Source organism: Parasteatoda tepidariorum, chromosome 7, assembly GCF_982258835.1.
Source record: "Parasteatoda tepidariorum strain Cologne lab strain chromosome 7, Ptep-v5.0, whole genome shotgun sequence".
In the NCBI taxonomy this organism is placed as follows: domain Eukaryota; kingdom Metazoa; phylum Arthropoda; class Arachnida; order Araneae; family Theridiidae; genus Parasteatoda; species Parasteatoda tepidariorum.
This window is the reverse complement of record NC_141761.1, coordinates 28,975,666-29,047,754: the sequence shown is the minus strand read 5'-3', so window position 1 is coordinate 29,047,754 and position 72,089 is coordinate 28,975,666. Positions and strand designations below refer to the sequence as shown.

Sequence of the window (72,089 nt, the reverse complement as noted above, 5' to 3'; positions counted from 1 at the left end):
TTTGCTGGGATCACAAGTTTTGTAAGAGGCTACTGCTATGAATACAATTACATGCTTTGAATTCACGCTAGAATAAATAGATAAAAATTATCAATAACTTAAGCTGTCCTACATTTTAAAATCTAAAACTATTTATTCTACATAAGAAATTGATCCAACATTTCTTTCACTTAAGATGAAAATAAATCTTCCAAATGAACTTGAAGTATACATTAAAATTAAGATTGTTTAAAAATGAAAAAACGAAGTTATTTTGTATTTATAACGCATCATTTATAAGCAATACCATGGACTTTTTTTATTGAACTAAAAAATCTTAAATATTCCAAGCTACAAAATTTCGTCAAGTATTAACAATGTTTCAGTGGGTACCACTGAAATTTAACATTATAAAAATACGTTATATCAAATCCACATTTTTATTAAGCGATATTAAGGCGCAATTTTTTATACAGATAGCTTTAGACCATCTAAAATGGTTGGATTTAATTAGAAAATTTAAACGAAAGCAAGAACGTATTGGTTTTCATAGAACGGCTATTGTAAGTGAACGGCAGATGGACAAGTGTGACGTCAGTTCGTGAATAATCACGTGACTCCCCGTTTCAGGCGAAAACGAAAGTAAGCGTTTTTTGATTGAAAATAACTAAATAAATAGCTTTCTTAGAAAAGTAATAAAATGTTTTCTGGGAGTTTTGAGGGATTCTGAATGCATTAAAATTTAAAAAAAATTTGACTGTAATTGTCCATTATTAAAAACAAGTTGGTTCTTTAATTTGTTTTTAACATCATAAATATTCATTTTGAAACTCGGAAAGGAAGATTCTGAGAAAAAATAGATATAAAAAGTTGTATTTTGTAATTTTGTGAAAAAACTTTTTACTGAAAATTTAACGAAATAAAATTAAAGTTATGTATTGTGTTAGTTTTCTAGTAATCAGGCTCTGAAACCTTTACATGCATATATGGGGGGAACGTTACTTTTAAAAAATTGCGAGTAAAAGTACAAGTACTTTAGGCGAAAGTAACGAGTAAAAAGTACAAGCACAAAACAAAAAAGTAACGATTTTAAAATACATTTCAAGGAAATGAAAAATTCAAAATAACCTTAAATTTCTTTAAAAAAATTTAAAGAAAATTTTAATTCTAATTTAAAATGTAATAAATTTTAATTAAAATGTATAAAACTTTAAAATGCATGAAAATATTTAATTATATTATTTGTTTTTGATTTATCAGTTCCCAAATTTAGAAATGATCTTTCATAAAGATTGCCTGATGGGATACAGTTTTTAAGCGAATTAATTATTAAATTCCATCCAAATTAAAGACCATTCATGATGTGCCTAGGATAACCACAGAAATTTTTTTCTCTGGACAGTTACAAATAGAAAAAAATGAATAAAAATACTTCTAAAAATAATGTTTTTTTTTTTTTTTTTTTTAAATTTTAAAAAGTACTTTTATTGGTGTTATTCTAAGTTTTCAAATAAAATTTCAATAATTTGTTCAATTCTGCTAAACCAAAGGTTTTTAGTATGAAGTTCAGTTTTTCAATTTTATTTCTCAACTTCATAGTAAAAATAAATAAAAATTATAATAAGTACTTTAAATATAGTATGAGCAGTTGAAAACGAATATTGTTTTACTGTCGTATTAATATTTTATAAAACGCAAATCTGTAAGTTGTTTACTGCATTAAATTTAATGAAAATAGAAAAAAATAGAAATTAAATTTAATAAAAAACAAAATATTTTATGTCGTAAAATAAAATTTTTTAAATTATTATCACAAAAATTTTTTCTCATAAAATTAAAAAAAAGTAACATTGGAAAATTACAAAATATAATTTTTAATTTATTAGATTTTAAAGGAGGGGGATGCGAATGCTTTCCTTTGATCCTTCCATCAATGCCATACCATTGTTAGTATCCATACCATGATCAATCCAATTTTTTCATTTTTATTTTCAAAATGTAAAGATTGATACTACATACATATTTAAAAGAGTATCTTTCATCTGTTTTCAATTTTTAGAACAGAGAGGAGTGTATTAAATCTTAAAATGTTTGACTGGCAAATTAGTTGTCAAACAAGGCAGATCCTCTTCTTTTTTTTATTACACAGATTCATCACCGTGGTTGGCATCGTCAATGGAGGGATGTGTTTTTTCTTCTTTCTCACCAATTTACAATAGGGATGAAATTTACTCTACAGATTCCAAAAATGTTTTTTCAAAGAGATTTTCATAACTGATTGATTGGAAGATAAGCAATCATATCCAAAGATAAGTCTGGAGACAACTGGATATTGAGTTGGGGGGTGCCTCGTGACTTTCGGATTCAGGTTTCTCGCCAGTATTGCTGTATTTTTCTGCCAGTAAAGAAGTTTCATTCCCCCCCCCACCAAGTTACACAGTTTTAATAAAAGGCCTCTTTTGTAATAAGGCGAGGAAGATGTTTGGTAGCCTTGACATTTAGCATAGGGTGTTGGAAAAGAAAACAGAGATTTGTCTGGTGTAAATATTCAAATATTTCAACAAAAAAAAAAATTAAAAAAAATTTTTTTGAGGAAATTTTTATAACATTTCAGAAAAAAAGTAAAAATTTCTTTAGACATTCTTATTACAAAGACTTTTTTCCTCAAAAAAGTAAGGAAAAACCACTATAAGTATGTACTTTTTACTTTCGTTACAAGTAAAGAAAATAAAAGTATTTTAATGTATGTTTCAATGTGTTATTACAGTAAGGTCTATGTATAATGAGGGACTCTAATAACAGAAAATGCTTGCTAAATCTGATCATTCGCTTAATCCAAATTCAAGGTTTTTACAAAAAAATTTAACATTAAAAAAAAAACTGCCATGATTCTTTATTGAAAAATAAAAAAAATATTTCATTGACGTTTCTATAGCATTACAAAATTTTTTTTCATATAATTTTCTTCTTATAAAACACTTAAAGCTTTAAATGTTTCATCATCTGTATATTTTGCTGAAAAAACTTTTCTCAACATTTTTAAAAAGCTGGTTTTCAATAAAAAGTAGATTGTTTCGCAATTGCAATTTAATCTTTATTCTCAGCAATGCTGTATGTTTTAAATAAATAGAAATAAATAAATTATTGTTTTTAGGAGACAGCAGAGCGCTTCTCTGTAAAGAAGATGAGAATATGAAAACGTCTATTGTGCAGTTGAGCCCAGATCATATATTTAGTAATGAAGACGAACTGCTAAGGTTATCTCAGCTGGGATTAGATGTTGAGAAAATCAGAAACCAACAAAAATCTGGTTTACAAAACTGTACTCGTTGCATTGGGAACTACACTGTGAAAGGAGGATACAAGGAATTTGATAATCTAAGGTGAAATTATTTATATCAATTAGTTATGTTACATTTTTAGGGGGAATTAAATGTTCTCTGTTGCCTTATAAAGTAGATAATTGAGGAAAAAAGCTTTGATTTCACCTTCATTATTAATTACAAGGGTTTTCAAACTGTGCAGCATGGCATCTGATGAAGAAGAATTAATATATGATGGGGAAGGGTTCAGGTTAACTAAAAAATGTATGAAAAGCTTAAAGTAGTTAGTAATATCATTGCATATTTCTTTACATTTAAACAGTTTTTATTTTTAAATAATAAAGACAAGAAGAGACTATTATGATTACTATAAAAATATTAGATTTAAAAAAAAATTAAGTTTGAAATTTTCTATGCATGATCTTAAATTAAGGCTAGTAGGAAAGTAGAAAGTCTGGCAAGCTACTTTAGATTCCTAATGATAATGATAAACTTCTCTGGCTAGTGTATAATACTTATAGTGATCGATATATATAAAAGCAGGAATTTCATGTGTGTAAATTTCTCCTGTTAAAAAAAATGCTGTCGGTTTCAAAGCTGCCTGCTTCTAATTTGAATTAACATACCTTCAAATGCAAGTGTACACTTGTGAAACGCTAAAAGAATATGTACATGTTGTTCCAATCGAAGGGAATATACTTTGATTTGTAGGTTTTGATTTACTTTGTTTCGTATAGGAAATAAAAGAAGAAAATCGTTGATATTTGATAATTTAGTAGCATTTCTTAAACTAAATATCATTGTTGAGAAAGGCATAAAAAGTTGGAGGTTAAAAAAAAAATTAAAAATAATTGTTTTGAATAACTTATGTTGACATAAATTAATATATATCTTAATAATTTCTCATGTTTAAGTAATCCAATTTAAGTTAGAGAAATCTGTTCAGTTTTGGGCGTTAGAGAATATTGGGATGTTCTTGGATAGGCTTACTACTCTTGGAAAAGCGTATCATACGAAAATATCTTAAACATTTGTAATTAAGATAGCAAAAAAAGTACCACTTAATGTTTATAATTCTCATCACCTCTTTAAATAACTTTTTATATTTTACTGATTGTATTTGAATTTATTCATTTCACTACTTTTAGTGATGCTCAAGATGAACCTATTATTGCAGAACCAGATATTGTTGGAGGAATCAAAATGGATGAGAAATCCAAATTTCTTCTCTTAATGTCTGATGGTCTATATCGATCATTAGAAGAGGCAACGGGATCCTTAAATGTAAGTCAATGAATTGGGTAACTACACAATTATTAACTACTACATTTCGTTTATGCTCTTATGACATTTTAATATGTCACTGATTCCTTTTAGGTAAAAATATTTCTGTGTTGTACATGTAGATAAATTACGATTTCCAATAATTGTTACTATCTCATAAAATTTCAAGAAATTTTTTAAAATTTTCATATGGTCCATCTATAACCATTTGATGATATTCCATCAGTTAAAATTTTGACTGACTTCTGTTTGGCTAGGACTAAACTTAGTACTTTATAGCTCATATAATATAACTGACTTTGCCAATGTCATCACATGAATAAAATGGCCTGGCCACATTATCAGGCTAGAGAAAGACCAAGCCAGAAAAACACTCTTTAATGTCAGACCAGCTGGCACACAGGGAAAGAAAAGATTAAATCAAAAATGGATTGATGGTTGAGAACGTTGTTTCAGTCATGAAAAACCAAGAACATAAGTGATAAGATTAGCCTGATGAAGGCTTATTGAAAAGTTCAATTTTGACCCTGAACTGTTAAAGTAAAAAGAACTTCTGAAGGGAAAAGCTTTATTAATTAGGAATTAATTTTTAAACTTTTTTAAATTAGATTACCTTATAAACCTGAAAAAAACATTATTTTTAGATTAATGTTTGTGTTGAATTTTTATTACTACTGTTTCTTCTGCTTAGGTCAATGCAATGCTTGTTAATATGGTGTTAGAGCAATTCTCTGAGCAGTCTACTCTAAATGGGGTGGCACAGGCTGTTGTGGATAAAGTTCTCCGCATCCACCATGATGCTTTTCTGAGGGATACTCACAATCCAAGACGCTGTCAAAAAAGAGATGATATCACACTAATGGTGAGTATTTTATAATTCTGATTTTTTTATGTGAAGAAAGAATTAGATTTTGCCAAGTTAATTACTAATGTTAAAATAATCTTCTGATAAAGCATACATGTTTATTTTTGTATGTCTGAACCTTGTAATATTGAAAGTTGAAAATTTCTTAACATAGATGCATTTCTGAAGTAGCAGCTGTGAAACAATTTGAGAACCAAATTTTAGGGATTCATAGCCTTTTCTGAAATCTTAAGTTTCATTCAGGCATTATTTTTATGACGGAAATTACAAAACTGTTAGGTTTGGTATATAATAAGTTTTAAGGTTTGAAGCAACCTATAACAATTTAAACTTAAGTTTTCATAAAGTCCCACAGTTGACTAATCATAAGATACAATTTCTAGTAGATCAGTCAAGTTAAGCATGACTGGCACCAGTCAGCGATTGTGTGGGTGATTACTTTGATCAGTATGCAGAGGAAACAAAGGCGAGTGGCATTAAATTGTTCTACCCTGAAGTGCTTGACTTCACAACCAAGTTGTTAGGCTATCAAAGCAGGGTACTTTCTCCTCTATTAAAGTATCGAAATTGGGAGGGTATTCCATCGAATGATCCTCAGAGATGTTTCTCAGACTGTTGCCTGTAGCTAATAGTGCAGTACTAGTATGATGTAAATAGAGTACTACTACTGCAGTTACAGAAATTGAATCTGTTTAACCTTGGTTAGCGCAACCATCTGCTCTCTCGCAACAGTTTAAAAATTAAAAACCATGTTCTTTTTTCTTTAGATTTTTTTTGAGAGTCTGTATTTCTTTAATTGATTTCAGAGAAAGTTATTATTCCAAATTTTAGTTTCTATGAAAAGTTTTGCAGCTGTGCAAAAAAGTATGATTTAAAGATTCACAACTTTATTTTACAATTTTAAAAATAAACATAGAAAATTTTCTTTAATGTTCAAATGGTAATGGTTAGAATACCATCTGGGGTTGTTAACCGGTTTTACCCCTGCATCATATTTATAGGACAGCTTCTATTTTCTGAAACATATTTTGTGGTTGGAATATTGTTTCAGTTTTGTCATTTGTCTTTGAGAATTAAAAAACTTTCTTCCACCATAATTTATTAATGACGTAGGTTTATGTGACTTGATATAAAACTATGAGGATCTGGTACTTTTTTGAACAAAATGATGGCTAACATTAGAAAATAGCCTCTTATTTTAATATCATATATTATGACACTTATTTCATTAAGCCAATTTCTGTATTACTTTAGCATAAAAATTTGTTATAAAACTGGTTAAGAAGATTAATATTTTTGAAAAATGAAAAATTGTTTATGTAATCAGAATCTTTTTTTTAAAATTTAAATTCTATGTTTACAGGATGTGTAGCGTTTTTAAAAAGCGCTTAAATGTGCTTATTTTAGATTTTCGTTTTTAAAAGCCCTTGAAGGTGCTTTTTTCCATTGGTGTTTTTAAAAAGTGCTTAATTTTCCCTTTTCCGAAATGTGATATTTTTCTTTACCATGTTGATTTTCACCACAAATTATGCAAAAAGACATTGTCCTACTCAAAGTTTTCGCAATTAATTAAACCCCAATCTATTTCGCCTTACCGCCAGTCTGTAGTGTATGGAAACACCATTTGTTTGACGAAATACTTGCAGGTCTGCTCTTGCGTATACTGAGCAGGATTCAGTGGTAAGGATTTTTGACTCTCATGTGCAACCCTGCTGCGTTTTGCAAGAGATTCTCAATTTCAGACTTCATTTTCCGCCCTCTGTAATAGAATCGAAAAATCTCTCGAATTATTGCTGATTACGGGGACCAACTAAAAATTCTCAACTTTTTTTTTCTCTATTAGCGATAGAAAATTTCATTTCTCTGTTAATTTCATCGTTTGTGTTGTGCCGTCGTCTTCGTCGCTGTAAATAAAACCGGATAAAACCATCAATTGTCAAAAATTTGCCAACCCTATCTAATTATGATCTTTTTCAAAGTGCTTAAAAATCTTTTTTGAGTGCTTGAAAAGTGCTTATTTTTTGTTGAAAAATTTGGCTACACACCCTGGTATATTTTAATTATTATATATTTTTTTAAGTTTATCTACACCTATAACACTAAAATAAATTTCATTTTTCTTTTTAAGGATTCATATTTAAATAGTAATTGCAAGTAGCAAGTTTACAAACAAAAGATAACAAATCTTATACTTATTAGGAATACCAGAAATTTTGTTAATGGAAGAAGAGAAAAACTAACATTTATGAATCTTTCAACTTATTCTTTAATTCAAAATATGAATCCATTTCCAAAAATTGATTACTTCCTTCAATAAAATATTAGTTGCAGGGTTTTTGTAGTTATCCCGATACAAAATATTTTGTCCTTGTTTATCTTCATTTTTAGCTTTTTGTCCTAATATTCCTAATTTTTGTGTGCATTTAGAAAATCCCATTTTTTAAGAAAACCAAATGTAATTTTTCAAAAAATTATTTTGAAGAATCAAAAGATTTGTAATTTTAATTTATCTTTTTATTTTAATTAATAACACTAGCTAAATACCATAGTTTCAATTTAAGGATAGTAAGGACGGTCTACTGATTCGATGTAGACATGGTTCATGCATATAATCTTACCCACAAGATTCATCGTTTCAACTTTTATAAATTAAATTAGTCTACGAAAAGAAAACTCAATTACCAATATAACATAAGCAAATGTTGATGATGATGATTTCAAGGATTATATACTTTCTTATTTTTGTCAGGAAATGCAGTGAAAAATCTTGTAATATGAAGTTTAGTAGTTTCACAATCTCATTTCATTTTAAAGAATTATAGATTCCAATCAACAATACTGTAATATCAAATTTTTAAATTAGGGGAATAACATTTTTAAATGATCGTAAGGATCAACCACTTAAATTTCTTTAGTTCAAAAATGTTAAGCTGCATTCTCATTATGTTTTTGTTTCAAAGTTATTTAAAACCTACTTTAAAATTATTTGATTAAAGTAGGTCATCTTGAGCTTCATTACAAATTTTAATTATATATTGGGTTTGGAAAGATGTAATGTATCATTCTTCCCTAGACTCCAGTCCTGCTATTAATAAATTAATATTTTTTTTATAATTGTATTTTATTTAACAACCCTAATCCAAAACTACACATTTAATATATATATATCATAACAGGTTTACACCCCTGTTATTTTTGGTTGATATTAGTTCAAGTGAAGAGAAGTCATCAGTCGTTAAATTCTAATCAGGCTTTATTCAGTTGACAACTGGTGAAAACAGAAATCTCACCCACTCTCCCAGCTGGAGGGGGGTGGACAAACATTCGGACAATTCCGGCACAGCTTATCAGGTCTACGTCATACTTCAAAAGACATGCTATCGTTCCTGCATTAAATACTACAACAAAGGGAGGCAAAAAGTCCATTCCTTGTATTATATGTAGTATTATATTGTCCATTAACAATCACACATCATCGAAAATCGTTTAATACTTCCTAATATGGAAGTGAAAGAGGGAAAGATTTTAAAATATCTCCTCCTTTGAAACATAAATCTAATTATAATTCATTAGTATCTCTACACCTATTCTTTACCAACGACATTTTATGAAAATGAAAGAGTTTCAATGCTGTTATTAATACAAAAATATTTTTTATAATTTTTGTATTATATATATATTCCTTATCTATTTTTGATAGATAAGAAATTTCAATTGTCCCCTTCCCAATGCTCACAGTACTTCAATAGGATCTGCCAGCAAAGTTGTCGAAGGTGACACTTCGGAGCACAATAATACACTGTCTGGTATTAACTCCATTGACAGCTCTTTTCTTGACGGAAAGACACCATTTTTCATGAATGACGCCACTTCTTTGACGAGCACGTCCGAATCAGCCGGGCCACAAGTTTTGTTTCAGTCTGCAACAGATATGTCCTTGGACGAGGAGGGTCGAATCAAATCTTACGTTGACTTCTCTGATTTCTATTCTGCTGTTGCAAAGGCTTATGAAGGAGGCCTAGTTCCAAAAGATTGGTTAAAACCTGAATGTTAGTGAATGATTTGTAATATAGTGACTGTTTATATCGACCCATTATCATTATGCTAAGATGTCTCTAAAATTATTCAATGTTATAGCTTTCTATTTTATTGTAATTTATGAATAAATTTTTATAAGAAATAGATATTTTACATGAGTTGTTCATATTTATTTAAATTTAAAAACAAAGAAATGTTGTGATAAAGTGCCATTTAATCTAATTTACTAAAATTAATCTTTTTAAAACAAAGTATCAATGTGCTTAAAGGTTGTTAAGGTGTTTCGATTGTAGCGCTAGCCATATTTGCTAACCAGGCTAAATTGTTTTTCTTACAAAAAGAAAAAAATGTTTTTTTTTTTGGCTTTTGTTTCATAACTTACTATTCCTATTTAATGTACATTTATTTAAATTTATTTCACATATGACTGTTTAGTAAAAAATACAACTAAAATTTATGATGAAATTTATTAAAAATTGCGCACCTAACTATGCAACCTAAAATTATGCAAAGTGTAATACTTAAACTTATATAAAATAAATAGCTGTGTAAAATAAATAGCTATTCAGATGAAACAATCACCGTTACAAGTTTTATATCTAATAGCTCTGTGACATATTCAAATTAGAATCATACACTGAAGTCATAATGACAGCAAAAGCAATTAATTACAAATATTTAACAACTAGAAATTACAAGCAATCATTCGCAAAATTCTTAGGACAGGACAGTCTCACAACTGATATAATCTAAAAAAAACTATTATCTCATAAATAATCTATCTAAACAAGACCCTAATCAAAGGAGGGAAGACTTGTTCCAAGGCTCAGATCAACTGATTGTTGTCAAAATTTCTTTCCAAAAATTTTTTTAATTTGACTTTTAAAAAGAAAATTAATAAGAATTCCTTGATAACAACATAAAGAATACAATTTTGAATGAAGGATTTTCAAAAATTCTACAAAATATAAAAATAAAGACTTTTTGCACTTCGCGAAAAAAGTCAGCAAAAAATCTCAGCGTAAAACGGGAGTCCAGCATTCTAAGTTTCCACTGCAAATTTGCATATCTTTTGCCCTTTTTCTATTACAGTTAGGAAAGATATTTTCATGTTTCAAATCATGTCATATGAATTGAAAGATATTTCTGCAGAATTTTGACTTATAATTTTCTAAAATAAAACCTTGGTATGCACAAATGTTATAAATCCTTTTTATGAACATATATTGTGCACTGCAAGATAAAATTTAAAAAAAAGCTTTTTACGAGGAAGTATTGAACTATTCAAAATTAATTCCTTTCAATATTCACAAAAAAATATAACTAAGATCTAAAGAGAAGTTAAGAGGTCAAAATATTAAGTTTTATCGTCATATTTATATTATTTCATTTTTAATTTTTAGTTATCTAAGCTTTAACTTCTGTTTTCCCATTAAAATCATTTTTTTATGTATTGTTTAGTTTCAGTTTCGAATAAAATATAAAACAAATTAAGAAGAAAAATCAGTTAGCAAGATAGTTTAACCATTGTTTCTTTCTTTAAATTTATTACATTAGAAACAAAAATATATTGATACTTATTTTAAGTTTTACACTACTGAATAAATTTATAATAATGGACATTTTTCTACATACAACTACTTTAATTAACAACATTTGCCTTTTTAATTTTTTTCAAAGACAAAGTTTATTTACTAAGCATTTTTATTTTTGTTTCTTGAGAGTTTTATTATTTAAAGAGCTGAAATATTATTAATTATAGTGATGAAATTGATGTTTCAATTCTAATTATTTACTATAAAACCAGAAATTTTTGCCTAAAAGTACTGCAAGCCTATTTCAATCTAGCTCCAATTCATCCTAGCTGTACTATAAATTCTGAATAAACTTTTCTGAAAATTCAAGCCAAATCCTATAATACTACATTAGATTCTTCAAAATAATAATAATTATATGTTTTGTTCCAGAAGTAGAGAAATTTGGTAATTTTAGTTGAATTAGTTTTATTCATAGAGCTATGTAGCATAAAAAAATTAACTTACAAATTATAATTCTAAGTAGTTTAAAATTATTACATATAACTATTTTAAAGCTGTGGCTCTCAATTGTTTCAAAAGTGCAAAATTGCTACTTATTGCTCCATATATACTATTATTGCAATCTTTGAAAGAAAAAAAATAATTAAAGCAAATCACTTTTTTTTTATTTCTGCTGCTCTTTAAATTATCATATCAATTTTTAAAAGAAATTGGCCTTTTTGGCTAGGTTAAAATCTAATAACTAACTATATCTAAGTCCTAAATATTTTGGAAACCAGATCCCAAAGCAATATTTTGGCAATAAATTGGCTTGAGATTCTACCACAATTCTTCTTTCTGATTTTTGACTTTTTCAAACTTAATATTTTTTTTATACAATTTTTGTTTGCCCAAGAAAATAACCAAATAAAAGCTATATGAGCTAATCATGTGTATACAAGCTTAAAGCTAATTGGCTAAAACTTTAAATCCATTAATTGAGGTCAAACAATGGCAGTTCAGATATTTCAAATTGCCATGCTTTATGATAATTAAGTTACCAGTTTCTAAAATTTTACTAAGATTCTGTTTTTAGTTGGTTGCAGTTAAAATGTGACATTTTTTGAACTTTTTAAGAACTTAAAGTATGCAATTAATACAACTTCAACTTAAAGCACTATATTGAAAAGAAAATGTAGATGATTGAAAAATTCTACCATTACTGATTAATTTGTAGTGTGCACTGCACTTTTTAAGATTTATAAAAATTACTAAAGTTGAATTTTGATTCTCTCAGTTTTTCAGCTCAATTGCTTCCAATTAGGACTTCTATTAAAGTAAATTATAAGGTGTATAAAATAATGATAAAATGATTGACTTTCTGAATTTAAGTGAAAACTTAAATTAACTGAATAAAAATTATTGTGAATGTAAAAATTTGAAAGAGAAAACACAGAAAAAGTTTTTAGTTACAGATTAATTGCATTCAAAGGCATGGTGTTGAAAACAGTACCTAATAAACACTACCAGAAAAACATAATTTTTAAATTTATTTACTATTTTGTGACCAAATGATTGTTGATTGATCAAGATTTTTAATATTAAGCATAGTTTGCATAGTTTTTGACTAAAAAATTTTGAGCATAGTTTTTGACTAAATAAATAACTCAGAGGCAACAAATAATTCTAAAGACAAGTTTATTCAATATAAGTTAATCACAATATGTACAATCAAATATGAAATGTAATTTATATAGCCAAACCAAATACTGAGACAATACAATACATTGATTTATTTTCCCATCTCACAGTGCAACTGCCTAAAAGAAAAAAGACTAAATAGTTACAATGGTTTTAACAAACTGACAAATTTCATTCATTTTTTAACACTATTATTCCTTAAAAGTAGATATGACATAGAAAAAAAATTTATCCATATATACAAGGCCTGCGCTAAGGACTATAAATTATTAGCCAGTAAATTAGCCAAATTTCCCATAGAAAATTTCTGATAAAATACAAATTTACTATAAATCGAACTATTTTAAAAAATGCAAATTCAAATTAAGAGTTATTTTACAGTTGAGTAAATGAGCAGTGAATGGGTGAGAGGAGGAAAAATGTAATGTTTTATCATCTTTGATGAAATGAAACAAGAATAAGTTTGGGTTAATTTTTGATAACTTCTTAAGCTAGACTAAGGATAAGCAGCATTTGATGTTATTTTAGATTTTGACTATCCCATAAATAAATAAAACTATTTTTTAAATCTTTTAATAAAATATTTTTTTAAAAGTTTCCCCAGTTTTTTACTGTCATGATTGAAATCATTCAGAGAAAAAGGATCACAGTAGAAGATAAGTTATAAGATTTAGAGTTTACAAAAAAATTTCCCAATTGCAATAACATAAATGAAATATATATATATATATATATATATATATATATATATATATATATATATATATGATACTAACAAAATACTTAATATTGATTTTTAAATTTTTTTATTATTGAAACTATTTGTATAGTAAAAAATAATCTTAAAAGCAATTTTATGCCATGTGCAGGATAATCAGGAAATTTAAATTGGCATGAGGCGTACTATTGCATTTGGTATGAACTTTGATACACAATATTTTTTAATAAAATACTAATTATTTAATCAATAGGAAAATAAGCAGCTAATGAAACAAATACATAACAAGTTATACAAACCATCAGTAGCATTATCCCAGAAACAGGAGCTTGCAGTATGAAATCCAGCTCCATTCTTTTGCATTATAACACAAGTAGCTTGAATAAATAAAAGAAAATTAAATTAATATTATTTAGCATCAGAATATTTATTACTACAATTACATTTATTTATCTCATAAATAAAATTATTGCTAAACTTAACTTTTTAATTATTTTATCCAATCTTTATTTAAAAAAAATAACATAAATGAATGAACAGGTGGTACATAGGGTAGCTATAATTAAAGTTTAGTTACCCTGTTTAAACCAACATAGTTTTGAAATTGTGAAAAAGCTAGTAGCCACAAACGTAAAACCATTCTGCTTCATACCAATAAAGAAAGAATTAATTTGCAATGCAAAGACGAAGGTTAAATTCAACAGCTATATATCAAATGAAGAATTATTTAAATCAGTAAACATTAAAAAAAAATCAATTATATTTCAAATTACTTTTAGCAGAATAAGTCTCTCATCAATATTTATATACAAAACTTTACATGCTGACAATTATAATTTAAAAATTTCATGTCACTCAAATGCCCATTTAGTCTATTTCATTTATTTGTCAATTTTAAACATCAAATAATAAAAAGTGGGGGGAAATTTATCGAATTATTATTTATTAATTACCTTAAATTAATTAAATCAGTAGCTATTAGTTGCCTCTTTTGTTTAGAACATCAGAACTGAATTTGAAATTCAATTTGTAACAAAAACAATTTATTTTGGTGAGTGCAAAAATATTAAGATATTCTTCAATAGTCTCTAATAATGAAAAAAATTTGCTATCTCTCTTAAATTTTGCTTTAATAAGAGGATGGGACTCAATTTAAAGATAAAATTAAAAATCAAAAAGTTTTTATCTTTTAGCAAAAATATAGAAGAAAACTCTAAAACAAGGAAGTTTTCCTACAAATCAGGAAGAATGGGCAAGTATGTCTTAGTGACACAAACCTAAAATAATACTTTATACTTGTACAATTAAAAGCTAACATTAAAAAAAAAAAAAAAAATGCATATTTGTGAATAAATCTAAAAAATGATAATTTAAAATTTTGATACAATTACTGTTTCTAAAAAAAAAAGATACATGAAAAGTATCTGAAATTATAATTAAAACATACCAATATATTTAAAGGGCTTATTCAACTCTTTGAGGTTTGTCAAAATTTGTTCCACTATCTTGTCAGACCACTGTTTCACTTTACTATGTTGGTAAGTGTTCCTTTCAATGACTTCCTCGACTGCCTAAAAATAGCAAAAAGAAATGGAAGATGCTACTACATACTTTATTACTTGAATATTGATAATTACAATTGAAAAAAATATGAAACATTTAAATTGATTTTATGTAACAATATATTCTCATAATGATTCAGTAAGTAGGAGAAAGATGTGTATTGACAAATTCACACGCCAAAAATGTAGATTGATTGACAAAAACATACAGACTTGCAATTATTTTATGACGAAATCATTAATCCAAGAATTTCCAAAGTGCGAATAGCATTCTAGAATTCCATATAGGGAGGTGAGAGATGGCAGGCATGCATCCATGATTTAGAGATTTGGATATTATTTTTAAAAAACTGCACCTACCATTTTATGCACGCAAATAGAAGAAAGTTTCTATTTACTTTTCAACTTTATATTAAAGCTACATTTTACAGCAATCACTGTTAGAAATTGTTTGAAAACTAATATCAAAGGACGAAAATTAGAGTAGCTGAATAAATGTTATTTCGTGTTTGAAACAGCAGACTCTTTGTAGCTGCACTCAATTTACGCAAATACCTTAAAGAGTAGGCAGTGTTTTGTATATTTCAAAATCTGCTAACAAGCTTTGTTCTGGTTCAAACTATAAATGTTTTCTTTAAAAATCTACCAAATTACTTGCCTAGTTCAATAATATATTTTTATTTTTTTTATTCAATAGCATTGATTTTCCCTGTCATTTGAATTTGAAGTTTAGTAATTTTTATTTTTTCTCAACAAGTGTATTTGCTAATTCTTAATATCAAATGGAAAAAAAAAGAGGTGGAAGAGATAAATGCATTTTCATTTGTGAAAAAGAAAGTTCAACTTAAATTTTATTATACCAAATATTCTTCGGTTAATTAAGTTTCATTTTGTTTTTTTAAACTAAAAAAATTTTTTATATAGCAGGTAAATTGCTAACTACTGTTGATTTACTGTCTTTTTTTTTTAAATTTTATTTTTTTTATATTAAATAATTTACCGATCTTTTGAATTTTGTTGACTTAGAAACCCTATTATCTTAAATAAATAAAACAGATGAGGAATGATCTATATATACAAGAATTGAAGTTAAAAAAATTGAAGTTATTTTCAAAACACTTAATGCTCACCTATCACTGCTGTTGTAATGAATTATGATAAACATACTTAGTTACTAGTCAAGATATTTAGTTACTAGTCAAAAAATTCTATAAAGATTAGATGAACAATTGGCATGAAAAAGGATGTTAAAGAACATCATAAAAATAGATAGGTAGCTAATATTGTAAGGAAAAATAATTATACAAAATACTATAATATAAGAAGAAAATAAATATAAAATACTCACAGACTTAATAATTTTGCTGACATCATCAACTGGAAAAGTATTCTACATCAAAAAACAAATACATTAACTATTACAATAAGTAATAAATATACAATTAATACTTTCTTTAATAATCTTAACTTTACCTAAAAACATAATATCTTAAAATTATTTTAAATTTATGTTATAGTTAAGCAGATTTAGATAAACTGAAAAAATTTCTGTAAACACATCTTAATTAAAAAACTTTCTGCATGCATCAATTAACTCTTGTAACAAGTTTCAACCCCTCTGTTGCCACTTCATTTTGGTGAAATTTGTTTGAAAATCACAGATTTTTTTTTTTTTTTTTTGAATGTTTAATTTTTATAGAACTCAATAATGATTCATACCACGGGGATGAGTCTGTTTAAAAAAAAAAAAAAAATGAGTAGATGTTTCATTTTAAAATTGCGTAAATATGAATCCCAATGCATAATTTTTAAGTCACTTGAATAAGAATTGTGAGATTAAAATAGCGTGAATACAATATTTGATATAAAATCTTGAAAATACAAAACGCGTAAACGCGCAGGATCTTAAATCGAGTAAATAGGAATTGCGGTGCATGATATTAAATAATGCTAACGTCATTATAAACTGCATATACATTAGTAGAAAAAAGCGTTAAAAATGAATTTTTTTCTCAGGAATTCGAAATAGGTAAACTTCTTTTTTTGAAGAGAGGATTTTTTGTTTTTCAGTAACTGCAAAAAAATGTATGCAATTTCGGTAAATTTTACAATGGCGTTTGCACATTCATGAATATTATATGGACTACATAACTGCGTGTAGCTAAGCTACATAACTGCTAACTTATAGTAACTTGTTCAAAACAAAAAATAATAACACAAAGCCCTATCAGCATTTTGTAGTAATATGTAAATACAAAACATCACCTGTATACATTTATATATATCTATATATATACATTATATATATGTTACAATATGTATCATAACATTTATTTAACCTTAGTAAAATAATCAATATACATCATTATGAAATTTTAACGATATTAGATTTATAAATCATGATGCCTGATATTTGAAGCAGAACGTTTGGTTTTTATATCAATTGATTTTGAATGTTACATTAAGCAAGTGCATCCTCAGTAATCTTTAAAGTTAATGTTTAATAAACTACTTTCACTGATTGGATTACTTTTTAATAACTGTCAGTATCACATATTGTTTTAAAGAACAAAAAATTATTTTTGTAAGCATATAAGTCTAAAAACAAAATAATTCGAAATCAATTGTTTTCATAGATCAATTGTAAATCGGCAATTCATCAAACAAGCTAGATGTAACAGTAGTAAAATTGTCACAACGATTCTTACTAAGATGTGATAACTTTTTTTTTTTTAAGAAATAAAACGAATAAGAGTTTTTGAGAAGATTAAAGTTCTTGGCACTAATTGTAAATAGCAAAAATATTTGACAGGTGAGTTGTAAGAAGCAACATCAAATTCATACGATACTACAAACAAAAGCACATTCAAATAAACAAATATGGTATTACAAAAGAAATTATGTACCTCTTCAGAGACCAAAGAATTCAGATTTTCGTCCATTCTAAATAGTTATTTGTATGTCACTGAAAATAAAACAACAATCAGGCAGACGACGGTAGACATAAAAAACACATAATGCCAATCTTTTCTTTAAAAAAAAAATTATAATTAATACTATGTAAGCTACAAACCAGCGTACTAATGTTTTGTCGGATTATATTGCTTAGAAGGTTTCTAAATATAAAATGCAACTTGAACATGACAAAAACAATGTTTTTGTTTTGTAAGCTATAAGCAAAGTTTCAATTAAGGCAAAAGAATTTTCAATTGCTAGCTTATCGTTTATTTTCTGTTAACTTTTTTCTATGCTTTTTTTCTAAGGCGGATGACAGTAATGAATAACATCTGACCAATAAAAAAAAGTATCTTTTTCTACTGTGCCAAAACGATCCACCTATTTACACATGTTGCGTTTGTTAATTTTTATCACAATCTCTCTATCCTATATTATTTTTGGTCATGCCGGAATACAGAATGACACATTATTGCCCACCGTTTTAATAACAGTACTAATACGAAATAAGGCACACACTCTGCCTTATTTTTTTGCATATTTAGAACAACTCGACTACCCACGCGATAGGATATCCCTATGGTAAAAAAGTATTTTGATCTTTATGTCATTATAGATTGATTAAGTATAAAAATTAATAGCTATTTTTTTATATTTTTTATGTAAAACATATTTCTATGATTCTGCACGAAAAAGTAAGACTTATGACAATCGTGTTGATATCGTTAAAGTTAATTTTTCAGATATTATGTTAATTCTTATTGTAAAATTTTCATCTTAAGATGTGGTGCAAGAATTTCGTACAAAATTTTTAAAGAAAGCTTATAAAAAATCGGCGATTTTGCCTATCGTTAATATTATTCTAAAAGCCAGTGTTTTCACTACAGCGCGAGAACGCGAGAATCTCGCATATTTTTTTAAATTCTCGCATTAAAAAATGATTACCGCGAGAAATTCGCGCAATCTATAAAAAAATTTCAAAATTAGCGAATTTCTCGCATTTTGAAAAAAATTTCTCTTTCGCGCCATTTAGAATAAAATCCGTTTCACTTTTCTTCCTGAATCTTTTATTATTTTCAACATCTGCCCCATTATCCCTGTTTATTATTTTCAACATCTGCCCATTCCCTATTTACCAGTATTGTTCAGAACCTTTAAGAACAACAGAACACCATCCTTCAGAACCATGGAACCTCTTTCAGAACGCATTTCTCTGCAACCACGTGTTTACCGTAGGTAAGGTTTCTTCATGTAAGACGTTAAAAGTTTTTGCTCGTTAATGTAAGATGGACAAATACCTTGTAAAGCCAATATCTTCTACTCCGAAACGGACAAATGAAAATGAAACAAATGTGGGTAGAAGCGATCAAAACGAAACAAATACGCATTTGAGCAACCTAAGAATAGCTGATGAAAAAGTAGATGTAGAACATTTTCCATAGGATGATGCAGCAAAAATATTCAATGCTTTAAAAATTAGAAGATGTTAAAAATGCATCATAATTAAAGAAATTTTATTTTTTTTCAAGTCTCTTTACGTTTTTTTTTTAAATTTTTGAAATCTCACTTAACTTTTTGAAATCTCACCCTGTTTTTGAGAAAGGGTGAGAAATTCTCCCCCATTTTTTTTCTGAGATGAAAACACTGAAAAGCGATTATTTTATCACTGCTTCGGAATAGTGACAAATATTTTCTCGTGTTATAATTAATTTTTGATACCCTTCTTACACTGGTATCTTTTTAACAGCTAGAAAGTGTTGAAAATTTAAATATCAGTTCCTGTGCCAATATTTGACAAATAAATTTTTTACATTTATTTAAAGCACAAGCACTAATTTTGCTTAGGAATAAAAAGAAAGGCAGGGGACTTCCTCTCAGGAAAGGGCACTTTGAGTTTTGAAAGGGAACACCATAAGGGCTCCCTTTCAAAGGGTTCACTTAGCATCGTAAAAATGTAACAAAATGTGTAATGTTTGTTAATAAGTGAATTTTATCCTCAATAATTTTTAAATTATCCTCTTATACTTTTTTATGTATAGATTTCAAAAACTATAATTCTACCTCATTGTCAAAATAAAAGAAAATTTTTTAAAAACATACTAAACGACAGTCTCTATGCATAAATTTTTTTCAAAGAAAGTAAACTAAAAAAAAATACTGCCATTTTTTGACAGTGGGCCACAAGGACAACAAAATACTGTGTTGAGGACAAACATATTGCTATAATTATAAAAATGTTCTGTGATTATAAAGAAAAAAAATATTCTTGATTGTGTTAAAATTTAAAAAAAAAAAAAAAAACTGTAATTACTGAAATTGGATTTTTTTTTTTTATATTCATGCTAATAAATATTTTTCTAAAGATCCATTATGTTTATATTTATTGAGCTTATATGTTTTAGGATAAGGAGTGATCATAATGTTGATGATTCTGTCAACATAATTAAAACATGGCTTGATAAACACGAGAGTAGTTATCATTCCGTAGATTCCATTCTTGATGATTCCCCTGAAACCTTTCCAGATGGAAGTGGTGTATTTGAGTGGTCTCCCCTTCACTTTGATCATATCATCAGCTTAAAAGAGAGTGCACTGAAAGCAGCTAGAAAATTATGGGCTGATTATATATTCGTAAGCTTTTTTGTCTTTTAAATTTATGCTGTTGCATTTCAGTTTGATTTATTGATCATATTAGAATTTTGAAATAAAATTACATAATTTATTATATAATGTATTAATGTATATTTAAGTAAATGATTACTTAAATTCTATCTTCATGGTTAATAATAGTCACTGTAGTAAAACCATTATCACTTAATTTTTTTTTTTTCATTTTATATTGTATGCATTAAGTTTCCCCTCTTTCATTTTACTATGTATTCATTTGATTTTCAAGAAGAAATCGCCAACATTTAATAAGTCTTGCTTGAACATCAAACACTCGCTTTAAAATTGATATTCTAAAGAAAAAACAGTATACATTTATGTTTATTATTATATCCTAGACTTGATTATCTTCTTTGTTTGACTTCTATGATTGAACTTCTTAGGGATTGCAACCAGGGGTTAACCCCCTGATATCTATCTATACACATATAAAGTTATAAATTCTTGTCTAAAATCTTTTTTTTTTTTACTGTCAATATCTATCTGTTTATTCTGTTTAATAAGAATATAAAGGTGATTAAAAAAATCGGGTATTTATTTAAAAAAAATGTTCAAAAATTTAAAAGCACTAAAAAAAATTATTAACAATGCCCCCCTCAAAAAAATATATGATATAAAGAAAGATATAAAAATTTACCCAGTTGAGAATAATCCTTACAAAGTAAATATCTGTAATAGTAATCAGAATTAAACCTATAAACACAAATAATTTTACCAGCGTGTAATTATAATTTAAACAGAGAATTAATTTTTTTCAAAATGGAATATGAATAAAAAGGTAGTGTTTTTAAGGGATGGAGGCTTATTTTTAAAAAGGGCAAAGAGGGTGCATACACTGCTTTAGCCTTTAATGTGTTTGTTACAATGAAATTTATCTTTATTAAAAATCTGATAATACTTTAAAATTTTTAAGTAATATTGGCTCTAATATAAATTATAATCTGATTCATCTGGTCTATGCTGTTGATGAACATCATGACCTATATGAGTATGACCATCATTATAATGACCAATGTATACAGTTCCATACGCTTTTACGCAGATGAAATATTACTTTAACAATTACTATAGCATCTGAATTTACTGATCACGCTACTGTAGTGTACAAAAATTGAAAAATAATTTTTTCATCGCCTGTAAAATCTTTTTAAAGGCTAATGTGCTTAACTTAATTTTGTGCTTTATAAAAGGAATCTTACTTAAAAGAAGGCATTTTATATAAAGTTAAAAGAAAATTATTTGGTGTTATCAAGTAATAAACTTAAAATATCTTGAATTTTTTTGGAGGTAGGGAGCGAGGCAAAACCTCCCACGATTCCTATTCTTGGTAGTCTAATCTCAAAAAAGTTAGAAAATGCCCACCTTAAAATAAAATAACATATTCCACCATCTGTGCATATCTTCATTATTTACCATGTGTATTCATTAGTTAACGGTAATAGATAAAAGGTAATAGGCTGGAGACAAGATTTTGTGCTAAATCTCATAAGATTTTAAAATACCTTTAAAAAAATTTTTATGATGGGTAAAGAAACAACATATAGCATGTGTATTACATTCTGTATCAGAAAATTTTGTCGATTTTTATAGCCCTATATTAAGGCCAGAATTTGTAAATATGTTACAGATATATAATGTTTTCATGTTTATTTGACATATTTTTATAAGCAGTGAAATTATCATGTGTATGTGTCAATTTTTTTTCTTTTTATCTAGTATGTATTTTTGTTTCCATTGTTACCATTGTCTAATGTTTTTAATTTTATTAGTTCATAGATGCTGATGTATTTTTAGTGAACAATGCTACTTTGAAACTATTGATTGAAGAAGAAAAGTAAGTATAATAAAAAAAAAGTATAACTTACAGCCAGGGTTGGGTTTTTGCCGTCAAAAACTAGTTTTTGACATGACAGTGGTAAAAACCGTGTTTTTACCGGTAAAAACTGTTAAAAACCTACTGATTTCTTTAATTTATGGCATATAGCGGACAATATATTATTTTCACATAATTGCCTTTATAAATGAATGTTGTAAATGATTGCTATTGATTTTGTAACTATATATACATGTATTCTTATTGAAGGATATACATTCATATAGAAATATTGTAATAAACTTATTGAAAATAGTGATACTTACTTTTATCATTATAGCTTGATTTGCAAAGGATTCAAAATTTTGCACTTCTTAATTGTTAGAAGTAAACAGACAAACAAAAAAGCTTGGAACTATTAATAAATTCAAGAACTAAAAAAAAGAATTTAAAATTTGGCATTTCTTAAATATTAGAAATAAGCTAAACAAAACTTTCAAAACTTGTAACTACTAACAAACTCTAAGTCAAGAATGACTTGACATTCTTCAGTAATGTAATATGCCAAACAAAATGATGCTTGGAAATGTTGAAAATTTTGTTTAGTATCCTAATATTTTACTTCAAATAGTATGTTTTGATATAATCATGTTGGGAAAATGCAAGAATCTGTTCTTAAATATCTTTTAACAACTTTTTTTCTAATTTTATTGCCCTAAAAGGAATTAATTTTAAATTATAAGCAGTTAAACTCAAATAAAAATACAGTTTTACCAAAACTATGGGTTTTTGACAGTTTTCGACGTTTTTGACAGAGGGGTTTTTGACATGACGGTAAAAACCATGGTATAAACCGGTAAAAACCGTCATGTGTCAAAAACTTGCCAACCCTGACTTACTCTATCTTTTGCTTTATTTTACTTTATCTGCTCTTATATCTTTTTCATAGAAATACTAAAGAAACAAATTTGTTATACATGTGAATATTAGAAATGAACTTGACTTAATTTTGTTACAATTGATGTTTTTGTATTAAGTAATATCACAGAAAGTTCTTCGTCTCATGAAACCCATAAATTAATGATAATTTAATGAAAAATAAAATAAAAATTCAATTTTTAAAAATGCAATATTACATATGATATTTTTGTACCAAACGTGAATCGATAAATTTAGTTTCATTTATGTTTGTTAATAACTTTAAGCTGTATAACAAATTATAATTTCTGATTGCCGCTGCATTTGACAAGCATAATCTATTCATGTGATATGATGTAAATTTTTAATGTTGTTTTGGAGTTATGAAAAGGAAATATTTTTTCGAATTCGTGTTAAGTAAACAAGCATTTTAATAGTGATTAATCTGGTTATTAAAAAAGTTTGTTAATAAATTTTATTAATTAATTAAAAATTAAGTTAAATAATTTTAATTAAAATTTTTCATTATCATCTCTTTTACAATAATTAAATGTTCCATTTTGTTTTAGGACTGTAATTGCACCTGTTCTTGAAACATTAGGAGCTTATTCTAACTATTGGTGCGGTATGACAGAACAGGTTCGTTATTTTGTTTTATTGTTATTGTTTAAAATTATTGTTTCAAAAAAAAAAAAAAATTTACATTGTCCTGACAAATTGCAAGTTCTCACTGAGAATGAATATTTAATGATTGACAATAAAACCAGTGTTCTCCCTAGGCGTTTTAAGATGGGCAGCTGGCCTTGCTTGCCTTATGAGGGACTCTCTTTGCTTTTTTTGTATAAACAAACTGCCCTCCCTTAAAAATACTGCCTTTTTATTCATATTCCATTTAAAAAAAATTTATTCAATGTTTAAATAATAATTACACACTGGTGAAATTATCTGTGTTTATAGGTTTATTTCTGATTACTATTGCAAATGTTTATTTTGTCAGCATTATTCTCAATTGGTTAAATTTTAAGTTTCTCTTTTTTCAGGAGTATATTATTAAATTTTCTCAGTAATTTTAAAATTATTTTTTAAACAATTTTTTTCTCAAAGAAAAAAAGGCACCTTTCAATGTTTGTTTCTCATAATTTTTAGTTAAAATTACAGAAAAAAGCTTTTAAGTTGTTTTTCAATAAATATTTTTTTTTTAGTTTATTAATTTACTTTATTATTGTTTTAATTTTTTTATTATTATATTTTTTTTTGCACGGGGACTGTTTTTTTTGCATGCCTTTAATTATTTCTTATAAAATACAGATTTTATTCTTATTTTGATAATGAGTGAGAATTACTTTTTAAAAAACAATTCATTAAAATAGTTTGAAAGGGTAATTTAAACATTTTTGAGGATCAAATTCAGTTATTACATAATATTACACATTTTGATAAATTTTTACTGTGTTAAATAAGTGCCCTTTCAGGGATCTGTTTAGAAGAAAATTGGATCTGTTAACAGTCCCTTCACAAAATATCTTTTCATAAAAACAGACCCTTCACAAAATATTTTAACTTAAAACGGACCCTTCACAAAATAATTTATCTTTTAATTGGACCCTTCACAAATTTGTTTATCTTCATTATTGTTTTGTTAAGCGAATAAACCCTTCCCAAGAAGGAAGGGGGGAGAAAGACATATGTAAATGAACTAAATTTTGTCTTTGGCAGACGCTTCTTCCTTTATTCGTCCGAAATTAATATTCTGTGTTCAACTGTATAGGCTAAATACCAAATATTTATATGTTACACTGCTAATTTAGTAGCTGCAATTACTGTTTAATTCTTAAATTTAATTTTTTTGATTATAATTTTACAGTGTTGAGCATAATCTTTACAATTTAAAAACTCCTTGAAAAAGATTTTTTGCAATAACAGACCCTATTTGCTCAAATTCATAAAAGCAGGACCCTGGTTGAAGGAAAGTGACTTAACGTTTATTTTATATTCACAAATTACTAGTAATTTTTTCACAATTTTACAAAAATGGACCTTTCACAAAATGTCTGGACAAACCCCTGCCTTTCAAAACTCTAAGTGCCCTTTTTATGGGGAAACTAATAAAATACCTAAATTAAAATTCAATTCCTGGCCCTGTGTAAGCCATTTCTTTTTTTATATCTATAGATATTTGCACATCTATATCTCTGAAAACTTCTGAGTTTCTCAATCAATTTCAAGATTTAGTATGAAAAATTGGAAGAAACGAGCAAACATGTCAAATGCAATTATTAAATTGCTTTTTCTAAGGACAGGTTATCTAAATCATTCTCTTTGCTGCAGACCGTGTCAAAACATAAGATTCTCTTACTTGGCATTCATGCTATTCAGCTGTTATCAGGCATTTATACTATTCAGCTGTTACCAGGCATTTATACTATTCAGCTGTTACCAGGCATTTATACTATTCAGCTGTTACCAGGCAGTTATACTATTCAGCTGTTACTAGACATTCATGCTAAGATACTAGAAAATAATTGAAACTGGAAAAAAAGATATAGAAAAAACATGATGAATTAAAGAAAAATTATCCAAATTCTGCATTTTTGCATATTTTAAATAGCCGGATAAAAAGATGAGTCATCATAAACATTTGGAATGCATCATGTTATGCCAAAATTTTTCTGTTATAACTTTTGATGTGTATTCCAACTTTTTTATTTTGGTTTAGTTGCAGCAGTTGTAACTAAATTATTTTAAAAACAATAGTTTTTAATATTTCTCATTCAAGTCTTGGAAAATTTTTGGTGCTGTTCATAAAAAAAGACTTAATCTTTCTTAAAATGAAATACATAGTTAAACAATTAACCATGAGGTTTGTTTAGTTAAAATTGTCAGATTTTTTTTATTTTTCTTTTATTATACTTACTATTTACTCTTAATTCTGGACAGGAAGGCTGCTATTCACAGACGCTGCATTAAATGGTCACTGTTGGCTTACATTGCCTACTACATTTTTATTAGATTTTTTGTGGTTTCTTTTAGTTTTATATAATGATTTTGTTTCCTTAAGTCCCACAGTGGACTGATTATAAATAAGCATTTCTTATCAAAACATTTAAGTCAAGCCGACTGGTAAGTGACCGTTCCGATCAGCCTGCATAAGGACCGAGGGTACGAGGTATCGGTCCTTGTTTAACTGCTCTGCCATAAAGTGCTCAATTTCACACATGTAGGTCATCAAACTACCAAAGCAGGCAGCCGTCCTCTCTGCAGAGGAGCAAAATTGTGATGGTGTGTCTTTGAATCATCATTAAGGATGTTTCTCAAACTGTCCCCATTGTGCTGCTTTAGTGCTATGTAAATAAAAAACTAACACCTTTTTGTTTTTTTAAATTTTAGCCCTTCGGGAGTACAAGACTTTAAGGTTATGCTGAAAATTTTCCTCCAAATTATTTAATATTTGCATCAATCGTAGTTTACAACTCCATTTTATTTGCTTGCGTTGAGTATGTAAAGTGTTAGTTTGAATACCTAATTAGTGGAAAGATTTGTGCAGACATAAGTATGACATCTCGGAAAGCTACCTCTTCTTTGTAAACTGAAAATTTTCAGTTTTGAAAAATATTAATTATAATATTATTAATTATAATATTATTAATTATAATATTATTAATTATAATATTATTAATTATAATATTATTAATTATAATATTATTAATTATAATATTATTAATTATAATATTATTAATATAAATATTTCCAATTATATTAAAGTTGGATTTAATTTTACAATGCCGAATAGTGTGCAGTATGTTTGTATTGACTTTAGGTAAGGGTATTTTCAATAAAAGTTTATTTTTTTACTCTGAAATTCTCAGATATATTCTTAAACTGTAAGATTTGTAGTTTGATAGAAAATAATTCACATAACCTAAAATCATGTACCTTTGATGCAGTTTTGCCTAGTTCCAGTTATCTCACCATTAAGCATTTAAAATAAAAATGGCTGACTATACAAAAATTTATTTATTTTCTGATGTGTAAATTAATTTTATCCCATGGTCTTGTATTAAAATTTTAACATAATTACTACAGGGTTACTACAAAAGGACTGATGATTATTTGCCAATATTAGAGAGAGAAAAAATAGGATGCTTTGATGTGCCAATGATTCACTCTGCTGTTTTGATTGATCTTAGAAAGAAAGAATCTCTTCATCTTACATATGATCCTAAAAGAGTTAAAGGCTTTTCAGGACCAGTAGATGACATTATTTTATTTGCCTATTCTGCCAGATCAACTGGTAATTTCAGTTTCCATAATTTTCACCATTCATTTAAAAAGTCATAAAATTTCATTGTTGGTAATCTATTATGAAAGGAATATTTATTATAAAATAAGCATAAAAATATTAATTTTAAGTAGAATTAGTGCTGAATAAGTTGTATGCCATATTTTTTTATCAAACCATATAGACAGATTCATTTACTAACACATACGCACACAGACACACACACATATATATATATATATATATATATATAAATACAGTACAAAACCCGTTATCCAGAAATCAGAAAACCGGAAAACCAAAAAACCGGAACGAAATTCGATAAATTTTCCCGCGATTTTTTTAAAAAGATGTTTAGGATTTTTCTTAGGATTTTTCTTTCTTTTTTGAAAGATCTTTACCTTACCATCAGTTTAGAAATAATCATTAGTGAATTACTTCATCGTTTTTTCTTCTTTTTAAGATAATTTCCAAATATATATATTTTTTTAGTTGGGTTTAACGATAAAAAAACGGCTTTTTGTAGCGATTCAGAAAACAGGAAAAATCAGTTATCCGGAATAGCAATGGTCCCTATCGTTCCGGATAATCGGTTCTCTACTGTAAATAAATTCCAAATTTAATTTCTATTTTTAATATTTACTAATTGTCTCATCATAGTTTTCTTTTAGGAAAAATATGTCACTTAACCATTAACACAGTACTGAGCTTAAAGCTTGTGGCACAGATAAAAAATAAAATAAAAAATTTGTTCATTTGCGTATCTAAATAGGGTTTTTAAACATTCAGTATTATTGTAAGTTCGCTGTTAAAGCCAAACAATATAAAGATAAATTATTTAACTTTCACGTTGATAAGGTTGCTAAAGTAAAATCTTCAAAATTAAATAGTTTCAGTTAACCTTTTTTTTGGCATGGTTTTTCGTTGTCCTTTACATTCGTAGATGAACAAATTGTGTGTGCATCACTAGAAGAAAAATAGAAAAAAAAATTTTTTTTAAATATAATTATGCTGCAAACGTATTTTTTATTGGAAGATAGGTACTGTTTTTTAAAAGTCTATTAAATGATAAGCATGAATTAGTAATAAATTATTCATTATACAACTATAATTTTTTGGTTTATTTTTTTATTTTATTACTGTTTACTTTACTATATTGTAGGTGTTAAGATGTTTGTGACAAATAAAGAACCTTTTGGTTATATGATGACTCCTTTAGAAAAAGAAAACACCTTACAGGATGATCGGGAACAGCTTTTGAATCTCAAAATAGAGATGCTTGGTATGATGGATTGTTAATTACAATCTATATTTTGCTCAATTATGCAGCTACTTTATTGTTGTTGGATTTTATTTTCAATCTTATTTTATCTAGTTGAACTTTCTAAAGTTGCAGTATCGAAAAATTTGGAACATTTTGTTCGGAAAGAAGAGTGGAGCAATTTAGGTTTTGATCAGGTATGTTGAGTTCTGATTGCTCATTGGATAAAGTATTTTACTTTAGAGCTTTTGTGTTATTTTATGTATTTCAATTTTACATGGCATAAAGTAGTTTCTTTTGGCAAATATTATGAATAATTTTAGTCTAACTTATTAGAACAAAATTGTTGAATTCACTCTAAAGTTGAAATAGACATTAAACTTTTAAAGTATTGAATAAAATTACAATAAATATATGTTCTTTTATTTGACCATTTATGTTGAATATTCTGTTGTGCTGAATATTTAACTGACCTCTTAATTTTCTTTTTCTTATTTATAAAATTATTTATTGGAAATTATTAGAAAAAATGCAAACATTTTTAGCAGCAGCTCTACAATATTTTCTTAAGTTTATGTCACAAATTAGGTGAAAGTGGGATAAAACCAGGTAGCTAAGGTTCAAAGGTCTGTTGGAGCTAAAATGTTCGACCTAGAAACTGTCAGATTTAATCCAGATTTCCCTTGTTTAGCTGTGTACAATGTATATTTCCTGAAAATTCATAGATGTACTACTTTTTATACAAATAATTTTATTGATTTGATTAATCTTAAAAACTATCTATGATGTTCAAGGAATCGATTGTCTGAATGTTCACTTCCTTTTTTAAGTAACAATTTGGCGCATCTCTAAATTTGAATATTGTGGAATATTTTTATTTCCTAATATAACAATAGAAGTAGGATCTTATTTATAAAATTATGAGAAAATTTAAAGATGAAATTTAAAGCAATTTATGAAAATCGTTATGATAATATGCAAGGAAAATGTTTAAAAAAAAAACAGCATTAGAAATAAACGCTGTAAACTAGTTGTTATTCCTGTTGGAAACATTTATTTCTAGAATTCTGTTTAGTTCTTTGTTAAGGTTACTAACACAAAAATTAGGTTTTAATTATTGGATCTTAAAGCAACTCTAATAAATTAAAATTTAAAAAAATAGATTCAAAATCTTAAATGTATAAAATTAAATGAGAAATTTAAGATTAGGCATAATTAAGTTTTTTTCAGGCTATTTCGTTCGACAAAATAAAAATTTTCTAGTATTATTCTATTTTTATGGCTGCTGTTAAACATATTAGATTATATTATCTTCATCTCCACATTCTGTGCTGACTGTGAGAATGGCTTAAAATGTCAATAAGAAGAAAAGCTACAGCTTTTTTTTCTTTTAAACTGAAAAGCATTTGTGGCCTGAATTTTCAATACTATTGAAAAAAATTACGCCATTATTGATTTGGTGCATAAAAATATATAATTAAATTGGATATTTAATTACTAATTTTAATAATTCATCTAGTTTTAAGAAATAATGTTAAACTGCCAATTTTTTCTAAAAAAATTAATGTTTAAATATTTTTAAATAATTATTCATTGAAGTTCAGTCAGTTCTTCCCCACAAAATTCTACAAAATGCATTGCTTAAAACTAAAGTTTTGATTTGAGTTTTCAGCACTCAAACTGTTGGCATTTTTATTTTCTTTGGTAATAAAGCTTTAAAAGAAACTTTTATGAGGCATATATTTTAAGTTTTGCTTTAAAAAGTGAGATGTACTTTGATCAAGATAAATATCTATTTTTCAGATTTATTTAATAAATTTGGAACGCCGCCCTCTCAGAAAACAAAGGATGTTAAATTCCCTTACTGAAATGGGCATTCAAGCTAATCTTTTCAAAGCAGTCGATGGAAAGTTAGTCTCTCATCTATATCGTTTATTTTTCAATTTTCCTATATATATATTTTATCAAATAAAAGTTTTTAAATTATTTTCTTAAAACTAAATATGTCTTGATTGAATTATTTCATTCATTTAATAACTAGTTTTGTTTAGATTGTAAATAATATTTTTAGCATGATTTGATGTATAACTTTTTTGTTGAAAGTTTAATTTGAAATTAAGAAGTTGAAGTAATCATATCGTTTGAATTTGAATTTATGATAGTATTATTCACCTTTTTACTTTTGAAAATATAATAAATAGTATTTTATAAATGAAAGTCTGATAATATTGTATTTATCAATTTTAAGTGCACATGAGAATTCTGTACTCTTAATCTAGATCTGCCAAAATTAAGCTCTATAAGAATTGAAGAACTGGAGAGAAAAAAATCAGTTGGAATTAGGTTTGAGGAAAAGACATTGTACATGTACGATTTACAATTTAAAAAACATTGATCTGAACTTTTGACTAAATTGAATTTATATCACATTAAAGGGTCTTTGGTAAACACTCTTATACTAACAAACTTTTAAGTTTATTAAAAAATATTTTTTGGTGTTGCTCCTTATTCCAAAATTTTGCAAAATCCAGTTTGCCATTAATCTATTTTTTATTAAAATTAAAAGTTATAATTAGGTAAATCCATTGGTCTAACTTTAAATTAGATTTTAAATTTAGGTAAATATTGTCACTAGTAATTTGTCCAGAGGAATGAGAGAATTTGTTAATCAAATAAATTGTTAAGTGGCAGAGGATAGTTGTTATTGTTTAGTTTTGTTTTATTTTATTGTTCTAATTCTATTCATATATTTACTTCACTTTATAAATTATATATTTTTTTATTTCAGAGCACTAAATGATACTTTCATACAGAAAATGGGAATCAAGATGCTTCCAGAGTATGCTGATCCTTATCATAAAAGGTACGATGTTGTCTCAATGAAAAATGCCACTTACCTCAAGGATTAAATTGTTGCTATTCAATTTGATTCCATTATTTAAAAAAGAATTAAATTTTTTTAAAAATTTCACCGAGTAATACTTGTAAGAAATCTTATAAAGCGAAAACCAGACTACTCACCCTTTCATTTCTTAGTGTAGTTGATGTCTGGAGAAGGTGTTCTAAAGCAAATTGTCGATTACTAAAATAAAACGAATGATAATTTTTCCACTTATCTTTTTTACTTATTTTAAATTTAGGAAGTTTAATGCATAATGCATTATTTTATGAAAAATTCGATCAACAAAAATTACTGTTTAAAATGTACTAAAAATATATTTAAATTACAAAATGCACAAAAAAATCATTTATTTTTGGTATTTTTAAATAACAAATTTATTTAAAATTTAAGTATCTATTCAAAAATAAAATAAATTGCAAAATTATAAATAAAGTCAAGCATAGGCAATAAGAAATATAAATTTTAAAAAATCAATTCATATTAATTAATTTATTAAATAAAGCAAAATGAAAATCTTTATGTTCCCATAAATTAGATTATAATGTTCAATACTCAAGAAGTATTTATCATGAAAAATTATTAGTTATATTTATAACTGGCCCATTTTTTTAGTTTTGATTTGAAATGAGTTTTATTAACAATAGAGGTAAAAATAAATGTTAGTATTAATTTTTATTTAAATTTATTTTAAAAAAAAAAACCTATTTTGTTATGATAATCTGTTATTTTCTTTCAGACCTCTGACAAGAGGAGAAATTGGCTGCTTCCTTAGTCATTATTATCTGTGGAAAGATGTAAGTATCTTATTCCCCCCCCCTGAATAAAAATATACTTTTGTAATTTTTTTAAATCAAATTCAAGAGTTCAGAAAGATGATCCAGCTATTAAAATCTATCTGTTTAGTTTATTTAATTTTATTACTCATCAAAAAATGTGTTTCTATAAAAGTGGGCAATAGTTATGAATTTTTTTAGGTTTTAGATAGAGTCATATCATGTTTTTCAATATCATGTATCAGTTCATGTTTTTTAATACATGGGAGAGTTACATATGAAGGTATATTAGTAATTTTAATATTTCTGAGCAACAAATAGTTGTTAAAAAATTGTCTTCTAGTCACCCATCACTTTTTTCCTTAAAAATGTGCAAATTATGTGCCCATGTGCAAATTATGTGCCATATTAATCCCATGTGCAAATTATTATTAATTTTTTTTAGATAAATATATATAATAATATTATGAATACTTTTTAATAGTTCATTATTTTAGGCTTGTCTCTTAAAATTCATTTTAGAAGTAAACCTTGCAGTGTTTACCCTAGTTAGAGAAATTCTTCAAAAGAAATGCCTTATATTTATAATAATAACAGTTTTCTTTAATTTTTTAAAATTTTCAATTTTGGAAAAAGTGACCACCTTAAAAAATGCTATGACTAGCCAGTAGTAAAATTTCCTAACTTTGCCCTTTACCGCAAGTCGTCTATTCTAAGACAGTTAATTTACAATAATTGGGCATAAAACTGTAACTTAAAAATATACAAAAACATTCAACTTGAAAAACTGTTTTTAGTTATACATGAAAAATGTTAACCAATTATTATTAACCAATCATTTAGTTTGTGTGTACGATCATTAATTAGATATAAAATGAAACTTACAAATATTATAACATAGACATTGTAAATGTTTAACTATAATGTAAACATAAACGTTCTCTGTGTAAATATTAAGAATGCTTAGTTGCATTCCAAATATTGTTACTAAAACATTCTTAACAATGCTGGTTCATGTTATTTTTAAAGATAGTAAAATTTACCATCTATTGTTAACTGCTGCAATCAAATTATAGATTAAAATGACGAAACTACACTTTGAAAATTCTTCTTTTCGATTGGTTCTCCAATAGGATAAAGTAAAATAATTTGCAAATTTCTGTTCTCAATTTTAAAATTATTTTTGTTAGTTAAGTGTTTTTGTTCAAACATTTTGATTTTTATGCGTTTTATCAAATATTTTATTCCTGTTTGCACACTTCTGTCATCTTTTTTTTCCCTCAGAATAAGCTTTCAGGGAACTAAACTGTTCCTCTCTCTGGATCTTCAAAGATAAAAGCTATATTTTATAAATTTCTTCTTAATTGTTCTTTCTCAGCAAATTATGTTGTCTTTTAATGGTTTATTGAATCAGTACAGTGTTTAAATTCCTGATAACCCTACATATAAGTTGTATTAAAATTTTGACATGTATTCATAAAAATATGATTATAAGTTTAGACTATTGTTTATTTTATGAATTTTTTTCCACAGATGATTGAAAAACAGCACCGCACTGCTTTAGTTTTAGAAGATGATTTGAGATTTGAACCCTATTTCAGAAAAAAAGTTCAAGGGTTGTTAAAAGAAGCACAAAAAATTGGTTTACTTTGGGATTTAATGTAAGTATTATTGCTGATTGTTCTGCATTTTTATGATCCATATTTTGATTTATGATTCATTGAATATAACTGTAGTTATATGAAATTTTAAACATTTGTTAGTTTTATTTTTAAGAAGTATTTATTAATTTATATTGGATTCATTATGAATTTCTCAAGACATTCTATATAATTATTTTGATTTACAATCAAATTTCTATGACTTAATTTTTTGATAAATAGTGGCAATTTCATAACCTTGGTAAAAATATCAAATTCAATGCTAATTCTTTTTCTATTAACCATAATTCAATTACACTTTACATACAAAGTTTACATACAATCTACATTTTTTTGTTCTACCTACCATTGCAGATTCCCTTCTATTTTGATTACTGATACATAAAGTCCACTCTGTAAGTTTCTTTTCAATTCTGTGACAAAAATTAAGTTAGTGAGCAGAGGCTATGATCACTGATTAGCACAAAAAAATGCAACCTTAACAATTATTCTGTTAGTTTCTCAACTCTTATTGAAATATAACATTGTTTTCACAAAATTAGTCTAGTATTTGAGTAAATTTCCATATTGTTTTTGGTCTCTCATGGTAAAGATCTCACATAATTATGCCCATTTTCATTTAGACAACAGGGCTCATTATATTGAATGTCGACTGAATGTAATCTGAAGGAATTTCCATCTCTGAACCTTGAATCTCATAAGTCAATTTATATTTTGAAAGAATTTAACTTTTAAACAAAATGTAGGAGTTCCATGTAGAAACTCATCTTTCAGAGTGAAGGAAATTTATCTCCAAAAAGAGGATGAGGTACACTTTGTGCTTCGTAGATAAAAAAAAACAAAAACCAATGTGAATAAAGTAAAATCTTGTCCATTTGTGTACTTTATTTGCTCTTATTTTATGTTACCTTTTTTTGCTTTAATAAATTGTCTATTATTTTCTTTATTTGTGGTTTGTATATGGTGTTTTTTGTCTTGATAAAGTGTCCATTTCTGTACTTAATTCATATTATATTTTTGCTTTTAAAGAAACTTATCTCTTTTCCCAATCATTATAACTACCCTTTTTTGAAACAGAAGATTGTTAAACAGACTTTTGTCTTACTGATAATCTAAAGGCTAAAGAGTAATCTTCCTTTATGTAACTTTGAAATATCTTAAATTGTTTCATTCTTTTTCTTTTTTTTTTTTTCCTTCTCTTTTTCTACCATTACTACCATGGATAGTACCATGGGGTTGGAATGATATGTTGCAATTTTGATTTTAAGGGTGTAAATTAAAAAATAGTTTATGTTTATTCAAAATACTCTTTTATTTTGGAAGCACTATTAATTTATTGATGTTTAACTCCTATAAATAACTTCTGACTACTTACGATTGTATGATGACTTTGTCAGAGGTTTCCATTTTTGCTGCAAATATTTTACTTCCATTTAAATATTTGAAACAGGCATTTCACTTAAAAAATTTGAGGTGTTTTTTTTTTTTATTTAATCGTATTATGCCTGTTCTTATTATAGAAAAAACTCTTTTAAGTTTTCAATCACTTGTTTCAAGTTTCAATAACTCAATGCATTTTCAACTTCCAGTGAAATTTCACATTATAAATTTCAATGTATAGTGTACAAAAAATGGACCATCCTAAATAACTTTTGTTCTTATGATCAGATTTTTACATTCTAGGACTCAATCCAGGGCCGGATTTACGTATAAGCTAAATAAGCTGTAGCTTGGGGCCCCGATATGGCAAGGGCCCCCAGATCCTACTTTCTTTAAACTTATTTTTTAAAGTTTTATTCGGAGTTGGGACCCTAAATACATTTTTTCTCTCTTTTTAACTTTTTCGTATGCTTTTGAAAATCTAATCGAATTGTTTAACAAAAGATAATTGTTACTCTTCACTTTTCTGACCAAATGAGCAATAAAACACTCTTTCAACTGATGAAAATATCCCTGCTTTCCTAGCTATACCACCCATAGAGTTGTCAAATAGCTGTCTCACTTTAAACTGTGGGAAAATGTTTTCAGCTTCTTTAAATTGCCTTAGGCTCTTTTGTCCTTACATTGGAAATATCTGATATCCACAGAAACACCCTTTTCTGATTTCTGGTTATAAATTGCATGGAACAAAAAATTTCTAGGGCTGTAAATAGGGAGAGGGTCTTGTTAGTATTTCTTTGGGACACTGTGTTTCGAGATTTCCCTGTGTCACATTGTCATTGAAGTGGTGCTCGTGCAATTCTGATTTTTTTCTTCTTTTTACAAAATTTCGATATTTTTTTCTAATTTATTATATAAGCTTTTTTTCCTTTAACTATCCTAAATGTTTCAACTAGCCTAATTGTTTAATTGTTGTTATTTATTTTATTTGTTATTTTCCAAATCAATCGTACATGAATCCGTGAACTTTGAATTTCGATATCAAAATTTTCATAGGATATTAAGAAGACATAAATTTTTCACCTTTGGCGGTAAGTAAATGTTTTTATTAAATCAACTTTGTGGTTAGGGAAAACATTTGGAAGGTTTGCACAGTTTTTCATTTACACATTTTTTAACATAATAAATTTCAAAGTTGAAATTATTAATTACCTAATAGCTTATAATATTTTCCTCCCGTTTACATCAATATTTTTTACTTAAATTACAAACTGACAAATTTAAAGATTTGTTTCAAAAATAATTTTTAAGAGCTAAAGAACTGGTTCAAACATTCTTATTAAAGGATAATTTGACCCACTTTGTTCCGAAGGATGAGTATTTAAAGAATCAACAACGCAATAAGTAATTATCTAAAATATGCGAAAATTTTGTTTAAAGTGACATCAAATCTAACAGTTATTTACTGATGAAAAGTAAGAAATCTGAAGCAGCATTGTTAAAATGAATATTAAGGTCAATTCAACTAAATGGAGAGAAATAAATATTTTTATTTAGCTTTTTTTTAAAAAATATTACGTGATCCTTTTGTTCATTTATTTAAATGGTGAGCCACTATTCAATTCCCTCTTTGACAGGCCTATCTGCCAAAATTCTTGATTCTATTCTGGATGAAGTTGAGATAACAGATGTAATTTTATTTTAATTTTACTGACTGCTAATAGACCAAAACAACATGTGATTTTGTTTGATAGAGCATTGAAATCAAGTCATCGTCAGCGAAACAAATGTTTAAATATAAATATAAAAAAATTGTTCACACCTCCTGTGTGACCAAATTTTCTAGGTTTCCTTTAAATGTGAAATGTTTAATTTGTAAAATATTATATTTCTTACACAGAATTCATTTCCATCATCAGCTTATTATTTTATTGTTTATTGATCATATTTGTTTCTATTTTTAACTCCTTGATTTTTGTTGTTATTGTGTGTATAAAGTTAATAAGGCTCCTAAATTTTTTTAATTAATAAGGCTTATAAATTTTTAAATCAAAGTCGAAACAACTTCTTAAAATTGTAAATTGAAACTATTTATGATGACTGTAAATAGTTTCAAACTATTTAGAGTCATCACTTTTAGAGACATGAACTTAGGATAAGTTCCCATAACAAATTTGAGTAATCTCTAATAACCATAATAACCTCTGAGTGCTGATCCTGTTCCCTTGTCTTCTGGATTGGGTTAAAAATTACAAGGCTACGGTGTTAAACATTGATAGTCGAAAACTCAAAATTGAGTCAAATTTTTGCACACCTTCGTAATTTCCTGTTCCTAAGTCATATAAATTTTGAGCAGCAATGAAAAATGTAACTAAAAAAAAAAACTATGGAGAAAAAAATTTCGCAAAAAAAAATTTAAAATTGTAAATAACAAAAAAAAATCTATTAAATATATAATGCTTTTTCCATCATGCCAAATTTTTACTCAGCGGTACATTTTTTTCCTCTTTAAAAAAATATGTGCAATAAAAGAAAGGTTCTACATTATAATCCCATCACAATCAATAGATTTAACAATCAAGTAATATTATCAAATTTTTTAACAATATAATGTTAATATTCAACGATAAAAAATGACAATTTACTTTGTATAGAAATTGAATTGAACTTATAAGGGCCCCATCATTTTCAGTAGCTTAGGGCCCCACCACAATTAAATCCGGCACTGACTCAATCTAAATGGCACCAGGGGTTCACTTCAAATATGCTAATAAATAAGTGCAGATGGTATTTTAAGTTACGAAATCAGACACAAAAAGAAATTTTGACTTTAAAAAAAGAAGTATTTGACCTTTAAGAAATTCAATTTCTCAGGAACTATTCGATCGATTTTGCTCAAATTTAGTATTTTACCTTATAAAATTACATACTTTAAGATGACATAAAAAATTTTATATCTCACAATTGAAATTTTTTTCAACTGTTATTAAATACAATAATAAATATTTAATAAAATTTATTTTTGTATGGAATCTTTAAATAAATGAATTTTATAATTGTGTGCAAACATTTTTTGAATTTGTTAAAAAGTTTCGGAAATATGATGAAATACGCAAAAAGTAAAATTGACATTAAGGGGTCCAAACTTAAGATTGCCATCCTGACAAAACTATGGGAACCATTTTACCCAGATTGCGGCTACCCCCTATGTCTTGGGGGTTGGAAATCTGAATTCGTTGGAAAAAAAGGTACGTTTATACTGAGAAAGTCCGTTTTTGTGTCTGATTTTGTAATTTAAAACATTGTCTGCTTTAATTGATTAGCATATTTGAGGTCACCCCCTCTAACCATTAAAATTGATTCCCAGAGCAAAGTTGATCATCTAATCATTCGATCAAAGTTATTCAGTGTAGTCCGTTTTCTTTTTGGCACACTGTGCATTAAGAGATCTATATAATGCAATTCTATAAAAGCAATTCTCCATAAACAATATTGACTTTTTCAAATATAAACAATGAAAATTTCAGCTTAGAAATTTCTGTCACTGAACAAGGAAAAATAGCTTTTTGCAATATTTATTTTATCATTTGTTAAGAGGTTATAATTTCAATATCTAAGTAATCCAAAATCGATAAATTTATTTAGTTTAATGCTCTAAAAAAATTGAATTTTTCTGTCTGTAAATAATAAGTATACCTAACTCTGTAAATATTACCAAAGTGAACTGATTCTATTAATTTGAATCACTTAGATTATTCCTTTTACCCAACTCTATAGTTTAGTTGGAAATTTTAATTTATACTTTAATCAGGCACTAAGCCTCAAGTTTCAAGGTTTGCGTTCTAAAGATTTTTTACTGCATTTTAATTTTGTTTTTAAAAGAGGAGCACTGAAAAAGCACTATTTGTATTTGATTTGCTTATGAAATTTTTTTTCTTCGCGTGATAGGTTGAAGCAATTCTTTCCATAACAATTCTCTTTGCTTGTATTGTAACAATAAAAAGGAATGTGAATTATGAAATAATTCATAATCTAAAAACATTGTTTTTGAAGTAAAATGTGTATTCCATTGTTTATGCATTTATTGGATATTTCTGATAACATTTTTACTTCTGAGAAAGTTACATTGAAAGTCAATTAAGGTTTTATAAGCGACTTATTTTTCATATAATTGTGTAGTTTTTGTATTAATAGATGAGCCATTGTATAATCATTAGAAATAATATACAGCATGTTTTCTAATTATCGCCATTCATGCATCAAAAAGGAAGTCAACTTTTTAAAAGTAAAATAAGAAAAGGTATACACATTAGTAAATATTAATATTTCTTCTAAGAAAAAATTAAAAATGACATTAAAATCTAATAAATCACTACTGAGGAAGATGGAACTAACTGAAAACATCCAAATCTTTAGGATTGTTAAAGAACGAACGATTATTAAAAACACCTCTAAGTTTCACTTGGCTATCAAAATTATTTTTATGTTTTTCATTTCTCACTTTTGATTCGATAGATTTTAATAGCATTTTTGTTTCTTATTTGCTTCTAATTTACTACCCTAAAAATATATACATTTTTTACTTCGTTTGTGATAGGGATTTTAAAAATAAATATTAATGTCTGTAAATGTTAAATATTTTGTGTACAAGTTTAAACAAATAATTTAGACAGATTTTTCTGCTAAGAGTTATTTTCTTTTCATGTTATTTGCTTATTGTTTTTATTGCAATGTGTCTGATAACATACTACAATATGAGAGAACATTTTATAAGGCCCCATAAAAGCTTCTTAATATTTTACTGATTACAAAACATGTGGTTTCTTTTTACTAGGTGGTTAATACCATATACTGTCTTTTTACTTAATTAAAGTTATTTATTTTAAATAAGCATTGTTTTCTTTAAATAACCATGCTGTGGTTACTTTATTTACTCTACAACTGAGAAAATTCTTTAAATGATGCAAAATAGGTAGTACCACCCAAAAACAGGTTTGTTTTGCCTTATGAAAATTCCATAAAAATAGATTTAAGTAACTGCTTTGAAATGATTGATCAAAAGCCCCAACTTTCCCTATTTGTCTTGGAGATTTTCCCTTATTATGCTATTTCTTAAAATTTTTAAAATTGTGTACAATTTTAAAATATCCCTAAAAAATAAATTTTTACTCTAAATAATTTCTTAATGATTTAATATTAGAAAAACTGTTTCCAAATAATGTTTTAAATGTTGTTAATGTTTTAGATCATTATTATTTATTTTTAAAATATAATCTGTTCTGTTAAAACTTCCTACCTTTTTAACCAGTTTTTACTGAAAATTTTATAATCTACTATATAAAAATGAGCTGCTTATTTAACCTCGTTTAATTATTTATTAACCATTACTGTTACCAGTGCTAAAAATTAAAAATATATTTTGTAAAAAATATTCCTATTTCCTTAATAAAAATTGCCTATTGCAATGCCCTTTTTTGTTCCCTATAATTTATCAACGTAATCAATCTAATTTGTATTTTAAAATGTTAGCAGGTATGATAGACAAACTATAGAGTTGCTTTTTAATTATTTATGTTTTATTATTTTTTAAACATTGCTGTTACCAGAGCTGAATATTAAAAATATATTTTGAAAAGAAATATTCCTATTTCCTTAAAAAAAATTCCCTGTTGCAGTGCTCTTTTTTGTTCCTTATAATTTATTAACATAATGAATCTAATTTGTATTTTAAAATGTTAGCAGGTATAAACTATAGAGTTGTTTTTTAATTATTTATGTTTCATTATTTTTTAAACATTGCTGTTACCAGGGCTGAATATTAAAAATATATTTTGAAAAGAAATATTCCTATTTCCTTAAAAAAATTCCCTGTTGCAGTGCTCTTTTTTGTTCCTTATAATTTATTAACGTAATCAATCTAATTTGTATTTTAAAATGTTAGCAGGTATGATAGACAAACTATAGAGTTGCTTTTTAATTATTTATGTTTTATTATTTTTTAAACATTGCTGTTACCAGAGCTGAATATTAAAAATATATTTTGAAAAGAAATATTCCTATTTCCTTAAAAAAAATTCCCTGTTGCAGTGCTCTTTTTTGTTCCTTATAATTTATTAACATAATGAATCTAATTTGTATTTTAAAATGTTAGCAGGTATAAACTATAGAGTTGTTTTTTAATTATTTATGTTTCATTATTTTTTAAACATTGCTGTTACCAGGGCTGAATATTAAAAATATATTTTGAAAAGAAATATTCCTATTTCCTTAAAAAAATTCCCTGTTGCAGTGCTCTTTTTTGTTCCTTATAATTTATTAACGTAATCAATCTAATTTGTATTTTAAAATGTTAGCAGGTATGATAGACAAACTATAGAGTTGCTTTTTAATTATTTATGTTTTATTATTTTTTAAACATTGCTGTTACCAGAGCTGAATATTAAAAATATATTTTGAAAAGAAATATTCCTATTTCCTTAAAAAAAATTCCCTGTTGCAGTGCTCTTTTTTGTTCCTTATAATTTATTAACATAATGAATCTAATTTGTATTTTAAAATGTTAGCAGGTATAAACTATAGAGTTGTTTTTTAATTATTTATGTTTCATTATTTTTTAAACATTGCTGTTACCAGGGCTGAATATTAAAAATATATTTTGAAAAGAAATATTCCTATTTCCTTAAAAAAATTCCCTGTTGCAGTGCTCTTTTTTGTTCCTTATAATTTATTAACGTAATCAATCTAATTTGTATTTTAAAATGTTAGCAGGTATGATAGACAAACTATAGAGTTGCTTTTTAATTATTTATGTTTTATTATTTTTTAAACATTGCTGTTACCAGAGCTGAATATTAAAAATATATTTTGAAAAGAAATATTCCTATTTCCTTAAAAAAAATTCCCTGTTGCAGTGCTCTTTTTTGTTCCTTATAATTTATTAACATAATGAATCTAATTTGTATTTTAAAATGTTAGCAGGTATAAACTATAGAGTTGTTTTTTAATTATTTATGTTTCATTATTTTTTAAACATTGCTGTTACCAGGGCTGAATATTAAAAATATATTTTGAAAAGAAATATTCCTATTTCCTTAAAAAAATTCCCTGTTGCAGTGCTCTTTTTTGTTCCTTATAATTTATTAACGTAATCAATCTAATTTGTATTTTAAAATGTTAGCAGGTATGATAGACAAACTATAGAGTTGCTTTTTAATTATTTATGTTTTATTATTTTTTAAACATTGCTGTTACCAGAGCTGAATATTAAAAATATATTTTGAAAAGAAATATTCCTATTTCCTTAAAAAAAATTCCCTGTTGCAGTGCTCTTTTTTGTTCCTTATAATTTATTAACATAATGAATCTAATTTGTATTTTAAAATGTTAGCAGGTATAAACTATAGAGTTGTTTTTTAATTATTTATGTTTCATTATTTTTTAAACATTGCTGTTACCAGGGCTGAATATTAAAAATATATTTTGAAAAGAAATATTCCTATTTCCTTAAAAAAATTCCCTGTTGCAGTGCTCTTTTTTGTTCCTTATAATTTATTAACGTAATCAATCTAATTTGTATTTTAAAATGTTAGCAGGTATGATAGACAAACTATAGAGTTGCTTTTTAATTATTTATGTTTTATTATTTTTTAAACATTGCTGTTACCAGAGCTGAATATTAAAAATATATTTTGAAAAGAAATATTCCTATTTCCTTAAAAAAAATTCCCTGTTGCAGTGCTCTTTTTTGTTCCTTATAATTTATTAACATAATGAATCTAATTTGTATTTTAAAATGTTAGCAGGTATAAACTATAGAGTTGTTTTTTAATTATTTATGTTTCATTATTTTTTAAACATTGCTGTTACCAGGGCTGAATATTAAAAATATATTTTGAAAAGAAATATTCCTATTTCCTTAAAAAAATTCCCTGTTGCAGTGCTCTTTTTTGTTCCTTATAATTTATTAACGTAATCAATCTAATTTGTATTTTAAAATGTTAGCAGGTATGATAGACAAACTATAGAGTTGCTTTTTAATTATTTATGTTTTATTATTTTTTAAACATTGCTGTTACCAGAGCTGAATATTAAAAATATATTTTGAAAAGAAATATTCCTATTTCCTTAAAAAAAATTCCCTGTTGCAGTGCTCTTTTTTGTTCCTTATAATTTATTAACATAATGAATCTAATTTGTATTTTAAAATGTTAGCAGGTATAAACTATAGAGTTGTTTTTTAATTATTTATGTTTCATTATTTTTTAAACATTGCTGTTACCAGGGCTGAATATTAAAAATATATTTTGAAAAGAAATATTCCTATTTCCTTAAAAAAATTCCCTGTTGCAGTGCTCTTTTTTGTTCCTTATAATTTATTAACGTAATCAATCTAATTTGTATTTTAAAATGTTAGCAGGTATGATAGACAAACTATAGAGTTGTTTTGTAAGCACGGCTATTTTGAATGTATGAAAAATGTTTTTATGTAATTAATTGACACAGTAAGTTTCTAAGAACTTATATCTGTTGATTTCGTATTCAATACCGTCTTGTTTGTTCTTTTAGATATTTAGGTCGTAAGCGACTGTCTGAAGATGGTGAGCCTTATGTTCAGGGCACTTCAAATTTAGTTCATGTTGATTACTCTTACTGGACTCTTTGCTATCTAATTACTCTGGAAGGGGCCAAGAAATTAATAGCTGCAAATCCTTTGCCAAAATTAGTTCCTGTTGATGAATTTCTCCCTATTATGTTTGATCGTCATCCAGAGTGAGTGTTTAATAGAATTTTGTTGAACTTTTTATTTACATTATTCAATGTTTAGAAGAGAGACACAAACATTGTCTCACATATGTATAGAAAAAAAAAGTAGTCAGTGTTGTATAGTCGAACTAAAAAAAAATTTTAAAAATCAAAGCAGCACTAAAATATTTTTTAGAACTGTTTAGAATATTAATTTTTAAAAAAAAATCTGAATTGTACTAATGTAGTGGCATTGCTCTGCAAATGCTACTGTAAGTACAAATCCCTATTCTGGCCTGGTTATTCTATCCATACAGCCCATCAAGGCAAATATTTAATCAGAAATTCCTTAAAATACGGTTTAAATTATCTCTAAATTGCTAACTAAAAGCAAAATTTTTTGAAAGCTTATGCAGATTAAATGATTTATATTACCTTATGCAACTCTTTTTTTATTCATCTAATCAGGTTTATTTTTATTCGATAAAAGTTTACTCCAATTGAGCTTAAAAAATGATAAACATGATATTTAAATGTAAAAGTGAGAGTAAAATCATTCAATTAATTCTAATTTATCGCCTCTAAAGAAATTCATTATCATTTTAAAACTCAAATTAAACATCTCTAAAGAAATTCATCAATGTTGGAACTTGTGATTTATATATATATATATTTTAAGTTTATTTTGTTCTTACTTAATTTTTTATTCTATTCCGTTATATCTTTCTGGTAAACAAGAAAGATTAAGCAGTAATACATTTCTTGAAATGGATAGTTTCATTCACGCAGGTATATTAATATGTTTTCATTTTTAATGAAGACTTTAAAAAGATTTTCAGGCATGTGTTTTATAGACCATGTAATGCATGGTAAGGTGTGTAAAAATTTAGAGATATTTTGTGCTTTGAAATGTATTTTATTTCATTTATGGAATGTTATACAAACTATGAAATTATTGCTAACTTTTTTTTTGTCTTTCTTCTCAGGGAGTCTTGGAAAGGTTACTATCCCAAACGAAATTTACGAGCATTTTCTGCTCATCCTTTGCTAGTTTACCCAACTCATTATACTGGTGACATTGACTATATTAGTGACACAGAAGATTCTGATATAGCTGTATCATCCGTTATTGTCAAAGATGAACTTTGAATTCTTTCTTGCTTTTTATTGCTCATTTATGTTAGTTACGTGCCATATGTACATGTTTTATTATTTTGAACCTTATGAGCCAAATTTAATTTTTATTGTAATTTTTCTAGTCAATAGGTCAATTAATTAAAATCATTTAATGAAATTAATTTTTAATTGGGAATTTTGAAATCTCGTAATGAATATTTTGATTGTGTAAATGACTTTTTATATCATCCAATATCATTGAAGGAGTTCTTAAAAACAAATATAGTCACTTTATGAAAAAAACAACCAATGCATAACTGCCAACTCAACTAGATTTTCAAATTTTTCACCTAATTTAATTAAATATTCTTCTGTTTTTTGCATATTTTAAGAAAATCCCTAAAATTGGGAAAGTTATGGTAAAAAGTGCCTGTAAAATGCTTAGTGTATTATTTAAGTAAGCAAATAAGTATTACTGCTAAATAATGAAATAAGTCTTATTTAAAGTTATCAGTTTGAAGAATTTCTTCTTTTAAATATTCTAAAATCATAATTTTTTTTATTCCAAAACTTTCTATTTTTTTAAATTAATAAGAAAATATATTATAAGCTTTATTGATATCTATAAATATTCCAAAAGAGGCCATTTTGTATGGTTGTTGAAAAAAGTTTTTCTTTGGTAATAACATTAATATTTTAATGTATACCATTTTTAATTTTAATTGTTAAATATTCAATTTTTGTACCTTGCTCAATAGTTCAAGCATATGAATATAATGTAGTTTGTTTTTTTATTTAGTCAACTATAAAAATCTTGTACCTAAAATATTTTAAATGCTACATATTAATTAATATGAAACTTGTGTTATTTTGTAAAATTTACTTAATTTTTTTTCGTCTTTTCATGTTGACAGCTATGTCCAAGTCAGTTATTATTAAAAAGTTATTTAATTCTCTATAGGTTTTATACTAAACTAAAGTCAAAATTTAAAGGAACAGCCAGAAAAGTGTTTTTATAGAGTTTGGCAATATATTTTCAGGACAATTTAAAACTTAGTTCTTGACAGATTTAAAATTTTATACTTGTCTCTTCAAACCTCTATTGCTAATTGAAATTATTTTACTTTTACAACATGTTGTGTTTATTTTATGTTTACATTTTTTATATTGCATTTGCTTTTGAAACATATCTGTTTTATGTCTATTTAATGTTTATTTTTTTATTATGATTGTATTATGCAAGGAATTTTAATTCGTGAATTTTGAAGTTTATTAATAAATTAAAACTTAGATTTTTTTAATATAAAATAATCCTTCATTTGCAGTATGCTTAAACAAAGTAGGTTTTATAATTTAATAGCGAAAAGATCATTCTTTTTGTTTTGTGACGTAAAATACCTTTGGAATTATATCAAGTCTGTCATACTTTTTATGAATATTTGTAACTTATAGAAATTTTTATGAAATTGGTTTAAGACTTTTATGGTTTTTCTTTCTTTTGATAACTGAGATTAAAAATTTATATATGTATATATTTTACACTTGTTTACTGTTGTGCATTTATTTATCTTTGCCTAGTGTATTTTCTTATGTTAATGTATGGTCTGCATAAAATTTAAATTAAGTCGTGTCCATTTTATACAACTGATAAACTACTTGTGTAAAAAATTTATTCCACTAACGTTTTCTTATTATAAAAAAGAAACTAAGCTATTCTAAATATTTTGCCAACATGATGTGTTTATAACAATTTGCAACATTATTGATCAAAAACTAACAAAATAATTCTTTATCTTTGTTAGTATTTGAATTTCTAAAAAAGTTCATTTCTCTTATATGTTGACTATGGTAAAAATATGTATGAAAAGATACTTATATTATTCTTATAATAATATTCTTGTATGTTTTCTTTTATGTTAACTCTCAAATAAGGTAATTTTTATAAATAACTTTGGAATGATAAAAATCTTTTTTTGTCACACCAAATATATATACAAAAATCAAAGTTACTTTTAATTTTCAGTGTTCAAAAATTACAATTATTGTCATTGAAATTAAAATATTGTGTGAACTTCTATAGCCATTTAAAATTTACAAATTTCACATTTTTGCGCTATTCTTATTAAATGTTAAATTTAAGTTATTAAGCATTAAATTAAGTTATTAAATGGTGAATTAAGTTATTAAGTGTTAAATTTGTAACATTCAAGTTTATATGACTTATCAGAAATTATTTGCATTCTACTCACCTAATAAAGACCACTTATGATGTAGTATTTAAAACTAATTCTTACTCCCCTTAAATGAATACCATGTAATTCCATCTTCTATTATTCATTTATCTCAATTGTAACATGAATGTAATATAACAATAATCTGCTAACCTCTGTCTGATAAATAAAAGAAGCAACAAAAGATAGGCAAATTAACATTCCAGACTAGGTCTAATAGAAAAAAAATCATTCTGTTTATCTTTGAAGTTTTGTAATCTATGAAGAAAAGTTTGGTTTTATTAGCAGCCCAAATTATTAAGAATTTAGAAAACATTTCCAAACAAGATTTTTATATTTATAATTGAATTCTCATTATGGTTGTGTATTCCTGAAATTACCTTGATGAAATATTTAATTTATCCATATATATATATAAATATACGCACTATTTACCAATAAGTAATTGGACTTCAGTAATAAAAGAGATAAAAACAATTTATTCATATTCAATGGTTGCTAGAGCCTCCACATGAGGTAATTATCCACCTTAACCCTCCGTGGTCAGCTTTCCACAAGTGTTTGGATCATAGACAGTGGTATTTCCTTCCACTCCGCTTGGAGAAGACATGTAAGTTTTTTCACCGATTTTGGATGCTTTCTGCATCCCTTAATTCAGTGATTCAATTCATCTCAGAGGTTTTCTATAGGATTTAGGTCTGTATTCTAGGCAGGCCAGTTCATATGGTTCACCCCGTTGTCACAATACCAATCCATGGTGGACCTCGCAACGTAAGAAGTGACGTTGTCATTCCGAAAGTAACAATGATCCAATACCTAAATTCGTAACAGCGTAGGAAGCACATTGTTATCTACAATAGTGGAGTAGTAGTCGACATTGAGCTTGCCATGAATTAGGGTCAAGGGTCGCAGTTCATACCACAAGGAACTTCCTTACACCTTCTTCAAACTTTGCTGAACATACAATGCATTCTGGCAAAAGGTGTCTTCCACGCACTCGTCAAACCCAGGTACTGCCAACCAGATGATAAGGATTGAACCTTGATTCATCACTCTTGAGAATCTGTTTCCACTCATCTATGATCCAATTTCGACGTTCCTTGCACTACCTCAACTAAGCAGTGTGGTTGGATTTTGTAATCAAAAGGTTATGAGCTGTAGCACGACCATGGAAACAAAGCATATGTGCTTTTTTGTGAATGGTATTCATCAAAATAACAATCCAGCTTGTCAGAACTCCAGGAGTATGTTGCCCAACAGTTTGGAGCAGTTTTCCCAATTATCTTTGAACAGCAGTCGTTGGTCTCTATCTATTATTTTCATGAGTCTGTCGGGTCGAAGCCCATTTCAAAAAATACATAATCTACTTCCACAGCTTAATCAAACCACTGTCGATTTTGATATGTTTAACTTACTAAATATATTCCTTAAGGATCTGCCATTTCTATGATATCTAACAATTACGCATTTCTCATAGTCAGACAGATCAAAATTTCGTGGTATCTTAAATACGACTAATACCATTGATGTTTCCTACTTAATATTTAAGTTCAAAAGTTGTGACCTAGGACCACACATATCCTTATTTGCATGGGTGTCCAAATACTTATTGGTAAATTGTATGTGTATATATATCTATATATATATGTATAAAAATGAGAAACTGAACTGATAGCTATTCTAAAATGAAATGGTAGTTTAATAAATCACGATAAATAATAACACTAAAATTAATAAATTGTTGTTTTACTATTTATCTTATTTTGATCAGATATTGGTTTTAGTATCCTAGAAATTAAATTTTAAACTGTTTTGGGGGCAAATCACCTCTGCATGCATAATTTTTTAAAATTCTTTTCATTTGTATTCCTCCCAATGTTTTTATTTTTTGAATTAGTCATTCTTGCTATTGATTGAATATGATATAAAATATTAACTTTCCATAGTTAAAGTTAAAATATGCATTTCATTTAGAAGAAATAAATTATTTTTAACTAATCTCATAATTATTTTTAACTAACTAATATCTCATAATTTCCTGATGAGAAGAAATTATGACATGATTATTCAATAATTTAAACTAAGTTGTGTTACATAAACATCCAATTTTTCATTATTTGAGGACAGCTAGTTTTCATCCTTTACTAAATGAAACTGTGTTTACAATATTTGGTTGTCTTATAATTTATTTTTAGTCATTTTATGTATTTTTTGAATTTATCATGCTTTATTTACTTTTGCTTTAATGTTGATGCCAAATAGAGAGATATTTGTAAGATTCAGAATTATTATATTTTTATTCACTTTAATGTTTGAAGTCGTTTTAATTGTTAAAGTATATGGTTTTACTAAAAAAATTTAATATAAAATCGATTTTTGTATTTTATTTTACAAATAAATGTTTTTTTATAAAATTGTGTTTTAATTATTTTTTGCAACTGATTTCCGATAATTGCACTCTATGTAAAATAATAATTTATATTCCACCTGTTTTCTTTATATGAATTTTAATATTTCTTTAATATGTAGCCAACATTGATATTTTGAAATTCTAATTTTTTCTTCTTTTTCTTAGCTTATTTTCAGTCCTTTTTTATTTTTTTTTACGGAAAAAAAAAATTATTACATATTTTGTCACTGATCTCACTATTATAGTAAGTTGTCACTGAATTTGATGAAAACTGTCATTTAATATCTTCTCTTGATCTCAATAACTAGACAGCAGTAAAAAACTCTCCCTTAGTAGTTTTCATGCTAATAATTATATTTTGTTTATTGAAACTATGCTAATATGGTTGGTGCTAGCAATTATTTTGATTATCCATGCCAGATTTTGTAGTTGTCCAGATACACTTTATTTTTATGTTAAGCACAAATATTATGTCTAATTTTAAAATATTTTTGAATCGAAATATTTGGATTTTTAAGCCTATATCTTTTTATTTTATTTAACAATGATAGTAAAAATCACAAAAGTTCATAGTTCATACTTAAGGACAGTCCACTAATATACATAGTTCAGCCAAATATCCTAACCATCAGAATTCATGGTATCAAACGTTTGGGGAGTCATTTTATGAAAAAAGGACTCAAATGACAATTTTAATTTATCAAATTTCTGTGGTTATGAATTCAGGGATCGAACCCTCTTTATTATTTTCTGCAAAGTAGTAACAAATCTTTTACCAATGGAGTTTTGCCATTTCACAGTTATTGATTCATTTCTTTCTTCTGATCTTAAAAATAATCAATCTCAATCAACAATACAGTATTTATATTAATATTAAATGGGAAGCTTTGAGGGAATGATCATCCACAAAATTGCTTTTGTACAAAAATATTTAAAAGATATTCAATGCGTGTTTGTTTCCAGATTGTTGAAACCCTGTTTTAAACTTATTTGGTCAGGTCTTGAATTTATTTTGAAGTCTTAAGTTCATTTACAGATGGCAATTAAATGTTTTTATGAGGGTACATTAACAAATTTTTTTTAATGCAACAGTGCTATAAAAATTTTCTGTTTATTAATCTCAATCTGTAATTAGTTGTTCACTGCTCTGTTAATAAAATTATTCTGGAAACAGTTTAAACATTCTGTTCTTAACAAGGTATTAAGTTGTTTTATCAATTTATAAGAATCTACAACCTGTTATAAACACCTAGTATATTTTATTAATCTTTTGCAATAAAATTTGCCTTTATTTTGTTCAAGTAGGTTATGGTTTTTGTTTATCGCTTGCTGTAAAGTAGTCTGGTATGCGAATACTCTACCGAAAAAGCCATGATTTTTTTATTTTGCCGACAATGAGGTCTGATATTCAGAACAAAAACATGCTTCTCTAAATGAGTTTTTCATCACAATAGTGAGATAGATTAAATTCAGAAAAACGTTAGCTCATACTTTTTAATCATATTCCAGCAACTATCTGTACAAATTTTAGTCTTTGATTTCAATTATTTGATAGATAAATGGTCAACATAGATTAAATTAAGTTATCAAAGTCTGATGTTTGAAATTTGATGAATTAGATTTCAACAGATGAATTTTTTGGGGCAAATGCATGCCCCTTAAAATTAGTGTTCTGCAGTTTAAAAAATGAAATATTTTGTTTGGATTGCAATAATATTGTTTAGTGAATCGAAGGTTAACTTAATTTTTCTTAAAATTCAACTTTGTGCCGGTCAGACCTTTTAACAGAAACGATTGGAAAAAAAAAAATTGAAATGATAGCAATACTTTAATAAATTTGACTCAATCTGATTTAATAACAAGCTGTAGCAGAATAATACAATTAGATACATTGGTTCAATATTATGTTTTGCTTATTAAAGTAAATGATTATTAAAAGCTAATTATCAAAAGCTAATTTTAAATTTTTTTAATTTCGTTTTAGAAACATTTTAATGTTTTTCCAGTACAATATTTCATTTCATACTTTTTAAGGTTAAATTTTAAACAAAAAAAAATCAGGAATAAATTTTTGCTAATTTTATATATTAATAAATTATATTAATATGCTTATATTTTATTTATGTTAAGGATATGTTTATATTTTAATGTGCTTATTATTTGATGCGTTTACAAATTTCATTATATGTAGTTAAAAACAAACAATTTTGAAATTTTGATTTATGCTTTAATATGAGCTCTTTTTATTTTTCTCATCTCCTTATTTTTTTCATGTTTGATCCATTTTTTTCCTTGCTGTTGTTTCTAATGCTGTTGTTTCTTTAACTTAAAAGATTTGAAAGTCAAGACATGAATTAACGCACTTCCTTCTTCTACGACTCTGCCATAACCATCTAGATCAGAGTTTCTTAACCTGTGGTTCATGGACCCCTTAGGGGTCCATGGGTCATATTTTGGGGGTACGCCAACTCTTTTTAAGACGATTGGAACAATAATATTTAAATAACATTGATCTTTTTTTTTTCTAAAAGGTGAAAATACATACATATTTGAAACTAGGTGATTGAGATACCCCAAATTCAGTGCTACCCCTCATTTTTTATGAGCCGTCCCTTTGCTCCTTTCTCTTAATTATGCCAGCTATCCTCCCCAATATGAGGAAAAGAACATTCGCAAACCATATAAAGTTTAACATTTTTACGAACACAAAGTAGCCTTCGAATTTCATTTCAATTGAAAATAAAGTAAAAATAATTTATGGTTTTTGCAAAAATTTTTTTTACAGGGGGTGGTCTGTGACTTCTTAAAAATTTTTAAAAAGGGTCCATTATAACTGAAAGGTTAAGAAACACTGATCTAGATGGTTAGGACTCTGCACACACTTCCATTTAAAACATGGGAAGGTGCTGCCATAGTTAGAGTGTTACGCCATCTGTAGCCCATTTCGATAACCAATAGGTAAAGAGTTCTCCTTTACATCTCTCTCGGCTGTTTTGGTCAGGAAAGTTTGTTTACCTGTAACCGTAACTTATTTACTGCTAAAGCAAAAATACTGTTTGCTAAGAGCTAAACTTATTTACTATTCGCATTTATTTTAATAAATCGACCCTTTAAATTTTTTGATTAAAATTCCTTAAGATGGAAGTACTATCAATTAACTCTGATTCGAAACTCACAGATGTATTAAATCAAAATGCTGAGTAAGATTCTTTTTTAAATTTATTTCTTGACTTACCTACCGGCATTAAATTTTTTCTCCTAAATATCCATTTAGCCTGAACGACTTAAATGAAATAACATAATTTTATTAATATATAGGCACTTAAAAATGACTTGAATAATTTATTTTGTATGTAGTTCCCTTATATACTGTTAATTTATTTTCTAGGAGATTAACAGTTCTGTACTTTTATGTTGAAGATTCTGCAGAATGTCATCAGATGAGTGATGTTGTTACTGAACTAAGTAAAGACTCTAGATTTAAAGATATTACTTTAGGGAAAGTAGGTTTTAAGTTCTGCTATGAAATTTTTGCCTTAGCTGTAATTTAATTTGCTATCATTACGTAGGAGATCATTGTTAAAATTATAATATAATCTATGTAATTGATTATTTTAACCTAATGTTGAGGAAACAAATTCTCTCAAAAAACACGTATGATTGAGAATGATTTTATATAAAAATAGAAAAATTGTGCTGAGAATTCGTTTAAAATTAATGCATAAAAAATATTTTTTCTAATGTGGAAGAAATAATTAATCAACTCTATTTTGATTGATAATTTTTCTACTTTCAATTTCTTAAACTCATGTTATTTATTATGCAAACGCTTAATTTCTTAAACATATGCATTCATATTTTTAAATTTCTTCCAATTTCTAATATGTAAATTCTTTTTTTTTAAGCATTCAAATTCTTATTTATACTCAAATTTTTTTTAATAAAAACTCACAAGAAGAAAATTACAAATTCAAATATTAATGTTGGTTAAAGCAATTGTTCAGATATTCTAAATTATTCAATTCTTAATAAGAACAAAAAGAAAACACAAAAACCCCAGACTTCCAAATAAATAAATCAAAACATAGTTAAAATGTGAGAAATTCTTTTTATTGCGATTTAGTTTCACTTTACAAAGTTAATATTTTGATTGTCAAAGTCAAACTGTAGTTCGAGCACAAAACGGAATGTATTCATAGCTATCTAAACACTCATAAGCAGATTATTTTAACTTTATCTCAGTAATATTAATGATAGGCATACTACATATTTTTCTTTATATAAAATGTTGATTTTTTTTCCCTTCCCTTAGAAAGTGTTTCTCTACTGCATTTAATTTTTTTTTTTCATTCTATTAGTTAAGTAAAATTTTGTTATATATGCTTTAAAATAAGGAAATATAAATATGTATCATTATTTGAACTTAATAATCCAATTTTATAATATAGCTTAAGGAAAATGCCTTTTTTCAGTTTAATTTTTTGTATTAAATTGTAGTATAATAACAATTTATGCGATTTTTCTTTATTCTACAAACCTTAATATTGAACAAGATTTGAGGGTAGAGACATAATTTTTAAATTGCTATTATTTGATAATTCTTTAAATAAAAAAATTTTTATATCTTATTTTAAAAATCACTACAGAATATCTTCTTTCTGTTGAAGTGAAAGTTTTGTGACAAATTTATGTCAAATATTTTCTATGTAATTTTATATTCAGTAAAATATATGATAATTTTTTGTCAGTACATACAAAATAAGATAGACACTATTGTTTTTTTTTTTTTCAAAAAAAATTCTATCAGTGTTCTGAATGTTCTTATTAGTTTAAGTCGAAAGTTAGTTTAGTCGATTTAAGTCGAAAAAATGTTAATTTTTCACAGAATTAAATTTGAAAGTAAAAAAAAGTCTTGTCACTAAGATTCAGATTAAAAGAAGATTCAAAATGCTACGTAACAAGCATTACTTGTAATGCTTGTTATTTATTATTATTTTTTTTAATATTAAAAAAACTTTAATAAAAATCTGACAGCAATATTTAATTTAAGTCGAAAGTTAGTTTAGTCGATTTAAGTCGAAAAAATGTTAATTTTTCACAGAATTAAATTTGAAAGTAAAAAAAAGTCTTGTCACTAAGATTCAGATTAAAAGAAGATTCAAAATGCTACGTAACAAGCATTACTTGTAATGCTTGTTATTTATTATTTTTTTTTTTAATATTAAAAAAACTTTAATAAAAATCTGACAGCAATATTTAATGTTCCTTCAAACATAAAAGAGTCCTATATAAAATTTTGATAAACTTGTGGCCCGCCATTTGACTGGTATTTTTAATTGCGGCCCCCGGCTTCCTGTAAGTTGGAAACCCCTGTTATAGAACAAACAAGTTTGATTACCTACTGAAGGTATAAAACAAGCTTTGTTCTATATAAGCAAAAGTTTTTCTAGAAATTGAAATCGACTTGAGATAAGGAATGTCATCCAAAACTATTTTAAAAATACTGCTTATCACAGTTTGTGAAAAATAATCTAGATTAAATGCAATATTGGGTAAATTTTTTTTTAATGTAATTAATCCTTGTATTGCAAATAAATACTGACGCTAAGTAAATCAAATTAAGTGTATACATTGCATATTATATTAAAACTTAGGATAATAATGATGAATGAAAATACTACACAGATATAAATAGTAAAACAACAAAGGTAAATGGATTCTAAATTAAATGGAAAAATTTAAAGTCAATTCTAATAAAAAATTAAAACAATGTAAGAAGGGCAAATATAAAATGGTAGAAAATAACTGAATCTAGTGTTTAATCTATGTATGATTACTCAAAAACAGTTGAGACAATAATAAAACAAAGTGCTAAAGCAAGTAGGAGAAATTACTGTTTCTATAAAAGAAGAAAAAAAAAGAGGAACATCATAATGCAAATAACTCAATTGTTCAAAGCTTGATAAACATGAGCCATTACCTATAGATCGAAATGTTTGACAGATTATTGAAACAATAGTTTAATCAGAAACATTATTCATTCTTTTAATAATGACAAAATTCTGCTCATTCTCATTAGTAATGGTGTAGCTTACCTACCAACATTTCTTGTGTAAGGCTTTACACAGGAAGAAAAATAGCTTCCTGTTTTAACCACAAGAACGAAACAACATAAGAGAGAACCAATCAGAAGGTTCTTTGAGCTCCAAATTGGAGCTTCACAAGAAACTTTAGTTCAGGTTTATGGTTCCAAAGACTATTAAAATACATATCTTGTAATTTGATCTCAGTTTGAAAAAAAAAAAAAAAACAGGTTCTCCCGAATGTTTATCATGTTTATCGGAACTCTAGATCATGAAAAGGTTCAGATTACGGCTGTAAGAAGAGAAAAAAAAGGAACTTACCTAGTTATTTTTTAAATTGATTGTTTGCAACAAGGTTTTAAAATTTGCATTTTTATTTTCCATTGCAGATTGAAGCTACCAAATGTGAAGGAATTGCTAAAAGATATGATGTTACTAGTGCACCAACTTTCATTTTTATTTCAGTTAGTAAATTTATTATTTATTTACTCCTAGTTATTTGTTCGATCTATAATCACTTTTATTTTATTCCTACTTTAAATTATTGTTTTGTTTTATTAGAAAAAATCAGTTGCTGATAAATTAATTGGAGCCAATGTTCCAGCATTCTCAAAAAAACTAAAAGAAAATTTAGAAAATATTCAAGCTAATGATAGTGAAGAAGTAAGTATCTTTGATAATGCATACTGACCATTTATAATTTTTTATGTAAGTGTAAATTGAATAGTATTTAAAAATAACAAATATTTTCTGAAATAATTGATTTCATATCATTTTATTTGTGTGATTTCCTCATTCATTGTGTATTTTTTGATGAAGGGAGGGAGGGATTTAAGGAAGGACAATTGATTTCAGTAAAATATTAAACGTGCGTTTATTATGCTTTTTATAAACAACATATGTGTTAAATATGATAGAAGTTGAATATTTGAATTGGAATAAACTGAAATCAGAATTTTCTAAATTTTGAATGCTGTTGAGTAATTCAAAAGATAGAATGAAGTTCAAACCTTGTTTTTGTAAAATCATAATTGTAATTTATTTATTATTATTATTATTTTTATAAGGTTTGCTATTTATGATAATTCCATTTTTTTTCTCATTAACCTTAATTTTACTAATCTTATAGCATAAAGTTTTCAAACAATGAGTATTTCAAGTATTTTGTAAACTATTTTGTGTTTAAATAAAAAATTACAAAAAAAATTAATAAAATTTAAATAAAATAATTACTGAAAGTTTTAAAATAAAATAATTATTATCAAATATTAATTATTAGTTTCAAAAATATATTTTTGCAGTGAACTGCATTGATTCATACATTAAACTAATGTGATAAAGACAAAATTTACTACTGGTTATATAGTTATATAAATATGTTGCATGGCAGTTTACTGTTTGATTTTTATTTCTTTATTATTTCTTTATTAGTGTTAATCTATTTGTTGGTGCTCTACAAATTTGTTTTGGGGTAAATTTCGTTATAGTTCTGATTGTAAAATAAAATAAGAGAAATATTTTTTTTCGGAGTCAAAATTTTAAAAAATAAAAGTTTGTCAAGGATTTATTATATTTATTATTATTATTAAATTACATGTATATTTTCCAATTTCTATGTAGCCAATGAAAACATTTTATTATCTATTCTTAAATTTTGTATAAATTAGAAAACAGATTAATTAGAAAAGTTGTTAAAAGTATTGAGTTAATTTTTTTTAGAAAATTTTCAGTTCCCCCAGAGCTGTATTATATTTTGCAATTTATTATATTAAAAACAAATTATTACTATTATTTTATTTTTCTATTTTCGATTAACTTTTATATTCTTATTAGAAACAATTTTTATTCAAAATTGAAATCTTATCAGCAATAAACAATTTTACTCTTTTTCAATGATATTTCTTATTACATAGATGACAAAATACTATCTGTGCTACTATAATTCTCACCACATGCTTGAAATAGCTAATCCCTGGTTTTTTAGATCAGTGGTTATAAAATAGTGGCCCGCATCTGGCACACGAAGCCTTTTTTTGTGGCCCGCGAACTAAAATATGTTAGTTGTCGTTCTTTTTTTTTTGGGACAATTTTCTTAAAAATCTATATGAGTTTAAAATACATTTCTTTCGTTTTGAAAAACCTAAATTCTTCCTTTCTGTGAAATTTAACATTCCAACGATTGGAACGGTTTCAGGTTTTGCATCCAAGAAAATATTTATTCAAATACAAAAATAATCGTGTATGTTGCTTTTTTTTATTTATTTATTTATTTTTTTGTATTTTGTGAACATAATTTTGCTTGTGCGTATCAGAAATTTTCTCGAAGAAATTTTCCCATTTAACTTTTTGAAACTACTCATTTTGGACGAAATTATTTACATTTGTAAATTTTAAAACTCATAAAAGAGGGAATGGATATTATGTTTTATTTAAATTCTTTGAATTGAATATTGCATGAGCTGAAAAGAAAAGAAAAAAATTTAATTTTAGATACTTGAGAATTTTTTTGTTGCTATAATTCCTAAAAAGTTGAAATTTTTTTATAATTTATCACAGAATTAAATTTAAAAGGAAAAAAAATCTCTTCACTAAGTTTCTGATTAAGAGAAGATTCAAAATGATATGTAACAAGCATTATTTGTAATGCTTGTTATTTTGTTTTTTAATATTAAGAAACTTTGATAAAAATCTGACAGTAATATTTAATGTTTCTTCAAACATAACAGAGTCCTAAATAAAATTTTGATGAAGTTGTGGCCCGCCATTTGACTGTTGTTTTTAATTGCGGCCCCCGGTCACATGTAAGTTGGAAACCCCTGTTTTAGATGAATAAAATAAGTTATTTTGGTGAAAACAGTAATAAAATACGTTTTGGCAAGGATTGGAAAATTATAACCAACTCGTTCATATTGGATATCTCATTCATATAAGGTTCTCCATGTGTCAAAAAAATACTATGCCTAAGATGTCTTATAAAACAGAAAATTGCACATTGCCATTGAGATTCCTGTGATTCAACCTTACCCTGAAAATTTCTCTTTGAATTGAATTCTAATTGATAATACATTTGGAAAAATTTATTTTATTTGGCAATTTATATGCTATAATAAGCATTAAAAGTATTAAATTTTACACTTATATAATTATTTTGTTATGAAATTATGCTAGAACATTTTATAATATAATTTTATGTTAATATTCAATGTTTTTAGGATTTGGATACAAGATTAAAAAAATTAATTAATAAAGCCCCTGTTATGCTTTTCATGAAGGGAAACCCAACTGGTCCAAGATGTGGTATGTTAATCAGTTTTTGCTTTTAATTTTAAAGATTTATTTATGTAAATTAAGCTCCTAAAAATGACCTTCTCATTCATTAGTTCCTTTTTCCCTTAAGATTAGTAAGTCTTGAAAAATCAAGGTTAACTACATTTAATTTATTTGCTTTTAAATATTCCAATTTATTGTGAAATGCATTTTTATTTTGACTTGATTTCTTAATTGTTTTTCATTACTTGCCTACAGTTTCTTTTCTTTTTTTAAAATTTATGACAGAAATCAGCTTTTTTTAAAATTTTGAAGTGGGTTAAGATGATTATTGCTATTGAAAATAACATTCTGTCAGCATTTAATGAGAAAAAAACAATGCGTTTTAAGCTTGTATTTTCTTCATTATTAAAACAGAATTAAAAACTGCTTTGGTTATATATGGTTTGGTGAAGTTTCAGTAAATAAGTTTTTTTTCGTTAGAAATCAGGTATTTAAAGTTGCCAAAGATTTTTCATAATGATTCGTGAAAAGTGGAGTAAAAGCAAAGTTTTGCAAGGCTTTTACACATATAAGTCCGTTATTTTTGTGTCTCTTAAATGTTTTTACTATCTTAATGTTGTGGTGGTTAATACAAATTTTAAACCATATTTTTTAAACCCAGGATAAAATATGTAAGCATAAAAATTGGTACTATTATTAAGTATTGATTATAAAAGGTTTCAGATTTGTGGATTAAATGGCCATGAAATTATTTTAATGCACAATTTGTAGAAATGATGCTTTATTCGATAAAGGATTTTGTTTTTTCCATGCTTGCTACTTATACTGCCAATCCTTTTTTGTTTGATTTTAAAGATATGATTATGAACTTTTTACCCACTTAAGGAAACATTACAATGAAATTTGGTTAACCAATTCAGAGCCTGAACTAAACTTTCGCCACTTCGCCAAATATGATAAAATTGTAAATTCGGCAAAACAAATTGTCTTTTGGTGAACAATTTCAATGTTGGTAATATTCCTAAAATTCTGCTTTCACACGTTATTCGTGAGAGTTTTATTTTGTCTCCGTGTGGAGAGCGGCATTTTTCGACTTTCACAAGGCTCACTCCTGTTGTGCTAATTTGTACATTTCAAGTTCCATTCATGTGTACTCAGGGTATTCGGCAAAACCATCAGTTTTATCTATCCCTGAATATAAACACAACACCTATTTTTATCCTTTCTTGCCAATGATCCCATACAATCTTATTTCTGCTTGCTCATGCCATTCGTGAGCACTTATTTTTGTCTCTAGAGCAGTGTTTTGCTGTATCCGCTTATTATTTTTTTCATTTTCACATTATTTTTGAAGTGCTGGTGCTTTAATACTATACTATTACGACTTTCGAATTGGGCATTCAATTCTAAATTTTATACCAAATGTGTTTGTATTTTATAAAATAATTCCCTATATAGTTAATTTGCTTTTTGATTTGAAGTTTTTTTTATGGGAAAAAATGAATTATTAAATATTGTTGAAATTTGCCTTTTGCTAAGACATTTGAAATTTGGCTGATACTTTTGATATTTGACTAATAATTTGAGGTAATTAGTGCGTGTCCTGGTATTAATTGTGTTTGGTTCAACACTTTAGTTGCTTAATAATGCTTTTTAAAAAATTTCTTACACTTGAATTCTCTTTTCTCTTCATGAAAAGATCAATTAATAAAATTATGTTTTTCTCTTTTTGCTTTATCATTTGACTTTGCTAGTAAAATTGTTTGATTTCATTAAGATCTCTTTCATTCTGATTCAGAGATTGATATAAAATTTTCTAATCAGTATAGTGATTCAATATCCATATGAAATCAATTACCTTAATAATAATCAGTTAAAGCAAATTGAAATTATCTTTGTTTTTTAATACTTCTAACATTTGTATTTGTAGTGATGTATGTATTTTTCTCTTCTAAATTTTAATCTTTGCATAATGGCGTTGAATAATATAAATTTTAATTTCTAGGCTTTAGTAAACAAGTGATTGCTCTTTTGAATAGTTATAATGCTAAATATGAAACATTTGATATTTTAGAAGATTTTGAAGTTAGAGAAGGTATGTTTTTTTATTAATTAAAATATTTTGTAATTATTGATGCTTTTTGAACAGAATGTTTCTCTTTCTTTTTTCTCCTCTTAAAAGTAGATTTTGTGAACACAATTTTTATGTGCAGATATTCTAATTACTTTTTCACTCCAGTTGGTTAGTCTGCTTTATGTGTTACTAGAATTTTATTTGATGATTTCCCTTCACCCCCACTTTTATTTAACATCTTAATAAAGATTAATATGCATCTGATAGTTCTGATACTTAAAGTTTCAGATTTTTGTAGCTTATCTTAGTTGTACCAGTATCAGTTTGTAACTGATAGTGAAAAAGAAAGAAAAAAGATACTTATGATGTCTGATATCTTCTTTCTTTGTTATTAATGAATCTAGATTAAAATTATATTTGATATTTTTTCAGAATTCAATTTTAAATTTATTTATGTCAGCAAGTTTTTAAATTTAACTTTTAAATTTATTTACTTATTTTAGCAGTGTGGGATGATTCAGTGAATATATTGAAATATGCAAAATCATTTATTCATTCATGATATTCATCAAAATTCATTGTTAATCTTATTATTGTTCCTTTTTTTTATTGTCAGTATGCCTTAGTTATTCAGCACAATATTACCTTTAGTTAGTTTGCATGTACCCAATTTTGTTAAGCATTGAAATAATAGGATATGATTATTTATTTTGATTTAAATATTTTGTTAGAAAATTATGTCTGCTATTATTCAGGATCCAATTTTAATTTGGTTATTTTTCTGTTTTTAATATTTCCCGTCTTCCTCTAAAATTACTTTATCTAACTATTTATAGATTTTAGCAATATGATTTGTGTACACTATTGAAAATGTAATGCTAAAAAATCGTGTCCGATAAATGTCTAAAATCATCAAAATTCAATTTTTAATTTATTTATTCATTATTGTTCTATTTTTTATTATTCTTTACTTTTATTTATTATGATTTCAATTTTGGTAAATAAATAACATGTTCAATATCATTATGCAGTGAAAATCATATGATGAGCTATCTTCTATTTAAATTATGATATGGAAAAATTATGTTTCCTATTCTTTATGGCTCAATTTTAAATGTCGTGTTTTTAAATATTCCTTATCTTCTTTAACAATTCTACATCTTCAGTATTAGTATTTGTTGTAAATTTGGTTAATGGGCTGAAGAAATTCTTTTGTTCTAACCTTATATTCTTTTGATTTCAGTTTTAAATAAATTTATTAGTATTCTTTTTTATCTTCTTTTTTTAAAATATTTGATATTATGAGTGATGCGTTTGGCGTTCTTTGGAATTTAATTTTGAACTTGTTTTGATTGCTTTATTTTTCTTTTTAAATATTAATTTTCTTCACTTATTTTCTCTTATCTTCACTTTATTTATAATGAACTCTGATATTAAGTAAAAAAATTTTAAGTGTAACAGTTTATTTACTCTATTGATTAAAGATATTTGTCTTTTTGTATTAATAATTTACTACTCTAGTATTACGTCAAAATCATATCTGGTTATCTTCTTAATTCAAATTTATATTTGTTTCTTATAGTTTTTCCTGTTTGTTATTATTTTTTTAAAACTAATGCAATTACAAGTTAATTTGATATTGTTTCCTTGTCTTTTTTATTTTATTAGAAAAGGCTCTTTTTTTTTTCCTATTGTAACCTGTTGTGAAGCTTAATTTGAGTGTTCATTTTGATACTTAATGTGAACATTTTATTTAAAATGAATCTTTCAAAAGTAAACATTTAAAATTATTTTGAAGTATTTTGCGCCACAATTTTTAAATGAACATGTCCATTTGAAATAATAAGATAGTATTTTTAATTTGGTGTGTCTTAATTTTGTAGGACTAAAGACATTTTCAAATTGGCCTACTTATCCTCAGTTGTACGTGAAAGGGGATCTTATAGGTGGTCTTGATATTTTAAAAGAACTTTCTGAAAGTGGTGAATTGAAAGATATTTTGGCTGCCTAAAAATTATTTGAATAAGGTAAAACTTACTTATTTTTATTAGACATAAATATTTTTTTTTAATATATATATATATATATATATATATATATATATATATATATATATATATATATATATATATATATATATATGTGGTAGCGCTTCGCGCTGCCGTGCCACAGGTCCTTGGTTCGATCCTTGGGCCGGGCAAGGCCGACTCAGCCTTTCATCCCTTCAGTGGGTCGATAAAATGAGTACCAAGCATGCTTGGGAACTAACACTGGGGGTTCCGCGTTCGGCTGACCACCTGACCGGAACATATGCTCTTGCACCCCAGAGCCCAAGGTCAAGAAAACTGAGATGGGCACAGTCGGCCTTGGCCCTCTTAATGGGCTGTCGCGCCACTGAGTTAGTTAGTTTATATATATATATATATATATATATATATATATATATATATATATATATATATATATATATATATATATATATATATATATATATACACAGGATTTATGTAGAATGGATAGAGAATCATTCGCAAATTTGAAGCCACTATGAAGTTTATCATAAAAAAAAGTCAAATGGTTCCAATAAACAATCATCTTTGAATTCCAACTTTATCATGGGAAAAGTTTCTAACCACAGACTTGCCAAATTGAGTTCTGTTTAGCAGCTTGCACGCTCGACAAAAGCTAATTTCACAATGACTAATTTATGCGATTTACGATGCTTAATTTCCCATTTTACTGACCCAAATGTTGCAAGATGTAGTTATTTCATATTAAATCAAGTGACATTACTTTTTGGTAAAACCTCAAACATTTTATGTATGTCTGTGCGTTTATATTTGTATGCATTCTTTTGTTTAGTGCACACACACAAAAAAAAGAATCATATGATCTAATGATCAGATTTTCGTGTACTATTGGACTCAATCTTATTGGTTTGAAGAGGTGATCTTAAATATGTTAATTAGTTGGTGCAGACTATGTTTTAAGTTACAAAAGCAGACACAAAAGTGTTCTTTTTTTTGAATAACTACATATTTTTTCTCAGTGGATTATGATTTCTGATGTAACATATACCACAGTTTGGAAAATATTTTCCTAATAGTTTAGTCAGGAGAGCTTCCAAAAGTTTGGAACCCTTAATTATATATTAATTTTTTTGCATATTTTGCCATGCCTGAACTTTTTAAAGTTAATCGAAGTATTTTTATGCACATTTATACAATTCGTTTATCTAAAGGTAATTCCATGCAAAAAATTTAAGAAATTATTTATTATTTTTTTATATTTAATAATAGTTGAAAGAACTTTGAATTCTAAGGTGTACAAATTTTTACATCATTTTAAGGAATGCAATTTTAAATGGCAAAATTTAAAATTTGAACAAAATGGGTCAAATTGTTCCTTAGAATTTGAATTTTAAAAAGTGATATATTTGAGTTTTCATTCAGGGGTCGCATTCCCCCTAAAATTCATAACATTCCTAAAACTATGTGCTAACCCTAAAATTCCTAAAAATCTGATAAAATTTTGTTGGTGTTCCTAAGAAATTAGAGTTATAGGCTAAATATAAATAAAAAAAGCAATAATCTAAAATATAAGAATTTTACTACATTAATTAAAACTGTTTTAATTTTGCCACATGGGAATTCTGATCCTGAGAGAGGTTTTTCGATAAATAAAGCAATGCTTAATGTGAGTCACCATGAGAATACTATTATGTCTCTTAGACTAATCAAAGATACCATTTGAAATCACGGAGGAGTGTTGAAGATCACCACAACACTATTGAGGGCAGTAAAAGAATCTCACAAATCATATCATGAATATGTTAGAAAAATGATGAATGTTTTTCTCTAACTTCTAATATAAATTGCTGATTTGAAATCTAATATTATCACACAATAGTTTTTCTTAATAAAGTAAGGTAAAGGGTAATAATAAAGTTTTGATTAAGAAGGTAAAAATTAAATAAAAATCCAAGTTGGTGTTAATTTATTTTTTCTCTTGATTTATTCTCACTTTTGCCTGTTCCTGAAATATGCACTTAATTTCTGATAGGTAATATGTAAAGTTGAAATTTCATTTTTACTGTATAGAGATTTCATTCTTGACTTAATAAATTTCAGAGCTTTATTTTATGGCTTGCAATTATATATGATATGTGTGGATGAATTGTAATAATCTTCTGTTATGTAATAAACTACCGTGTGATCTGTTTTTAACCTAGCAAAATCATATATTACCCCTAAATTGTTTTGAAAAAAGTTCCTAAAATTACCCTAAAATTTTAAAAAACTTTGCTGCTTTCATTTCTCAAGAACTGGTTACCCAATTTCTTTCATTTTTCTGCATAAAATTACATTCTTTAAATTGATGCAAATTTTTTTATACCTTACAATTCAAAATGTTTTTGACTTCTATTGTGTGAAATAATAAATAATATTTATGGATAAGTGAATGTTATAATTGTGTGCAAATTTTTGTTTGATTTGCTTAAATTGTTCTCTAGACATGGAAAAATACGCTTGAAGTAAAGTTAACATTAAGAGGTCCGTACGTTGAAAGCTCCATTGAACATATTTTCCACATTGAAGCTACCTCTTATATTTTGGGGATTAGAAATCATAATCTGTTGAAAAAACGCTATGTTTTGATGTTTATTAAAAGAAAGTATGTTTTTGTGTCTGATTTCATAACTTAAATTATTGTCTCCCCTAACTTATTAGCATTTTTCAGGCCTCCTCCTTGAACTATTATGATTGAGGTGTAGCTGGTGTGAATCCAATCAAAAGATTAAAAGTTATTCAGGGTGATACATTTTCTTTTTGCACATTGTTCATACTTAAAATTGTATTAATATAGCACCTGAAATTAAAATATCTAAGTCAGATAAAGGAAAAGAATATCTGGCTTTTCAAATTGGAAATAATCTTGTGTTTGTTATTTTATTTTATTAAATAAATTTACAGATGAAATCGTACATCAAACTTTGTTTTTAAAACCCATGTTATTTCCTTTATGCTATTAGTTTTTATATGAATTTAATAATTATATAATATTTAGGGTCATCAAATGTGTGCACGGTTTTACTGAATTTTTTGCATTCTGGTTTAGTTAAATTTGGAACAGGATTAATACTTTTGCTGGAACAGTGGTAGAAAGTGGGAAAGATATGAGGAGATGAACTTAGTGCTCAAAATTATGTTTATGTATTATAGTACTTATCTTAGATGACCAGTTTAATCTCTTTTAAGGGCACCATATTTTGTGTTATCTGAAACTGAAAAATGAAACGAATTTGTTCAGTATATATTCAAACAAAAGCCAATTGCATAGTCTTTAGCATTGATTCCTTAATTTAAAATTTTTTATTGTTTAATTGCTGAATTTCTTTTTTCTTTTATTCATTCCAAAAACAAAAAAAATCTTATTGTATTTTAACTAAAATAAAATCCTTCTGATAAGAGTATTTTTTAGTCTTTATTACCCACCAACAATTTCTGAAATAAAATAATAAAATTACTTCATAATGATTCCACTGTTTCCAACCAACTATGCTTACTTATCCTATATGTGCTATTCATTGTTTTCTATCCATTCTTAATAGTTTTAAAAGTGAAACAGCGGAAGATTTGTTGAACTATGTAATGAATGATTGAAATAATTCCAGAGATATGCTGTCTTAATTTAGACATTAATACCCTACCACCTTTTACAAAGAGTGAGTTTACACCATTCCAATGAAAATATCAATAAATGACTAATATTTCATGTAATCTTCGATAATTGACAATTACATTTTGATAATTAAATAGTGAAACTCAAGTTGGCAATGTTTTTAGGGGCATATATTTATTTTTAGACAAAATAAGATCTGGATTAGTAATAAAAATAGATGTTTATGGTAATTTTCAGCTTTTTATATCAGAAATTTCCCATGCTTTGAAAGGCCTATTATAGAACTGAATAAGACTCTTTGCATGATTTTATATCTTGATTTTTAAATTTTTTTATGAAATGCATTATTGTAATAAATTTATTAAAGAATAAAATTAGGGTGTGAGAGGAGCAGGTGACAACTACATATTTCTTAAATTTTCCTGATATAATGTAGTGCTTTTAAAAAGCAAAAGAATGTAAATTTTGTTGAATAACAGTAGTTCAAGGAAAAGTATTCCTGATCTTGTGTAAGTCCTCCTCCCCCCCTCTCAGGAAAAATGGGTAGGTATGTTATTGTAACTAAGTTTTAAAAGTGTTCTAAAATTTTCGTAAGAATGTGAGTTGTAAGTTAAATAAATATTAGTTTTTATATTAAAAAAAAATTCCTTATTTTTTTTTATTTCTTGGAGTGAAAAAAAAACAAAGGCACTTTTAGAGATTTGATTCTTAGAGCAGGGAGTTAATAATTTTCTGCAATCTATCGATGTAATAATAGTTAATTTTTTATAATGAAATCTTTTCCCCGTAATTTTAGTACCTAACTTGCAAACTACCTGTATATTTAAAATATTTTTTTTTTTTTTAAATCTCATTTCAGCTTATGTTTCTCAATCTTCATGATAGTTGATTATTAAGATGCTGCTAAACACATGTTAAATGGAATTGTAGAAAGATTTTTCATTCTTTTTCATGTAATCTTTTTCAATAAATGTGAAAATGTTTCTTTTTATTTAATGTCTTGATTTTCTCAATCATACAAACTTTTTGTCGAAAAATATGCCTATCAATCATACTTGCCTACACTTTGAAGTTATGCCTGCAAAAAATCAGGGTTAAATTTAAGTCATTATTAAAATCTCGCTTTATGTCACTTAATTTTTTTTAAAAATAAAAATCCCTGATTTAAATAAACTATGATTTTTTTTTTTAAAAAAAGAAATCATTTATTTAAACCAATAAACTCTTTTTAAAATAAATCATTAACTCTGAGAATTTTTTATATAATATTACTTATCTTTTCTTTAGGTTGAGATTTTTTTAATGTCTAATTTCATTGATAACAAAGGTTTATTCAAAGAAATAATGGTGTAAATTATATTTTGAAATAGACTAATAAAAAAAAAGACTAAAAGTTTAAAAAAATAGTGTGAAATTATTAAATAATTTTGAATTAATTGTATGTAAAATAATTTGCTAGTAATAAACATATTTCAATTATATCTACTTAGTTTATTCAAATACAAGTGTTTTAAAACATATTAAATATTTAATTAGTTTATATCAATAATGAAGAAAGACTTGTTCTGCTCAGAGAAACTTTTTTTTTCACTAATTTATTCTGATCTAATTTACATTTATAATTTTGAATGTTTAGGTTGAATGAAAATAACCATTAGCTAATTGATTCAGTGATTAGTTTGTAATAATTGAATGATTTTAAGCATTTCAGTTAGAAATATTAACCATTTAAGCTATATTGTTTTTCAATAATATTGAGTATTATTAATATGTTTTATCAGATTTGAATCCTGATTAAAAAAATTTGGTTTAAATCAAATATATCCGATTTTTTTTTTTTTTAAATTGTGATTCTTGCTAACCTTGCAAATCATACTAATGATGAATAAAATACAAAAATGCTGAAATTTGATTGTGAAATTATTAAATGGTTATAAAAGCTGTGACTTGAATAATATTGTAGGATCTCTTCATTTTTAAGCAAGCTTTTCAATTTTAAGCTTTAAATTTATAACGACTGCCAATAAATTTTTTTAATCCAAATTTTTACTGGCACTTAAATTATGGTATAAAAAAAATCAATTTTTAAAATCAGATCCACCCTTTTTTAAAATTTAAATCAGACATGTTAAATAAATTAATCGGATGTTAGAAAACATAATTTAGTGTAAACTTGTATAATTGACTCATTACTAAGAGTACTAAATTTATTATCTATATTTATGCCTTTTCTGTATTTCGTATTTTCTGTATTCGTATTTCGTATTTTCTGTATTTCGTATACTTATGTTTTAAAAAATATTTTACCTCTCATCTCTAAAAGCACAATAAATTAATATTGCAATAATTTTTGCTTGATTTTGAATATTGACACCTTGATTGTAAGAGAAGTATTCTAAAATCATTTCCTACAATTTGTGGCAAGATAATTGAATGTCTCATATATCTTGAACTTCTTTTTAAATTGAAAGAGAGATGGAAAAAAGATCTAGGAGGTCTGGTTTCAATTAAAATTTTATGAATTGTGAGACTAAAGCTAGTTAAATTAAAATGGATTGAATGCATTGCTCAAAATAATACAAGGGTATAATGAGTTCAAAGCAACACAACAATATAGTCAAGAACCTATTTTTTTGAATAAATAAAGAATGGAAGAGGTTAAAAAGAAAATTTATATTGTTTATAAACTATGGAACATGCAGATTTTGTCTGTGTCGTTTTTTATTGAAAGTGGAAAGCAACTTGTGAAATCTTTTTAGTAGCTGCTGATAAGAAACTTGAATGTTCTGTAATTATGACTGTGATGTCTCAGCGATACGGTATTGCTCGGTTAAAGACGGTATAGCCAAAATATTCTCCGAAGACCGGGGCAAAATCGTACGTCAACAACGATAAGGATCGGTATTTTAAGAAAGCAGAAACTTCACAATGAAAGCCACTTTTTTGTAACAGCACTGGTACCAGAGTTTCGACTAGGATTGTTTCAGACAAACTTTCTTCAAACAGACTTTCGTTTACGGGGAACCCTTGTGCTGAGCTGAGCAGCCTGCTCTTTTTACAGCTAAGTCCTATAAGTAAGCAACCTGCTAATAAGCGTGACATTACTATCTGGAGAGAGTGTTGCTGACTTTTTACTGATGAGCAAAATGATATGAGTTTTATTTTGTATTTATGTTAACATTTCAATTGCGATCACAAGATCTCACATAAAGATAACACTTTTACTGAAGTTGATTAAAAATTATTATTATTTTTTTTACGCTACAATCAAGAGGATTATGTTAACATCACTCTCTGCTTCATCCGCATTTTTTTTCATAGCATATTGGTCTCGGCTTAAATCATTTATAAGAATTTTTTAAATAAAAGTATGAACTGCATAGCTCAAATTAGCGTAAATCAATGCCTTCGTATCATGCAATGGAAGTTGTAAACGCCTCTTATAGTGCTGCCATTTGTTGATAGTAGAGAGAATCACTGTCAGGAATAAGTTGAATAGAGATGATATCCTAAAATATTTCGCTGTTTCTTATATTGCAGCGTTTTATGTTTTTTTCCCTGAGAAATCACATTCTTTACAGCTTTTATAACCATTTAATAAGTGTATTTTTTTTAGCGACAAGTATCGTCAATAAAATTGGATTATTGTTTTATTTTATTATCTCTTTACTTACAGCATTTATACAAAATAAACAGTGCGCGAAGTAAAAAGTGAACAGCCTGAAAAACTTTTAATCTAATAAACGGATTTTTACGTAGACTCAAACTTAATGGTTCGTGAAGGTACTTCAAATATGCTAATTATTTATTGGATTCTTGATCATAAAATATTTGGGGTGATGTGTGTGCATAATATGGAAATTTCGGAACTTAGCCAAACTAAAACTTCTGCTCATTAACTTCATTTAAGCAAAGATAAGTTCAGGCAAAAAAAATATTAATATTTAGAAATGTTTGAATTGCAGAAATTTTTACATTTTAAAGAATTTAATTTTAAGTGACAAAATACATGCTTTAATAACTGAGAAATTATTTGACCAATTGCTTTCAAATTAACTATTTTGCCATTTAAATTTGTATTCTTCGCCATTTAAAATTGCATTCAAATGATAAAAAAGATCTGTATACCTTACAATTTCAAGTTTTTCGTTCAATATTAAATATTAAGCTTGGATCTGGTGTGTGTAGAAGTTTTTCTTGTTATGCATAAGAATTATCGAGATTAAGTTTGCTGGCGCATTATATGCGAATGTGTAGAATATACAATGCGAAGTTTGTATATTCTACGACTTGCTGGAGTCTGAAATCTGGTTATCATACGTCTTGTTAATTATCATTTAAAATAATTCATTTTGCTTTATTCCATCGATTGGTCTATTTTTTTGCATACTGTTGCTGAAACGTAAAGGTGTAGCAAGACGTTATGACCAAGAATTTTATGCGTGTAGTTTCATTTTACTATCTTTTCTATTCTGTATATTTTACGGAGCCCAAAAGCGGTTTAGATAGAATGTTGCGCTCATGGAGCAGAATAGGAACTGAATCGATCCTGTCTTCGCGTAGACAAGGTCTTCCAAGTTATGTCTGGTAACAGATGGTGTTTGTAATTTTATATCACAAAGGCTCGAACTATATTTTTCTAGAGTACCTTTTTTAACTCACTGTTCGACTTTGTTGTATACTGAAACATATAGCTGGAAATAAATTTATATATTATTGTTAATCCTACACTAAAGATGATTTTTATTTTAAAGACATTTTTATTTAATTTTTAATTGGAAATAAAACCATGGGAAAATTGTCCACAAGGAAAATGGAATTTATTTCTTTGTATTCTTTAAATGGCACTTGAATTTCTTAAAAAGGCACAGGAAAAATTACTTAG

At 26.3% G+C, this 72,089-nt stretch overlaps 4 protein-coding genes across 9 annotated transcripts in view; 3 read left to right on the top strand and 1 right to left on the bottom strand.

Moving 5' to 3' along the window:
- Window positions 1-9,635, top strand: part of LOC107447549 (TGF-beta-activated kinase 1 and MAP3K7-binding protein 1) — a 20,205-nt gene extending 10,570 nt beyond the window's left edge. For all 5 annotated transcript variants that reach the window (XM_087167584.1, XM_087167585.1, XM_087167583.1 and 2 more), the window contains 4 exons: window positions 3,134-3,362; window positions 4,451-4,586; window positions 5,278-5,448; window positions 9,152-9,635. In XM_087167584.1, the coding sequence (XP_087023710.1) occupies window positions 3,134-3,362; window positions 4,451-4,586; window positions 5,278-5,448; window positions 9,152-9,505 (890 nt within the window). In that variant the 3' untranslated portion in view covers window positions 9,506-9,635. The remainder of the gene's footprint in view (window positions 1-3,133; window positions 3,363-4,450; window positions 4,587-5,277; window positions 5,449-9,151) is intronic.
- Window positions 9,636-12,687: 3,052 nt separating this feature from the next.
- On the bottom strand, window positions 12,688-18,034 carry Dlc90F (dynein light chain 90F). Its single transcript, XM_043045994.3, has 5 exons — window positions 17,894-18,034; window positions 16,336-16,377; window positions 14,873-14,996; window positions 13,725-13,802; window positions 12,688-12,826 (listed from the first exon to the last, which is right to left on the bottom strand). Exons 1-5 carry the CDS (start codon window positions 17,927-17,929, stop codon window positions 12,756-12,758), a joined length of 351 nt encoding a protein of 116 aa, XP_042901928.1. The 5' UTR covers window positions 17,930-18,034; the 3' UTR covers window positions 12,688-12,755.
- Window positions 18,035-18,177: 143 nt separating this feature from the next.
- LOC107447561 (glycosyltransferase 25 family member) lies at window positions 18,178-45,757 on the top strand. Its single transcript, XM_087167577.1, has 13 exons — window positions 18,178-18,524; window positions 20,345-20,573; window positions 22,379-22,443; window positions 23,910-23,979; window positions 27,424-27,631; window positions 28,782-28,901; window positions 28,995-29,077; window positions 30,684-30,790; window positions 31,669-31,743; window positions 32,519-32,576; window positions 34,089-34,216; window positions 44,162-44,365; window positions 45,325-45,757. The coding sequence occupies exons 1-13, from the start codon at window positions 18,334-18,336 to the stop codon at window positions 45,485-45,487; spliced, it is 1,701 nt and encodes a 566-aa protein (XP_087023703.1). The 5' UTR covers window positions 18,178-18,333; the 3' UTR covers window positions 45,488-45,757.
- Window positions 45,758-53,084: 7,327 nt separating this feature from the next.
- Window positions 53,085-68,195, top strand: Grx3 (Glutaredoxin 3). Of its 2 annotated transcripts, none has more exons than XM_087167565.1 (8): window positions 53,085-53,295; window positions 53,484-53,598; window positions 56,568-56,642; window positions 56,740-56,841; window positions 59,391-59,475; window positions 61,454-61,543; window positions 63,406-63,549; window positions 68,064-68,195. In XM_087167565.1, exons 1-7 carry the CDS (start codon window positions 53,234-53,236, stop codon window positions 63,531-63,533), a joined length of 657 nt encoding a protein of 218 aa, XP_087023691.1. In that variant the 5' UTR covers window positions 53,085-53,233; the 3' UTR covers window positions 63,534-63,549; window positions 68,064-68,195. The 2 variants fall into 2 exon arrangements, with proteins under 2 accessions (XP_087023691.1, XP_087023692.1); XM_087167566.1 differs by having other exon boundaries at window positions 53,112-53,295; window positions 66,263-68,195.
- The last annotated feature ends 3,894 nt before the right edge of the window (window positions 68,196-72,089 follow it).

Coding starts and splice junctions, on each gene's coding strand:
- Dlc90F (XM_043045994.3), bottom strand. CDS start 17,929: ATGGACGAAAATCTGAATTCTTTGGTCTCTGAAGAG. Junction 16,378..17,893: donor ATTCTTTGGTCTCTGAAGAG/GTACATAATTTC, acceptor TTTTTGATGTAG/AATACTTTTCCAGTTGATGA. Junction 13,803..14,872: donor TAAGCCCTTTAAATATATTG/GTATGTTTTAAT, acceptor TATTTATTCAAG/CTACTTGTGTTATAATGCAA.
- LOC107447561 (XM_087167577.1), top strand. CDS start 18,334: ATGTTGCGTTTGTTAATTTTTATCACAATCTCTCTATCCTATATTATT. Junction 27,632..28,781: donor CTATTCTGCCAGATCAACTG/GTAATTTCAGTT, acceptor ACTATATTGTAG/GTGTTAAGATGTTTGTGACA. Junction 28,902..28,994: donor TCTCAAAATAGAGATGCTTG/GTATGATGGATT, acceptor TATTTTATCTAG/TTGAACTTTCTAAAGTTGCA.
- Grx3 (XM_087167565.1), top strand. CDS start 53,234: ATGGAAGTACTATCAATTAACTCTGATTCGAAACTCACAGATGTATTA. Junction 53,599..56,567: donor AAGATATTACTTTAGGGAAA/GTAGGTTTTAAG, acceptor TTTCCATTGCAG/ATTGAAGCTACCAAATGTGA. Junction 59,476..61,453: donor CCCAACTGGTCCAAGATGTG/GTATGTTAATCA, acceptor TTTAATTTCTAG/GCTTTAGTAAACAAGTGATT.